The 71865-nt window shown below is 42.4% G+C and overlaps 3 protein-coding genes and 1 long non-coding RNA gene across 6 annotated transcripts; all 4 read left to right on the top strand.

Moving 5' to 3' along the window:
* Positions 1-5224: 5224 nt before the first annotated feature.
* On the top strand, positions 5225-9519 carry LOC106568235 (E3 ubiquitin-protein ligase NEURL3). The gene is made up of 4 exons (XM_014138400.2): positions 5225-5425; positions 7524-8027; positions 8143-8316; positions 8557-9519. The coding sequence occupies exons 1-4, from the start codon at positions 5404-5406 to the stop codon at positions 8706-8708; spliced, it is 852 nt and encodes a 283-aa protein (XP_013993875.1). The 5' UTR covers positions 5225-5403; the 3' UTR covers positions 8709-9519.
* A 7714-nt stretch (positions 9520-17233) lies between these two features.
* Positions 17234-18849, top strand: LOC123726095 (uncharacterized). Its single transcript, XR_006758389.1, has 5 exons — positions 17234-17297; positions 17425-17491; positions 17656-17809; positions 17993-18148; positions 18651-18849. It is a non-coding gene; the product is annotated as an uncharacterized lncRNA (long non-coding RNA).
* A 4746-nt stretch (positions 18850-23595) lies between these two features.
* Positions 23596-35727, top strand: LOC123726171 (rab11 family-interacting protein 1). The gene is made up of 4 exons (XM_045692780.1): positions 23596-24090; positions 33914-34356; positions 34489-35594; positions 35713-35727. The coding sequence occupies exons 1-4, from the start codon at positions 23741-23743 to the stop codon at positions 35725-35727; spliced, it is 1914 nt and encodes a 637-aa protein (XP_045548736.1). The 5' UTR covers positions 23596-23740.
* A 182-nt stretch (positions 35728-35909) lies between these two features.
* LOC106568251 (vicilin-like seed storage protein At2g18540) lies at positions 35910-67879 on the top strand. Of its 3 annotated transcripts, none has more exons than XM_045692404.1 (4): positions 35910-36823; positions 52378-53679; positions 54763-54877; positions 66908-67879. In XM_045692404.1, exons 1-4 carry the CDS (start codon positions 35913-35915, stop codon positions 67103-67105), a joined length of 2526 nt encoding a protein of 841 aa, XP_045548360.1. In that variant the 5' UTR covers positions 35910-35912; the 3' UTR covers positions 67106-67879. The 3 variants fall into 3 exon arrangements, with proteins under 3 accessions (XP_045548360.1, XP_013993896.2, XP_045548361.1); XM_014138421.2 differs by having other exon boundaries at positions 35915-36823; positions 52279-53679; positions 66908-67878; XM_045692405.1 differs by lacking the exon at positions 52378-53679 and having other exon boundaries at positions 35923-36823; positions 66908-67877.
* The last annotated feature ends 3986 nt before the right edge of the window (positions 67880-71865 follow it).

Below are 71865 nucleotides of genomic sequence, written 5' to 3'. Positions count from 1 at the left end.
AAATTTTCACATTATTCATTACAAGATTTAATCAAAGTTTAGTGTTTAGTGAAGGATTTGTCCCAAATCAATGCTTTTAGTTTTTGAAATATTTAGGACTAACTTATTCCTTGCCACCCATTCAGAAAGAACAGCAGCTCTTTGTTAAGTGTTGTTGTCATTTCAGTTGCTGTGGTAGCTGACGTGTATAGTGTTGAGTCATCCGCATACACGGACACACTGGCTTTACTCAAAGCCAGTGGCATGTCGTTAGTAAAGATTGAAAAAAGTAAGGGGCCTAGACAGTTGCCCTGAGGAATTCCTGATTCTACCTGGACTTTGTTGGAGAGGCTTCCATTAAAGAACACCCTCTGTGTTCTGTTAGACAGGAAACTCTTTATCCACAATATAGCAGGGGGTGTAAAGCCATGACACATGTTTTTCCAGCAAAAGACTATGAACTACAATGTCAAAAGCCGTACTGAAGTCTAACAAAACAGCCCCCACAATCTTTTAATCATCAATTTCTCTCAGCTAATCTCTCAGCTAATAATGTAAGTGCTGTGCTTGTTGAATGTCCTTCCCTATAAGCGTGCTGAAAGTTTGTTGTGAATTTGTTTACTGTAAAATAGCATTGTATCTGGTCAAGCACAATTTTTCCAAAAGTTTACTATGGATTGGTAACAGCCAGATTGGTTGGCTATTTGAGCCAGTTAAGGGGGCTTTACTATTCTTAGGTAGGGGAATAACTTTTGCTTCCCTCCAGGCTTGAGGACACACACTTTTTAGTAGGCTTCAATTGAAGATATGGTAAATAGTAGTGGCAATATCATCTGCTATTATCCTCAGTAATTTACCTTCCAAGTTGTCAGACCCCAGTGGCTTGTCATTGATGATAGACAACACATTTTTCACCTCTTCCACACATACTTTACAGAATTCATAATTTGGTCAGATATACTTGGATGTGTAGTGTCTGCATTTGTTGCTGGCATATCATGCCTAAGTATGCTAATCTTGCCAATGAAAAAATCATTAAAGTAGTTGGAATTATCAGCGTGTTTTGTAATGAATGAGCCATCTGATTCAATGAATGATGGAGCTGAGTTTGCCTTTTGCCCAAAATTTCATTTAAAGTTGCTATCATTCTTTATATAATTTATCTTTGTGTCATACTATAGATTCTACTTCTTTTTATTCAGTTTAGTCACATGATTTCTCAATTTGCAGTATGTTTTCCAACCAGTTGTGCAGGCAGACTTATTTATTTCCTTTTGCCTCATCCCTCTCAACCAGCCATTTTTTTATTTCTCATCAATCTAAGGGGATTTAAAAAAAAAAATACAGTCATTTTCTTAATGGGTGCATGCTTATTTGTAACTGGAATAAGCAATTTCATAAATATGTCAAGTGCAGTGTCTGGTTTTTCCTCATTACACATCTGTAATGTGTGTCGTGTGTGGAGGACCAAGACGCAACAGGGAAGTGTATACTCATCTTCTCTTTTTAATATATAAGAAGGAGAAACAAAATAAACACATATACAATTAACAGAAACGACACTAACAGTTCTGTCAGGTGACAAGCACAAAACAGTATACAACTACCCACAATCCACAATACAAACACACCCCTAATTATAGGACCTTCAATCAGAAGCAACGGTAGACAGCTGCCTCCAACTGAAGGCCCCAACACCAATTAACTAAACATAGAAATACAAATGACTAGACAGAACATAGAAATAAACTAACATAGAACAATAACCAAAACCCTGGACTAATAAATCAAATACCCCTCTCTATATGGACACATACACACAACCACATAAAACAAATACCCCTGCCACGTCCTGACCAAACTAAACACTAACAAATAACACCTTTACAGGTCAGAACGTGACAACACCACAGACCAGCACATATTATTTACATAATCAACATAGGAATCACTACAAAACTTATTGTATTACCTCTTATACACTATATTAGGACCAGCCTTTGGAACTTTGGTTTTCCTAGATATGACTACTATATTGTGATCACTACATCCAATGGATTTGGATACTGCTTTAAATCAAATCCCAGCAGCATTAGTAAAGATGTGATCAGTGCATGTTGATGATTTCATTCCTGTGCTGTTTGTAACTACCATGGTAGGTTGACTGATAACCTGAACTAGGTTGCAGGCACTGATTACAGTTTGAAGCTTTTTCTTGAGTGGGCAGCTTAATGAAAGCCAGTCAATATTGAAATCACCCAGATAAATATACCTCTCTGTTGGTATCACATACATTACCAAGCATTTCACACATATTATCCAGATAATGACTGTTAGCACTTGGTGGTCTATAGCAGCTTCCCACAAGAATGGACTTTAGGTGAGGCATATTAATCTGTAGCCGTATTACTTCAACAGTATTTAACAATTTTTACAGGAATGTGGTTCTGAACATAGACAGCAAAGCACTGTTGGCATTTCTGCCTTTTCTGTAGATGTTATAACCATGTATTGCTGCCACTGTATCATCAAAGGTATTATCTAAGTGAGGTTCAGAGATTGTCAGAATGTGAATGTCATCTGTTACTAGCAAGTAATTGATTTCATTAACCTTGTTTCTTAAGCTACATATATTAATGTGGGCCCTTTTTAGGACTTTTCTGGGATGCTTGATTGTTTTCATTGCTTTATTGGGAAGCTTAGCAGAAGTAGACATGCTCATGTTATTTATGTTTGAGCTGATAGTGCAGGGTGAGCTGCACACAGTGGACGTCCTACTAGGGCACACTGCCTCAGTGCTAACCGTATAACTCTCATAGGCACATGATTACTGCATACAATAGCTGTAGGATCAATAGAGGCATTCAGGGCAGTTAGAGGGACATAAATTAAGTTACTTACATTGTGTCTGCCAACACCCCTGGGACAATGTACATTTGCAGCTGGGCTTGGGTCATTGATAAGTCATTGTCTCAATGCAGCCTTGAAATGTGTGGACAGAGTCCAGAAGCCAAGATGATTTGGATGGACTCTGTCATTCCTGTAGAGCATCTTCTGTTTCCAGAAGGTGTCAAGGTTATCTATAAAAGTGATTCCAGCAGAGCTACAGTAATCTTTTAGCTAGGTGTGTAATGCCAGTAACCTGCTGAATCTTTCACACCCGCGGCCGAAAGATGGTACTGGACCTGAAATAATTGGCAGCTTTTGGGAATCTTTCAATGCTAGAATCAGTTCTTTAAAATCAATTTTCAGAAGTTCCCAGCTAGCCCTCCTAATGTTGTTTAACCCCACATGGACTACGACAGCGTCAGTTCCTGGCAGCTGTCGTAGAATGGTCGGAAGCAGCCTTGTAATGTCCTGTACTCGTGCTCTAGAATAGCAAATGTTTTTTTGCACCGGGAACCCTGATGTTTCTTAACATAGAACTACCGATGACGACAGCTGGTGCAATGGCTAATTGGAATTTTTATACAATTCACGATGTGGAAAATTAATGACGGTGTAGAGTATTATAACTCAGGCTAGTGAAACACGTTTCGACAACAACATACTCAGTGGCGAACTGGGCATGGTTAGGGTAGGGAGTGACCATTCGCGCAGACAAGCATACACATGCCAACCCGCCTAGACACATGTCCATGTGGACGCATATCCCAATGCATCCATATGACACTGGAAAAAAATGGCTGGCCTGAGCCATCTGAGTTTCCCAACCCATCCACCCGCCACAAAGATTCTTTGTTTTGTATACAGAGTGACCAGTAGATTGGCCAGACCACTCAGCCAGCCCGAGCAGCCTGCACGTCCCAACCCCCAGCCAGTATAGCCTGTAACTCTCACCCCAACACTGTATTCCTTCCCTCCTCTTGTTTTTGTTTTTTTTCTACCGTTTCTCAAGGGGCCATGCAACAAACCAGTTCCATAGGCTCTGAAATTATTTCTGGGGATAAAATGAGTGTAAGTGTGACAGACTAAATGATGTTAGGCCATGCAGCAAACAGATTTACTTGAACTGAAGTACTTATGCTTTTATATCACTAAAGCCAGCTGATGTTTTATGGATCTATCTATTGGCACTGTTGCTTCCGTTAGACAGTCATGCTGAGTGAATTCGAAACTGAAAGGTTCAATCAACATTGTTTCAAGGTCATTTCAACCTAAAAATATATGTAAGGATTGTTGAATCAATGTGGAAACTGATTGGACTTGCAAAAAGTCATCAATGGTTTTTTTTACCCAACTATTAACCTAATTCCAATGACATGGTGAAACTATAATTTTTTCACTTTGAATTCACGTAAAATGTAAATCAAAACTAGACATTGAAATGACTTCTGTGCCCAGTGGGATGTTTGATTATCATTCATTAATGACTCTGTGTAAGGGTGCGTGCTGGTGGCTGGGAAGTCAGGCGCAGGAGATCAAACTTGGTATAAAATGGAGCAGTTTAATAAGTGCTCAAAAACTCCAAAAACCAAAATATACAAAATAATACAAGTGGGTACAAAACCCGTCGCACACCAGAACATATCTTGCACATAGCTTACAAAACAAAACAATCACCGACAAGGACAATGAGGGGGAACAGAGGGTTAAATATACAACATGTAATTGATGGGATTGGAACCAGGTGTGATACAAGACAAGACAAAACCAAAGGAAAATGAAAAGAGGATCAGCGATGGCTAGAAGGTCGGCGACTTCGACCGCCGAACACCGCCCGAACAAGGAGAGGGACCAACTTCGGCGGAAGTCGTGACACTCTGTAAGTGTTGATGCCATCTACAGTACAATACCTTCACCTGGCTTTGTGTCATGCTCAGTGTGGGAGCAAGCTTGGCTCTTTCATCTGAAGACAGGTACTTATTCTGTTGAAAGGTTGTCTCAGGGTTCAAGATTTGATAGCCACTGAAGGTTGGTCTGGTGTGTTTTAACTTTTCTGTCTGTATTGCTTCTGTCTCCGGTTAGAGAACAGAACACAGTAAACACATCATAATGGCCATTCACAGCTCCATTTACATTCTGTATCGCCCCATTTTATCTGAATAATGTATGCAGTAAGATAAAACTAGTGAATGAAAAAATGATGTCAAGAATTGTAAAAAAATATATACAATTATTGTGATATTCATAAACATCAATCCATGATACAACTCCCCTTCTTTATTGCAATATAATATAAAACAGTAACAGCATACATTTTGCGAAGTCATTTTGCTGAGCGGAGAAGAGTGGGTAGGTGAGGCTGTGTTTTCATACCACTCCCCCAACCTTAAACTGAAGAGGTTGTTCTGTCTCAAAACAAAACTATACACTTGTCACACTAATACAAGCCAACGTCACTGCTGCCCTGCTACTGTATCAGTCCAGTCTGTAGACTCCATAGATAATAAGCACACTTCAAGACAGGCAAACCTGAAGAGAATGGGGAACTGTAAGAGCATTGGTAAGAATACAATATTAATATTATTCACATTCTGATGTATTAAACAACAGATGTGTAGACAGATATAACACATGTACATAATATAATTTAAACATAAGCATTAAGGTGTCTGTAATAGCATATACTTGTCAAAAACGTGTGTAGACATTATTAAATACATTTTTATAGCTTCCCCCCTAATTTTTTACAATGGAGTATTAAATTGCTCGGTGGCTTCAAAAGCCCCCTGTCTGTCATCTAGGGTGCATACACATTATTGGTAAAAACATTGCAAAAATTGCTATTCTAAAATGAAATGGTAATCTATTAATAACAAGCAAGGTTGGGGAGTAACGGATTACATGTAAGGGATTTAAAAAAAACTGTAATCCCTTACCAGCAAAACTATTGTTATCAGATTACAGATACTTTTGAAAAACTAGAGATTACTTCGAGGATTACTTTTAAATTCAGAAAGGATGTTTGCGGGAAAAAAAGCCACTTCTCTGTTTTCTCAATGACATTCAAATCAGCATTGAAAAAAGGCGTTTACAACTGGATTGCGGGAAAAGAGCAGGAATAGGCTTTCGTAGGCTACAGTCCAAGCGGTGTCTTCCAAACGTGCGACTGCTGTCGGCATCCAAAGATTATCCAATTTAAATAAACTCTTGGAGGTAAGGATGACAGCAGTGGTGTAGTCTACGGCGATACGCATATAATTTATTTTTTTATATCTACACAGCGCATTGATGTGAATGACAATGTTGCTCTCTCATTTAGCTATTGCGGTTTACGGATTGTGGTTGTTATGGATGTCTGTTCACAAATCCAAATGTGGATTTGAACCAAATAATGGTTGAATTCAAGAAGTTTAAGCTGCCCATCAGTCATTATTTTTGAAACCAGTGGACAGCCTGTGAAAAATGCGCTCTTGTAACAGCTGCATAGTGCGGATCCAAGGCTATGGAATTAAAGTGGGGGTTTTATTGCTCAATCCAATTCATGCTGATAATTTTATTTTAATCCATAGGACTAATGGACACATGCTCAAACTTGCACACTTTTGATAGACTTAAAAAGAGGCAATCTGTAGTTGCTACATCCATTTGTGGAATTATAAATTATATACATATATATATATATATATATCATTTGATTCTTGAAGAATATAACTTAGAAATGCCTCATGAATTTTAGTTCAACTGTCACACTCCATGAGAACTCCAATGTTTGTAAACATTGTAAATGTAAACAAACACTGTAGAGCCTCATAACATGGTTAAAACAACCATTTTTATGTAATGGATGGTCAGTCCTTGCATCCATAGCTCTGTCTATTAATCTGAGAGTGGTTACATTTCTAACATTTAATTCTCAAACAGCTCTGGTGGACATTCATGCAGTCAAAAAAAAAAAGAAGCTTTTTGTGCATATGGAACATTTCTGCGATCTTTTATTTCAGCTCATGAAACATGAGACCAACACTTTACATTTTGCGTTTATAGTTTTGTTCAGTATATTTAACTTTTTGATGTGTATAGCATTGCTTACTAGGTGTTGTCCTATGATTTCTGTAACTACTCCCTCCCTTCAAATCAGGGTTGATTGGAAAATGCTGTCCAAATGAGGACATCGAATTATCGTATCTTTGTACTCCCTGACTAAGGCCATGCAGCCGAAATGCGTCTGCGTTTGTAATCTTTGTTTCCATTAAACATGCCATACAAATAAAGCCATTTTAATCAACTATGTGAAGAGTGCCTTGGTCCTTAATTTTTTATGACCAATTTACTCCTTTTATCAAATATGTTAATAATTAATATGACATTTGGACTTTAGCAAGAGATAATAAAACTAAAGGATCAGTGAGATCTTTGCTATAAAACCATAAACTCAAGGATATTGTGGCTTAAGTGTAGTCAAGAACATAATATAAATATCAAAGTTCATGAATATTTCTTTATAGCACATGAAACGTGATGAAACCCATACATTTCATCTTCACACTTGTCTTGACTTGTCTGCAAACTGCGAGAATGTTTACACTTATCTTAAAGTTTTCTGAAGGAAAGTAGACTTGCCATTAGACCACCATTAAAAATAATCTTCCTCTCTTTAGAATTTTGCCAAACACATGGGCGTCACTGTCTGGGGCCACTGTCCTTCCATAAAGGGGTATTGGGGACCCAGGTGTGTCTGAGTCTGGGAGGTAGACGTGTGGAGAGGAACAGGGAGACCTTCCAGAATGGCCTGACCTTCAGCAGTCGGCCAGTCAGGGTTCAGGAGAAGATACATCTGCGGGTGGAGCTTTGTGACCAGCACTGGAATGGAGCTTTGCGGCTGGGATTCACCTCCATACCCCCTTCCTCCTGTGGGCCACTCTTCCTCCCTGCCATGGCCATCCCTGACCTCACCACCACCGACCGGTACTGGGCATCCCCCGTGCCCTCCAGCCTCAACATGCCAGGGGCAGAGCTCCGCTTCTGGGTGACCCCTGAAGGGGTGCTGGTGTACGAGGGGCCAAATCGTGTGAGGTACCTGCTCCTGAAGGGGGTGGATGTGAGAAGCCCCCTCTGGGCTATTATAGATGTCTACGGGCAGACCAGAGCTGTGCTCTTATTGGGTGAGGCATTTGGTGAATTTCTTGTTTAATCAAATGTAAAAATCTATTTTGTTCCAGATTATATTAAAATACTCCTTAAATGATCTGTTCTTTATATTATTCTTCTATCCCTCAGGATCAAAAAAAAAAAGATGGAATACGCGGAGGTCCTGCCCTGTCCCCCCTCCTCCCTCTGTATCTTATGAGGACAGCTGCATGTGTGTGAACAAGGGTCATCCCTGTTGCACCTCTCAGGGCAACCACCTCCCCACTGACCCTATCACTACCACACAGATGGACTCCTCTGCAGGTTAGTAACCAACTGCATTACTAAAGTCTATTCATTCAGGCTGGGGAGTGGAAAAGCAATCAAATTGATATGGTTATAATACAGTTTCATTTCAATGTTTAGAATATATGGATTTCTGTTGATCATGTTCTTTTTAAGGTACTGTTGTCTATTTACCATGTAGTTCTCTTTGCAACTTCTGTCTTGGCTTGGCGATCATAATGTTTTTTGTTGTTGCTGTTTATCTATCCTACACTGTAGAGCGGGACTTGGTTGAAGATTGCGCTGTGTGTCTATCCTTGAGAGCTTCTGTGGTCCTATCCTGCGGGCACCGCTGCCTGTGCCATTGCTGCGCAGAGCGCGTCACCGCCGAGTTCGGAATCTGCCCGCTGTGTCGCCTGTCAATCAGATAGCGACAGCTCAGACAGCGAGGACAGGTGGATAGAAAGTTTACTGACAAAAATTGAAAGCACATTTTCTATAACCAGGTGAAATCGCACATCATTAGTTCATTATTATGGATGTAGCCAAATAAATGTCACTAGAAAACACCTTAGACAAATGCAAATGCAGTTACTTTGTTGTTATTCTGGCTGCACTGTTTGACGTGACCGTAAATTAGCCATAGTTGGCTAGCTAGCAAGCAAGGGATAAGAACGTTGCCAGCCAGTATGGCAATAGAACATTTAGAAAGAACGATTGGGTCGCGTCCAAAGATGCTGAACAAAAATACTTAATGACTGGGTCACGTCTCTGGCAACGAACCAATAGAAAGAATGACCTGCCGGCTTGGGTAGCAACCCTAGGTTTGTGTTGGGACTAAATGTTTCGGGGCAATATGTTGTGGAAGGATGAAATAGTATGAATAAATTCATAAAAATAACGTTTTCAATGAAAATATGTAAATCATTTGAATGTTGGTAACCCCTTGTATAAAAGTGATAATACCCTCAAAGCCGGTGTTTGGAGGATATATTGCCACCGTTTGCAGGCCGTTGACTTCTTCTCGGGCCTAACAACACCCATGCCAATATATCCTCCAAACACCAGCTTCGAGGGCACTATAACTTAAATAAAAGGCCCAGGCTATGCTGTGTGAGATGAATAGGCTTTAGCCTACTACTTGATGTACTGTAGGCCTAGACTTTGTCAATGTACAGATGTGTTAATAGTTTCACTATATAAATCCACATGTAAATAAAAGTGCATTTATCCTCAAAGGTACACCGTTCTTTTTATTTGTATTTTTACATTGTAGTTATTTAGCAGTCGCTCTTATCCAAAGCGATTTACATCTTAAGATGGCTAGGTGGGACAACAACATATCACAGTCATAGTAAATACTTGTTTCTTCAATAAAGTAGCTATCAGCAAGGTCACTCTCGATGGGCCTAAGGACATTATATTCATAGCCTACTATAGTCTGGAAAATCAGCAAGTTCATCTTGTCAAAATGTAACAAAGCAACAGTAAACATTTTAATTTACATTTTATTTCACCTTTATTTAACCAGGTAGGCAAGTTGAGAACAAGTTCTCATTTACAACTGCGACCTGGCCAAGATAAAGCAAAGCAGTTCGACACATACAACACAGAGTTACATGGAGTAAAACAAACATACAGTCAATAATACAGTAGAAAAATAAGTCTATATACAATGTGAGCAAATGAGGTGAGATAAGGGAGGTAAAGGCAAAAAGGCCATGGTGGCAAAGTAAATACAATATAGCAAGTAAAACACTGGAATGGTAGATTTGTAGTGGAAGAAAGTGCAAAGTAGAAATAGAAATAATGGGGTGCAAAGGAGCAAAATAAATAAATATAGTAGGAGAAGAGGTAGTTGTTTGGGCTAAATTATAGATGGGCTATGTACAGGTGCAGTGATCTGTGAGCTGCTCTGACAGCTGGTGCTTAAAGCTAGTGAGGGAGATAAGTGTTTCCAGTTTCAGAAATTTTTGTAGTTCGTTCCAGTTATTGGCAGCGGAGAACTGGAAGGAGAGACGGCCAAAGGAGGAATTGGCTTTGGGGGTGACCAGAGAGATATACCTGCTGGAGCGCGTGCTACAGGTGGGGGCTGCTATGGTGACCAGTGAGCTGAGATAAGGGGGGACTTTACCTAGCAGGGTCTTGTAGATGACCTGGAGCCAGTGGGTTTGGCGATGAGTATGAAGCGAGGGCCAGCCAACGAGAGCGTACAGGTCGCAGTGGGTAGTATATGGGGCTTTGGTGACAAAACGGATGGCACTGGGCTGCATCCAGTTTATTGAGTAGGGTTTTGGAGGCTATTTTCTAAATGACATCGCCGAAGTCGAGGATCGGTAGGATGGTCAGTTTTACGAGGGTATGTTTGGCAGCATGAGTGAAGGATGCTTTGTTGCGAAATAGGAAGCCAATTCTAGATTTAACTTTGGATTGGAGATGTTTGATGTGAGTCTGGAAGGAGAGCTTACAGTCTAACCAGACACCTAGGTATTTGTAGTTGTCCACATATTCTAAGTAAGAACCGTCCAGAGTAGTGATGCTGGACGGGCGGGCAGGTGCGGGCAGCGATCGGTTGAAGAGCATGCATTTAGTTTTACTTGTATTTAAGAGCAGTTGGAGGCCACGGAAGGAGAGTTGTATGGCATTGAAGCTCGTCTGGAGGGTTGTTAAAACAGTGTCCAAAGAAGGGCCAGAAGTATACAGAATGGTGTTGTCTGCGTAGAGGTGGATCAGAGACTCACCCGCAGCAAGAGCGACATCATTGATGTATACAGAGAAAAGAGTTGGCCCAAGAATTGAACCCTGTGGCACCCCCATAGAGACTACCCAGAGGCCTGGACAACAGGCCCTCCGATTTGACACACTGAACTCTATCAGAGTAGTAGTTGGTGAACCAGGCGAGGCAATCATTTGAGAAACCAAGGCTATTGAGTCTGCCGATGAGGATGTGGTGATTGACAGAGTCGAAAGCCTTGGCCAGGTCAATGAATACGGCAGCACAGTATTGTTTCTTATCGATGGCGGTTACGATATCGTTTAGGATCTTGAGCATGGCTGAGGTGCACCCATGACCAGCTCTTAAACCAGATTGCATAGCGGAGAAGGTGCGGTGGGATTCGAAATGGTCGGTAATTTGTTTGTTGACTTGGCTTTCGAAGACCTTAGAAAGGCAGGGTAGGATAGATATAGGTCTGTAGCAGTTTGGGTCAAGAGTGTCCCCTCCTTTGAAGAGGGGGATGACAGGAGCTGCTTTCCAATCTTTTGGAATCTCAGACGACACGAAAGAGAGGTTGAACAGGCTAGTAATAGGGGTTGCAACAATTTCGGCAGATAATTTTAGAAAGAAAGGGTCCAGATTGTCTAGCCTGGCTGATTTGTAGGGGTCCAGATTTTGCAGCTCTTTCAGAACATCAGCTGACTGGATTTTTGAGAAGGAGAAATGGGGAAGGCTTGGGCGAGTAGCTGTGGGGGGTGCAGTGCTGTTGACAGCGGTAGGGGTAGCCAGGTGGAAAGCATGGTCAGCCGTAGAAAAATGCTTATTGAAATTCTCTTATAGTGGCTTTATCAGAGGTGACAGACTTTCCTATCCTCAGTGCAGTGGGCAGCTGGGAGGAGGTGTTCTTATTCTCCATGGACTTTACAGTGTCCCAGAACTTTTTAGTTTGTGTTGCAGGAAGCAAATTTCTCCTTGAAAAAGCTAGCCTTGGCTTTTCTAACTGCCTGTGTATATTGGTTTCTAACTTCCCAGAAAAGTTGCATATCATGGGGGCTGTTAGATGCTAATACAGAACGCCGTAGGATGTTTTTGTGTTGGTTAAGGGCAGTTAGGTCTGGAGAGAACCAAGGGCTATATCTGTTCTTGGTTCTAAATTTCTTGAATGGGGCATACTTATTTAAGATGGTGAGGAAGGCATTTAAAAAAAATAACCAGGCATCCTCTACTGATGGAATGAGGTCAATATCCTTCCAAGATACCCGGGCCAGGTCGATTAGAAAGGCTTGCTCGCTGAAATGTTTCAGGGAGCGTTTGACAGTGATGAGTGGAGGTCGTTTGACCGCTGACCCATTACGGATGCAGGCAATGATCGCTGAGATCTTGGTTGAAAACAGCAGAGGGGTATTTAGAGGGCAAGTTGGTTAGGATGATATCTATGAGGGTGCCCGTGTTTACGGCTTTGGGGTGGTACCTGGTAGGTTCATTGATAATTAGTGTGAGATTGAGGGCATCAAGCTTAGATTGTAGGATGGCTGGGGTGTTAAGCATGTCCCAGTTTAGGTCACCTAGCAGCACGAGCTCTGAAGACAGATGTGGGGCAATCAGTTCACATATGGTGTCCAAAGCACAGCTGGGGGCAGAGGGTGGTCTATAGCAGGCGGCAACGGTGAGAGACTTGTTTTTAGAGAGATGGATTTTTAAAAGTAGAAGTTCAAATTGTTTGGGTACAGACCTGGATAGTAGGACAGAACTCTGCAGGCTAAAACCGCCCCCTTTGGCCGTTCTATCTTGTCTGAAAATGTTGTAGTTAGGGATGAAGATTCCAGAGTTTTTGGTGGACTTCTTCCTAAGCCAGGATTCAGACACGGCTAGGACATCCGGGTTGGCAGAATGTGCTAAAGCAGTGAATAAAACAAACTTAGGGAGAAGGCTTCTAATGTTAACCTGTTAGGGACAGACGTTCCGCTAGCCTCACCAATATCCGATGGTATAGAGTGGCGCAAATTACAAATACCTAAAAAATGCAAAAACTTCAATTTCTCAAACATATGACTATTTTACACCATTTTAAAGACAAGAGTCTCCTTAATCTAACCACACTGTCCGATTTCAAAAAGGCTTTACAACGAAAGCAAAACATTAGATTATGTCAGGAGAGTACCAACCCAGAAATAATCACACAGCCATTTTCAAAGCAAGCATATAATGTCACAAAAACCAAAAAGACAGCTAAATGCAGCACTAACCTTTGATGATCTTCATCAGATGACAACCATAGGACATTATGTTATACAATACATGCATGTTTTGTTCAATCAAGTTCATATTTATATCAAAAACCAGCTTTTTACATTAGCATGTGATGTTCAGAACTAGCATACCCACCGCAGACTTCCGGTGAACTTTTTACAAAATTACTCACGATAAACGTTCACAAAAAAACAAAAATTATTTTAAGAATTATAGATACAGAACTCCTCTATGCAATTCGAGTGTCAGATTTTAAAATAGCTTTTCGGTGAAAGCACATTTTGCAATATTCTAAGTACATAGCCCGGCCATCACGGGCTAGCTAATTTCACACCCACCAAGTTTGGCACTCACCATACTCATATTTACTATAATAAAAATTGGATTACCTTTGCTGTTCTTCGTCAGAATGCACTCCCAGGACTTCTACTTCAACAACAAATGTTGTTTTGGTTCAAAATAATCCATAGTTATATCCAAATAGCTCCGTTTTGTTCGTGCGTTCAAGTCACTATCCGAAGGGTGACGCGCCGGCGCATTTCGTGACAAAAAACTAAAAAATATTCCATTACCGTACTTCGAAGCATGTGAAACGCTGTTTAAAATATATTTTTATGCTATTTTTCTCGTAAAATAGCGATAATATTCCAACCGGGCGACGTTGTGTTCATTCAAACACCGAAAGAAAAAAATTGAGTCGTCTCGTGCACGCGCGCCTAAGTGTCATTGTTCTCAGAAGGATCACTCACAAAAACCCCTGCTGTTTTTCGCCCAGAGACTGGAGAGCTCTCATTCCACTTTCTGGCACCTTCTTAGAGCCAATGGAAGCCTTAGAAAATGTCACGTTACAGCAGAGATGCTGTATTTTTGATAGAGATGCCCTAGAAGGAGAACAAATTGTCACACAGGGCACTTCCTGTATAGAATCTTCTCAGGTTTTGGCCTGCCATATGAGTTCTGTTATACTCACAGACACCATTCAAACAGTTTTATGCATATTCTCGTTTCTGGACAGGAGTAGTAACAGGATTAAATCGGGTACGTTTTTTATCCGGCCGTGAAAATACTGCCCCCTATCCCAAACAGGTTAACAGGCATGAAACCAAGGCTATTACGGTTACAGAAGTCATCAAAAGAGAGCGCCTGGGGAATAGGAGTGGAGCTAGGCACTGCAGGGCCTGGATTCACCTCTACATCACCAGAGGAACAGAGGAGGAGCAGGATAAGGGTACGGCTAAAAGCTATGAGAATTGGTCGTCTATGACGTCCAGAATAGAGAGTAAAAGGAGCAGGTTTCTGGGGGCGATAAAATAGCTTCAAGGTATAATGTACAGACAAAGGTATGGTAGGATGTGAATACAGTGGAGGTAAACCTAGGCATTGAGTGATGATGAGAGAGATATTGTCTCTAGAAACATCATTGAAACCAGAAGATGTCATAGCATGTGTAGGTGGTGGAACTGAAAGGTTGGATAAGGTATAATGAGCAGGGCTAGAGGCTCTACAGTGAAATAAGCCAACAAACACTAACCAGAACAGCAATGGACAAGGGATATTGACATTAAGGAGAGGCATGCTTAGTCGAGTGATCAAAACGGTCCCGTGAGATTCAGACAGCTAGCCGGATCATAGGTAGCAAGCTGGCAGAAGATGGAGGGAGGTCTGTATTTAGCCACCTCGTGCGTTTCTGTCTGTAGATTTGTGGGGTTCCGTGTGGTAGGGGGGACCAGTCCAATTGGCAAAATAATTATAGTGGCCCAAGAAAATAGTCCGATAGACCTAATCAGATAGCAGCCGATAAGACAGCTAACGATTAGCAGGCCGCAGATGGACGTTCAGGTTACGTCGCGATGGAGGGGCTAGTTGGATAACTCCCTCGGGCAAATAACGTCGGTAGTCCAGTCGTGAAGGCCCAATGGGGCTCCGCATCGGCAGTAAAACGGGTCCGGATAGGTGATTGTAGCCCAGGAGTGGCTGATGGAACTCTTCAGCTGGCTATCTCCGGAATAATTGATGTTAGCTCCGGGACCGACGTTAGCCAATAGTCACTCGGGTAGCAGCTAGCTAGCTGCAAGATCTAGGGGTAGATGTCCAGAGCCTGCGGTAGAAATCCGAGGACATGGAGAGAAAATAGGTCTGGTATGCTCTGGTCTGAGTCGCGCTGTACAAAACTGCCGATAGCTTTTCGAGCTAAGGGATAGCTGATGACCGCTAAACGTGGCTAGCTGAACTCCAACGTTAGCCAGTGAACTGGCTAGCTGGCTAGCTTCTGTTGAGGATTTCAGATTTGAGGTAAATAATATATATATATATTTTTTTTAATTGGTGAGGCGGGTTGCAGGAGAGTGTTTTGAGGTTGAGTTTTTAGAAAAAAAAATACATAAAAAGATATGCGAAGAAAAGATGTAAAAAAAATACGAAAAAAAATAAATAATAATATATATATATATATACACACACACACACGGGACACGACGAGACGAAGGACAAAGGCATCTGACTGCTATGCCATCTTGGAACATGTCGTCCACCACGAATGATTCTCCCCTCTCGCGCCAATTAGTGACGACGAAAGTAACTCGCACATTTCAGAACAAATACAAACATTTATGTTAACAGATAGGCCTTTCCCATTACGGTATCTTATTTTCCCCTTTGGATTGTTTTAGCTTCATTCATTTACACATCCCGATGCTTTAGACCTAAACTGGAGACGCACATGGGACGGAGTAGCAGCCTGTCGCGTTCTTGTGCTAGTCGGAACTAGGACACTCGGAAATGTCCGACTTGCTAACTGACTGTAGTTATACTCGTGCCGTGTTTAACGAATCAACAAGTAGGACATTTCCGAATATCCCAATTCCGTCTGGTACATGAATACGGCATAATCACGCTTTGTAAGTGATCCTGCACGTCATCAGTTTCCTAATTGCCTCAGGGCAGTCTCTCAACTAAGGGATTAGACCCGGATACAGGTTGTGGTTCTTTATATTTGTCTTAAACTGTCTGCAAGCTTTTTAGTCTGGGCATGGCACTGCAGGTGAGTTTAATTTTCGGTTGAATTTAAATGCACTATTCATATTAGGCAAATAAATAATTGTTGTCTATTCCTTTGACATATCTCTAATGTTGTTTAGACTACATTAGTTTTGTCCTTTTGAGTATTGTGCTATAAACAATAAGCAAAAGCCTTTGTAAATCATGTGGGAGAGGGCAGCAGTTCAATAATAACAATAGTTTATTAGACAGACATTGGAAAAGTAATATCATAGGTCTACATGATTGTAAAATACTACAGGCATAAGGTTTTAACTCTACAGTATGTTATATATTACTCTAGTGTATACCAGTAAGTCTACTTACTAATGGAGATACAATCTCTTCATGTACTGTCACGGTTGTTCAAAGGATCGGACCAACGCGCAGCATGGTTGTAGTTCCACATATTTATTTATTCCGTGAAACGTTTGAAATACACCAAAATACTTGTAACAACAAACCGTGACGCAGAGGAAATAACACTACTCAAAAATGAACAACCCACAAACACAAATGGAAAAAACCCCTACATAAATATGATCTCCAATTAGAGACAATGAGAACCGGCTGCCTCTAATTGGAGATCATCCCAACAACCCCAACATAGAAATAGAAACCTAGAAAAACAACATAGAAACAGATAACAAGAAAACCACCCCAAAACACCCCTTGTCACGCCCTGACCTACTCTACTATAGAAAATGACATCTTACAAGTGTCAGGACGTGACATGTACAGATGTTCTTGGGTGGAGGCTCCCTATCTCACAAGTGCAAGGGCGCTCAGCTGCCGTACCACCTCTGTTGCTGTATCTGCATTTGTCAGGTCACTGGATTTACTTAGCTTCATCTCTCCAGGTGCCACAGTGACCTCTGACCTATGGCCCTGATGACAGTGGTGACCCTGACTGGCGAGTGGGTGATGTCATAATGGAGAGACCTGCAGGGATACTGCATGTGCAGGCTCAGAACAACATCAAGAGCTCCAGACCACAGGTAAAACTGCTCATACACAGGTAGGTAGGTTGGAGCCTCTCAGGGAAGTAGGCTACCACACTAATAGAGAATAGGTTTATACTCACTTCAAATGACTATTTCAAATTGGGTTCTGTTCAAATGGTTTCTCCCTGTCGTCCATCACAGGCCTAAATCAGTCTTTGGGCTGACCAGAGGTGTAGCTCTTCTTCAGGAGTTAGTCTGTCAAAACCAGGTTAGTTATTTTATTTTCTCTTTACTGTATAGAGAGCTATTGATATATATTTCTGATATTAATTTATATAAATATATGACTATACTCAATACAGATTGAAGCAGCTATAGGAAGTTTAGAAAGCATTCAACAATATGTTTTGAATTATTTAATATTGTCTCTAGATTGTTGTAACGCAAGGTTTAGAAGCCAGTCGAGAGAGTAATGAGAACTACAGCAAACAGCAATGTTCCAGGACAGCGCCTTTACAGAACGTTCTGCCTACCTTGACTTCCATACCTACCATGCCTTCCATGATTCCTGTGGTCAGGTTTTAAGGTCATAGCCAACATATTGTGATAAAAGTAGTTTGCTGCCCCCATGTGGCTACTCTGTATGCTGCCCCATGCAGGGACAGGTGACTCTTCCAATTACAGTTGCATTTTTATTAACTAAAGGGCAAGACATCTGTATGTAGTGTATGACAAATGTAATAATTGCATCATTATTCTCCGCTCTTAGCTATTTGACACAGTTGTGATGTCCCCAAGCAGAGGCATCTTCTTCTGGACTCTGAGGTCTACCAGAGAATCCAGGGCAGGAGAGAAACACCCACAGACCATCGCCAGTCCAACACCTTCCACCTGATACAGGAGGTGCTGGAGGAAGACTGTAGAAGTGAGTATTTCCATGTTACAATTTCTAGAAAACTTATTTGACCCTTTTGGACATACTGAGAGCCAGGTTATCTTTAAGAACAGATATATGGAGGAGCGATGTCAGAGCGGAACAGACTAAGATACAGTAGAATAGTATAGAATACAGTATATACATATGAGATGAGTAAGGCAAGATATGTAAACATTATTAAGTGACTAAGATACCGTAGAAGTATAGAAAACAGTATATACATATGAGATAAGTAATGCCAGATATGTAAACATTATTAAAGTGGCCAGTGATTTCTAGTCTATGCCTACAGGCAGCAGCCTCTAATGTGCTAGTCATGGCTGTTTAACAGTCTGATGGCCTTGAGATAGAAGCTGTTTTTCAGTCTCTCTGTCCCAGCTGTGATGCACCTGTCCTGCCTATGCCTCTGGATGATAGCGGGGTGAACAGGCAGTGACCTATGTGTGTGTGATAGCGTGGTGAACAGGCAGTGGCCTATGTGTGTGTTCAGATGCGCCCCTGCATACCCAAGAAAATCCTTAGGCACGGCCGCCCAGCAACCCCTCCTGTTGAGAGTGCAGATGTCCCGCACATGTCAAAGCTGTGGAACTCTCAATGTGTAATAATATGATTCTGCTATTGGTCTCCAGTAAAATATTTACTTTCTTCTCAGGGTGTGCCATGATATAGTCGGCAATTATTGTGTCACAAGTATTTTTTTTAAACAACTTGTTGAGCTTTTCCAGTGGATGCTTTCACACAGAGTTAATAGTCAGCGTACAAACTGTCCAAAGTCAATGTAACATTGCATACTGTACTGTATCATTCTGAGATCCATGCAGCTGGGTAAATGTTTGATCCTCTGTGCCATTGACTGTGATGGTAATGGAGTTCCTTTCTCTGCAACACTCAAGCCGTCAAGATCAGAGAGGGGCATCACAGGACTGGATAAGCCTTACCAAGACCCAGATCCTTCTCTCAGAGCTACAACACAGCAGCTATGGTTCTAACCTTATGAGAAATCTAACATACTACCACCACCATCTCCCCACAGAATAGACACATTTTACAATGAAAACTCATAGGCTACTTGTTGTCAGACCAAACCCAGGACACATGATGTGCTTTACTTGTGCTTGAGAGGGGACAACCTTGTCAAATGGATTTATTGGTGTATTATATTTGTGTGCAGTAGGGGGCAACCTCTACACATTTGCTGCCTGAGTTAGTTTACTCAGTGTGTATGTAAGATATTATTATGATAAAACTACATTTTTAATTATGTGTAACCATACTATGCATTTATTGTAAATATTGGGCTGTTATATCACATTGTTATGTAAGTGGTGATGAGTTGAAATAGAATGATCTGAGTAGAAATCATGCTGTTATTATGTAAATCAACATTAAAGTGATCACTCCTTTGAATAAGAGGTGAGACATTTGCATGAGAGATATAAGAAAGCCCTGAAGGTATATGTGGAAGATGGACATTCAACATTCAGCAGGGGGCAGAAATCCAGAATGATTATAAACCACCTCTTTCAATACAGAATGCCTCTAGAATCAATCTTAACTGGCAATTGGGTTTCCAGGATAACACTGAGAAGATATTTATTGTACTGTGAGATAGCTTTAGAACTCAAACCATGATTGGAAGTTTAGTTTTTTCCCCAAAGAGGCAATTCAGTCCTCTTCCAACAGTCAAAATTAACCTTCTCTGGTACAGACTTTTAAACTGGTCTAGCAGTGTCTTGACAGACTGAAGGAAAGGGAGAATAAGAAGATAAATGAGAGAGATCATACCTGTTTTCATTTCTGTGATTTGCATATACTAACCCCTATCAGAAACCCAATCTAACTTTTCGGTTTATTTTAATTTTGTTCAGAATCAATTTCTACTAGAAAAATAATTGTTTTGATGTAAATAGAGATGGTTAAGGTACATTGGAGCCACATTATGGTGGCTGTGCAGAGATTAATTTCATCTCCTCAATGCTCCCTAAAAAGAATTAGCCTTGAGTGATTGGATAGATATTGCCTGCAGGCTCATGGTTCACTAAACCTGTCTTGGTGAAGCTGGATTTGACATTACAGCCATGATGAGTTGACTGACATACAGATGCAGTCGGAAGTTTACATACACTTAGGTTGGAGTCATTAAAACTGGTTTTTAACCACTCCACAAATTTGTTGTAAACAAACTATAGTTTTGGTAAGTCGGTTAGGATATCTACTTTGTGCATGACACAAGTAATTCTTCCAACAATTGTTTACAGACAGATTATTTCACTTATAACTCACTCTATCACAATTTCAGTGGGTCAGAAGTTTACATACACTAAATTGACTGTGCCTTTAAACAGCTTGGAAAATTCCAGAAAATGATGTCATTAGCTTCTGGTAGGCTAATGTACATCATTTGAGTCAATGGGAGGTGTACCTGTGGATGTATTTCAAGGCCTACCTTCAAACTCAGTTCCTCTTTGCTTGACATCATGGGAAAATCTAAAGAAATCAGCCAAGACATCACAAAAACAATTGTAGACCTCCACAAGTCTGGTTCATCCTTGGGAGCAATTTACAAATGCCTGAAGGTACCACGTTCATATGTACAAACAATAGTACGCAAGTATGAACACCATGGGACCACGCAGCCATCATACCGCTCAGGAAGGAGACGCGTTCTGTCTCCTAGAGATGAACGTACTTTGGTGCAAAAAGTGTAAATCAATCCCAGAACAACAGCAAAGGACCTTGTGAAGATGCTAGAGGAAACAGGTACAAAAGTATCTATATCCACAGTAAAACGAGTCCTATATCGACATAACCTGAAAGGCCGCTCAGCAAGGAAGAAGCCTCTGCTCCAAAACCGCCATAAAAAAGCCAGACTGCGGTTTGCAACTGCACATGGGGACAAAGATCGTACTTTTTGGAGAAATGTCCTCTGGTCTGATGAAACAAAAATAGAACTGTTTGGCCATAATGACCATCATTATGTTTGGAGGGAAAAGGGGAAGGCTTGCAAGCCGAAGAACACCATACCAACTGTGGAGCACAAGGGTGGCAGCATCATGTTGTGGGGGTGCATTGCTGCAGGAGGGACTGGTGTACTTCACAAAATAGATGGCATCATGGGGTAGGAAAATGATGTGGATATATTGAAGCAACATCTCAAGATACCAGTCAGGAAATTAAAGCTTGGTCGCAAATGCATCTTCCAAATGGACAATGACCCCAAGCATACTTCCAAAGTCGTGGCAAAATGGTTTAAGGACAACAAAGCTAAGGTATTGGAGTGGCCAGCACAAAGCCCTGACCTCAATCCTATAGAAAATGTGTGGGCAGAACTGAAAAAGTGTGTGCGAGCAAGGAGACCTACAAACCTGACTCAGGTACACCAGCTCTGTCAGGAAGAATGGACCAAAATTCACCCAACTTATTGTGGGAAGCTTGTGGAACGCTACCCGAAACGTATGACCCAAGTTAAACAATTTAAAGGCAATGCTACCATATACTAATTGAGTGTATGTAAACTTCTGACCCACTGGGAATGTGATGAAAGAAATAAAAGCTGAAATAAATCACTCTTTACTATTATTCTGACATTTCACATTCTTAAAATAAAGTGGTGATCCTAACTGAACTAAGACAGTGAATTTTTACTAGGATTAAACGTCAGGAATTTTGAAAAACGGAGTTTAAATGTGTTTGGCCAAGGTGTATGTAAACATCAGACTTCACCTGTACGTAGGTTAGCTATCAGGAACAGGTTGATTGTAGCTACAATTTTTTTTCTCCAAAAGTAACAGTCAGTATCTGGTGTGGCCACCAGCTGCATTAAGTACTGCAGTGCATCTCGTCCTCATGGACTGCACCAGATTTGCCAGTTCTTGCTGTGAGATGTTAACCCACTCTTCCACCAAGGCACCTGCAAGTTCCCGGACATTTCTGGGGGGAATGGCCCTCACCCTCCGATCACCCTCCGATCCAACAGGTCCCAGACATGCTCAATGGAATTGAGATCCGGGCTCTCCGATCCAACAGGTCCCAGACATGCTCAATGGAATTGAGATCCGGGCTCTTCGCTGGCCATGGCAGAACACTGACATTCCTGTCTTGCAGGAAATCACGCACAGAACGAGCAGTATGGCTGGTGGCATTGTCATGCTGGAGGGTCATGTCAGGATGAGCCTACAGGAAGGGTACCACATGAGGGAGGAGGATGTCTTCCATGTAACATACAGCGTTGAGATTTCCTGCAATGACAACAAGCTCAGTCCAATGATGCTTTGACACACCGCCCGAGACCATGATGGACCCTCCACCTCCAAAATCGATCCCGCGCCAGAGTACAGGCCTCGGTGTAACGCTCATTCCTTCGACGATAAACGCAAATCCGACCATCCCCCCTGGTGAGACAAAACTCGTCAGTGAAGAGCACTTTTTGCCAGTCCTGTCTGGTCCAGCGACAGTGGGTTTGTGCCCATAGGCGACGTTGTTGCCGGTGATGTCTGGTGAGGACCTGCCTTACAACAGGCCTACAAGCCCTCAGTCTAGCCTCTCTCAGCCTATTGCGGACAGTCTGAGCACTGATGGAGGGATTGTGCATTTCTGGTGTAACTCGGGCAGTTGTTGTTGCCATCCTGTACCTGTCCCGCAGGTGTGATGTTCGGATGTACCAATCCTGTGCAGGTGTTGTTACACGTGGTCTGCCACTGCGAGGACAATCAGCTGTCCGTCCTGTCTCCCTGTAGCGCTGTCTTAGGCGTCTCACAGTACAGACATTGCAATTTATTTCCCGGCCACATCTGCAGTCCTCATGCCTCCGTGCAGCATGCCTAAGGCACGTTCATGCAAATGAGCAGGGACCCTGGACATCTTTCTTTTGGTGTTTTTCAGAGTCTGTAGAAAGGCCTCTTTAGTGTCCTAAGTTTTCATAACTGTGATTTTAATTGCCTACCATCTGTAAGCTGTTTGTGTCTTTACGACCATTCTACAGGTGCATGTTCATGAATTGTTTATGGTTCGTTGACCAAGCATGGGAAACAGTGTTTAAACCCTTTACAATGAAGATCTGTGAAGTTGTTTGGATTTTAACAAATTATCTTTGAAAGACAGGGTCCTGAAAAAGGGACGTTTCTAATATATTTGTCGCGACCACGTTTTTGAATACCACTGTTTTTTTTTTTTACTGTACCATGATTCAACCAATTTCAGTATTCAGCAGGAAATCTAAATTAAAACCAACTTTCTTTAATAGCCTACTACTTTAATATGAAGTTTATACTATATTCTTCTTCTAGTGGATAATGTTTCCTCATAACGTGGGTGGAATATTTCTCAGCTCAGGCATTCGATCCAAAACCGAGCTCCGTTAATCTGTGGGAGTACCTTGGCTCATCAAATGACCTGTCTTGCAAAAATCTGCCTTACATCCTGTACAACATACCACGCCCACTCAGCTGTTTCCGCAACGTTCCATTCGTAAAAATTGTTCCTCTTGCGAGGTACACTAATTGATCTACTTCTATTCAACAAACCGAAACGTTTCTAGACGGTAAAGGTTTTCCTCGGGCTAAACCTCCGTAGGCGTCAGCCATGTCTCTATCAGACCAGAGCCGACAGTGGTATCCGACCAGTGTACAGGTAACTGTGGTTCAGGCAAGAAGCCTGAGGATAAAGGGGAGAAATGGCACCAACGACGCATACGCCATCATGCAAGTGGCCAAGGATAAATTCGCTACATCGGTGGCAGAGAAGAGCGTGGCACCGGTGTGGAAGGAAGAGGCCACGTTCGAGCTGCCGCTTTTCCACAACCGTAACACAGAAAAGTGTACGTTGCACGTCCACGTAATGCACCGGGCTCTCGTGGGACCTGACACGTTGCTCGGCCAAGCAGTCATCAACCTGTTGGAGCTCAGCGAGGTTAAATCCCGTAATAAGACTGAGTGAGTGTTCTCGTCTCTGTCCAGTAATAGTCACAGCCTTACTATTTCTAGATTGCTCCAGAAGGGGCTTTGGAGTAAGTTCCATAATTCCTTTTAAAATGAATCACTGTAGTTGTTGAAATAGCCTAAGGCAATAATGGAGCGCCACAATGTCACCAATATGTCTTCAATAGGGGTTGTAATTATACAAGAACAGGGACTGCACCATATTCCAATTATATAATAATCATCTGTCTCAACATGAAACCAAAATGTTATAATGTAAGTTATAAGAGCAGGCCATAGGCCTAAAAATGTTGTCCCATAGTTTTACTCTGTCAGTTAATTCACCCAGCAGAGATGCAACAACAAGTTGTTAGAGTGGAACAAGCCTATGGAATAACAGTGCTTTCTCCCGTTGCTTTTTACTTCGCTCCTCTTGCCTTCACCTCCCATTGAGTGACACTGTTTGTTTTAGCAGCCTTTGCAGTCTACTGATTTAGCCCGATCATAAGTGGCGCATGTGAGGAGCACAACATCCCATTATGAGCGAAATTCCCAAATATACACTTCGATACAGCTATGACTGGAAGTGACTTTGTCGTAGCAGGTTATGAGAATTAGGTTAAGGAAAATGTTCCTAACCTGCTATGAAAAGTCACTTCTGGTCGTAGATGTATCGAAGTGGCCTGTTTTTAGGGAGTCCCCAAAGGCAATACCTCACTAATTGCCTCTCCTGTGAGTCTTTAGTTCATATCAGTATTCTCTCTCTTTCTGAATATCTGTAAAGGAATTCATTGATTTTATTACAGGCCTCCTCTCCTAACCAATGGGTTTGCATTACTGAAGCATCTGGCTGACCTTCCTCATTAATGCTCCTTGCTCAATGGTAGAATGACTGGGAAGGCTTTGCTGGTACAGTTTATTGCTGACACAGTCTAACTGAAATAATATAATAAATACTGCAAATAGGATAAACAAACAAGTTTCCTGCTGGGTCTTCAGTCAAACTGTTGCTGTTTTCCTTCACACATTAAGTGAAGTCTTTGTTAGAGTTGAGCAGCAGGTGTTTATTAATTAGGCTGCAGGCTTATTTATTTCACAACAACTTCTTGAAATATAATCCGGAACAAATATATATTCAACATGTAAAGTGTTGGCCACATCTTTCATGAGCAGAAATAAAATATCCCAGACATTTTTCATACGCACAAATATATTTCTCAATTTTAAGCTCAAATTTGTTTACATACCTGTTAGTGAGCATTTCTCATTTGCCAAGATAATCAATCCACCTGACAGGTGTGGTGTATCAAGAAGCTGATTATACAGGAGCACCTTGTGCTGTGGACAATAAAAGGCCACTCTAAAAATGTGCAATTTTGTCACACAACACAATACCACAGATGCCTCCAGTTTTGAGGGAGTGTGAAATTGGCATGCTGACTGCAGGAATGTCCAGGAGCTGTTGCCAGATAATTCAATGTTAATTTCTCCACCATTATCCGCCTCCAACGCCATTTTAGAGAATTTGGCAGTATGTCCAATCGGCCTCACAACTGCAAACCACGTCAGCCCAGGACCTCCACATCCGGATTCTTTACCTGCGAGATTGTCTGAGGGGGTGCTGAGGCATATTTCTGTCTGTAATGAAGCCCTTTAGTGAGGAAAAACTTGATCTGTTGGGGGGAGCCAGGCCCTACCAGGCCTACCCATGGCAGCGCCCTTGCCCAGTCATGTGAAATCCATAGATTAAGGCCTAATGAATTTATTTCAATTGACTGATTTCCGTATATGAACTGTAACTCAGTAAAATCATTAATTGTTGCATGTTGCATTTATATTTTTGTTCAGTATACATCCCACTAAGCTGTCTCTACGCCAATAGCTTATTTAGCTGCTATACACAACAGCAGGTGATGTGCAGTGCACACACTGATGTCTGGGAAGGGGGCACTCTTGAAAGTGGATATTGCTGGTGTAACCGATGTGAAATGGCTAGTTAGTTAGCGGTGGTGCGCGCTAATAGCGTTTCAATCGGTGACGTCACCCGCTCTGAGACTTGAAGTAGGGTTGACCCTTGCGTTGCAAGGGCCGTGGCTCTTGTGGCGCGATGGGTAACGATGCTTCGGTGGGTGTCAGTTGTTGATGTGTGCAAGGGTCCCTGGTTCGAGCCCGGGTTGGGGCGAAGAGAGGGACGGAACCTACACTGTTACATTGATGCTGTTGACCCGGATCATTGGTTGCTGCGGAAAAAGAGGAGGTCAAAAGGGGGGTGAGTGTAACCGATGTGAAATGGCTAGTTAGTTAGAAATTGCCAAGAAACTGAAGATCTCGTACAACGCATTGTACTACTCCCTTCACAGAACAGCGCAAACTGGCTCTAACCAGAATAGAAAGAGGAGTGGGAGGCCCCGGTGCACAACTGAGCAAGTGTAACCGATGTGAAATGGCTAGTTAGTTAGCGGTGGTGCACGCTAATAGCGTTTCAATCGGTGACGTCACTCGCTCTGAGACCTGAAGTGGTTGTTCCCTTTGCGTTGCAAGGGCCGTGGCTTTTGTGGCGCGATGGGTAACGATGCTTCGTGGGTGTCAGTTGTTGATGTGTGCAAGGGTCCCTGGTTCGAGCCCAGGTTGGGGCGAAGAGAGGGACGGAACCTATCACTGTTACGCTTCTTGTTTAGACTGTATTAGAGTAAGTCTACTTTGGTTATGGCATCTTGATCTTTCTGATTACCTTTTATGGCTCAATATTTGTGACAGAAACGGACGAATGTAACTAAGGCTGGGAATGACAATACAATCAAACAAGCAAGGGCAAAGATCACAAGTCAGTCATAACGTGGCTAATAGGCTAGCGCATCTATTGATGTAGCAAGCTAAAAACACGGAGCCTAACGTTAGCTAGCTGCTAGGAGGATGTCATGTCATTGGAGGAGTGGGTGAGTGACTGACATTTTCCCCTCATTGTTTTTCGATGGCTATACACAGCTAGAGATGCAGGTGTCATTTGGTTAGCTAGCAAGAACTTGAACAACTGTTATTCAGTTAGCCAGAGTGAATTTGCGAATGCAAGAGATATGCTATCTATCTACTCCGATTTCAGAGCACTCTCATCTGAGTGTGCCAGAGCGCAGAATGATGAATTTACATACGCGCAACATCTGCTGATTATGGCCGGTGTCAATAAACGTAGGCAACGAAAGTAATAGTCACAAAAGCTCTAGATAACATGTAAACATCCTAACCAACTCTGGCAGGGCGAGTAAAATGGTCAGAGTGTGAGGTGTTCTCTCATTTGTGTCTGGAAGTAGCTAGCTAGCCAACTTTAGCCAGTTAGCTTTGGGTGCTTGTTTGAGACAAGCATGCATTGTTGGCAGGCAAGCTGCAGAAGGACAAGTAGGCTACAATTCTCCATTGTTTATCAGTGCAATTTTGAAGGCCAACTAGCTGAAAATGTTTGAAGGTGTATCTAATGTTCCTTCGTTAGATGTTAGCTCACCTTTCTCTGGCTAACATTAGTTGATCTTTTTGTTGTTGATGTGCATAACTAAGGGAGAGAGAGCTTACCTTTTTCATGGTTGTTTGATCAATAGGAATGTAAAGTTCGCAAATGTAAGTGGCATTGACATATTTGCAGAAATCCATTCAGGTGTATTTTTGTGGCTTTTGGCCAATGCGTTTTAATGATCTAATGTCGCGCTGTTGCAACTGCCTGTAAACACACAGTCCAATTCAAAGTGAATGATGGCAGGCCTGTTTGCATAAGGCCTACTGTAGCTCTAATTGGCTATGGTGCACCGGTCTGCATAGACTCCAGTCCTGGATGAGACAGATGTTTTATTTAATTGTCCAAACGCATGGCCACTTTCCCACTCTATTTTGCTATAGAATTTCCACACATTTTTTAGTATATGTAATACCCAAACGTTCTAAGAATTTATGAAAACTTGAAAATGACCATATCTTTTGCTCGATTGTCAGATTTTTAAAAACATTTTGTCATATTCTTCCTGGTGCTAAAATGCTGTCAGTTCCACTTGAGAGTGCATTCTCCATGATGGTAATTGGTTTCATGCAATCTGAGTAGGAGTCAGTCTGGAGACGGGGCTAAGGATCTCCATGGCTGATAGTCCTTTTTGCTGTGTGACAGTGATAGGTTAATCTGACCATTATTGTTATCGTTGCCCTTTAGTTCAAATGCCAAACTTCAGCAGAACATGTTTTCTCAGACCTGAATTCTTCCCAGACCTACTTTCATATGCACTCCTCAAAGCCTCTCAAATGTTTTTCTTTTTCTGGTCAAAGGATATCCATGCCGGTTCATACACCTTAGTATTGTATACAATGGCTATCAACTTTTGCAGCATCCCACAGGATTATCGTTTTGAGTGCTTCATAAAATCTTATATAAAACCAATGTACACACACTTTGAGCCATATTGAGGAAGTTTCCTCATGGTTTGTTCTGCTCTGATTTCTCATTGTTGACTGTGGTGTACCTGATTTCTGCGGGGCCCAAATCCAGAATTGGCTTCACATTCTGGAGTGTTTTTCGGTGAAAAACAAACACATTTTTGTCTCTGTGCTCTCCCTCCCTCTCAGGGGGTAGGGACTTGACTGTCGCTTTACCAGCTCCCACACAGACTGTGTTATGTTTGACTTAAAGCAGATAACTGTTAATGGTAATGTTTAAACAGCCTCACTGCCAATTCTCACTAGCCGCTGGAAATGATTTCTTACTAACTCTGAACTGTGTTTGCAAGCCCTCCCTCGACTATTTTCTAAAGGGGGAACATGGACCATGGAGATGTTGGCCTCTGTGAAGGCCAGCATCCCGGAGTCGCCTCTTCACTGTTGACGTTGAGACTGGTGTTTTGCGGGTACTATTTAATGAAGCTGCCAGTTGAGGACTTGTGAGGCGTCGGTTTCTCAAACTAGACACACTAAGGTACTTGTCCTCTTGTGTAACAGTGTAGGTTCCGTCCCTCTCTTCGCCCCAACCTGGGCTCGAACCAGGGACCCTTGCACACATCAACAACTGACACCCACGAAGCATCGTTACCCATCGCGCCACAAAAGCCACGGCCCTTGCAACGCAAGGGGAACAACCACTTTAGGTCTCAGAGCGAGTGACGTCACCGATTGAAACGCTATTAGCGTGCACCACCGCTAACTAACTAGCCATTTCACATCGGTTACACTTGCTCAGTTGTGCACCGGGGCCTCCCACTCCTCTTTCTATTCTGGTTAGAGCCAGTTTGCGCTGTTCTGTGAAGGGAGTAGTACAATGCGTTGTACGAGATCTTCAGTTTCTTGGCAATTTCTCGCATGGAATAGCCTTTGTTTCCCAGAACAAGAATAGACTGATGAGTTTCATAAGAAAGGTCTTTGTTTCTGGCCATTTTGAGCCTGTAATCGACCCACAAATTCTGATGCTCCAGATACTCAACTAGTCTAAAGAAGGCCAGTTTTATTGCTTCTTTAATCAGAACCACAGTTTTCAGCTGTGCTAACATAATTGCAAAAGGGTTTTCTAATGATCAGTTTAGCCTTAGTAAAATGATTAATTTGGATGGGATAACACGCCTATGTAGCTATTCCATAAGAAATCAGCCTTTTGCAGCTACAATAGTCATTTACAACATTAACAGTGTCTACACTGTATTTCTGATCAAATTTATGTTATTTTAATGGACACAAAAAACGAGGACATTTCTAAGTGACAACTTTTGAACGGAAGTGTATATATTTGCGATTCTTCAAAGTAGCCACCCTTTGCCTTGATGACAGCTTTGCACACTTTATATTCTCTCAACCAGCTTCAACTGGAATGCTTTACCAACAGTCTTGAAGGAGTTCCAAAATATGCTGAGCACTTGTTGGCTGCTTTTCCTTCACTCTGTGGTTTTACTCATCCCAAACCATCTCAATTGGATTGAAGTCGGGTGATTGTGGAGGTCAGGTCTTCTGATGCAGCACTACATCACTCTCCTTCTTGGTGAAATAGCCCTTACACAGCCTGGAGGTGTGTTGGGTCATTGTCCTGTTGAAAACCAAATGATAGTCCCACTAAGCACAAACCAGTTGATGGCATAACGCTGCAGAATGCTGTGGTAGCCATGCTGGTTAAGTGTGCCTTGAATTCTAAATAAATCCCTGACAGTGTCATCAGCAAAGCACCCACACACCATCACACCACCCACCATGAAGCATGGAGGAGGAACCACCCATGCGGAGATCATCCAATCACCTACTCTGCGTCTCACAAAGACACACTGGTCTCAAATTTGAACTCATCAGACCAAAGGACAGATTCCCACCGGTCTCATGTCCATTGCACATGATTCTTGGCCCAAGCAAGTCTCTTCTTATTGGTGTCCTTTAGTAGTTTCTTTGCAGCAATTAAAACCATGAATGCCTGATTTCACGCAGGCTCGTCTGAAAAGTTGATGTTGAGATGTGTCTGTTACTTGAACTTATTTGGGCTGCAATTTCTGTGGCTGGTAACTCTAATGAACTTATCCTCTGCAGCAGAGGTAACTCATGAGAGCCAGTTTCATCATAGCGCTTGTTGGTTTTTGCGACTGCATTTGAAGAAATGTTCAAAGTTCTTTAAATGTTCCTCATTGACTGACCTTCATGTCCTAAAGTAATGATGGACTGTCGTTTCTCTTTGCTTACTTGAGCTGTTCTTGCCTTAATATGGACTTGGTCTTTTACCAAAATAGGGCTATCTTTTATATACCACCCCTACCTTGTCACAACACAACTGATTGGATCAAATTCATTAAAAAGGAAAGAAATTACACAAATGAACTTTTAACAAGGCACACCTGTTAATTGAAATGCATTCCAGGTGACTACCTCATGAAGCTGGTTAAGAGAATGCCAAGAGTGCGATAAGCTGTCATCAAGGCAAAGGGTGGCTACTTTGAAGAATCTCAAACATATAAACAAATACAAATATATTTTAACACTTTTTTTGGTTACTACATGGTTCCATATGTGTTATTTCATAGTTTTTGATATATTCACTGTTATTATACAAAGTAGAAAATGGTAAAAATAAAGAAAATCCCTTGAATGAGTAGGTGAGTCCAAACTTTTGACTGGTACTGTAACTACTCAGCTACTACAATATAACAGTTGTGACTGCCATCCCTTTTGTAAGTGTTCCAAAAACACATCTTTTCATATGATCACATGTGAAGTTAATGTGATACCATGTGACACCATATGACAACATGTAAAGCAACATGTGATATCATGAAAAATTGTGACGTGAAGTGTTCCAAAAACACGTTTTCACATGATTTCTCATGTTAAATTTAATGTGAAGTTGTGATTTTCCACGTGAAATCATGTCGTTTTTCTGTAAGCAATGTGACCCCCCTAAGTAAATTCCAGGAGCAGGCATGTCTTTCCCTGAAGTTCTGGCTCAGTATTCCACACACTAGCAGGGAGGAATAGAAGGACAGGATGAGTATTTTGGGGGGAATTCAGTCACTCAGTAACATGAAAGGAGGGTGTGTGAAGCTGCCTAATATTACATGCTGGATCAGTATTTTTAGACTCAATGGACTCTCTCATAAAGGAGAGGTGTTACATAAACAAATCACCTGTTTACTCATGGACACACCCAAATTAAGTGAGGACTGAGGAGGTGTGTGTGTGTGACATCTTTAACGTTTCTCTCATACAGTCTCCATCGCAGAGATGTAAATGCTCAAAATATTTCTCATAGCACTTACAAAAATGTATATGTGTCGTCAGTTCGCAAGGGATTGTAATGACAGCTAGGACATACAGTAATGTCCATCAATGATGTCATTTCACAGTAATTGACTCAATAGAGGGACAGGTTGAGCAAGCCGACCGCTTTGTTTTGGATTGTTGTGCAATTCCCAAATGTAGTGCCTTGGGTATTCGAGCGCCTTGGGTATTCGAACCAGCAACTTTTTAGTTACTGGCCCAATGCTCTAACCACTAGGCTACCTGCCACCCCAGCTGACACCCCTACTTACCTTGTGCTACCTTTCCACATTCGGTCCTCTAAAAAACACAACTGTAGTGATGGAGTGAGTTGATGCTCTCTCTCACCCCATTCAATGGTTCATCACATTTGTCATTCTGTGAGTAGCCAGTTTCTTTCATTGCCTTTGTTTGGATTCACATTGAGTGCTTCACTCAAGATAAGAAACTGCAGTCACAGCATTGTGTTCATTTTGTTTTTGTAACCTCCAAGAGGGTACTCATTGCCACACACACACACCCTAACCTTGCAGATCTAAAGCCCCTAGCTGTCTCTTCCTGTCCTTTTCATTTCCTTCCAGAATTCAACTGGGTTGTTTTTTCAGGAAAGAGTTTGAGGAACAGACAACCTCAGGCCTTATGGGTTTTGCTTGACAGACTTTTACTGCTGCCTCAGCTCTTAATTGTTCAGTTCCAAACTATAAATTAGTGATTGTTTTGACATATGTACCTTCTAGAATAACATAATAATGACATGTAGAATACAAACAGACAAACTAACCGCTCTTGTTTTGATGTTTTATACAATAGTGATTTATTGAGGGTCATTGAACCAGTCAGCATGAAGAATTCTCTTTGTTGAAGAATTCTAACAATGTGAGTCTCTGTACTTTGACCTTCATATCCTCAAAATGAATCTTCTGTACTAGTGAACCACTAAATGAAACAGACTTTAGGCATAGAGGAATTATAGTTATGGTATTCTGATTTTATATTTTGTGAAATACATTCATAAATAGACAAGTGCCTGGGGATTTCTAAAGTCATTCATTAAATATGAACCTAAATTGATTGGAATTGACTCCCAAAATATTTAGCGTGCATAGCACTTTGCGGTATCAGCTGATGTAAGAAGGGCTATATAAATAAAATTGATTTTGATTTGATAGCCTGTAGCAGGGATGAGGGAGAAAAAAAATCACTCTCAGAACCCTCCAATGTAATTTATCAATTCAATTTTACATTGCAAAATGATTTCACTCCTGGAACCCGGTTCCCCTTTTAGTAGCCTTTTATGGTACATTAGTGTTTTAAGGCATGGTATTCAGTCTTAACAGAGTAGTGACAACAACTTATTAGGACGGCACAGTGACAGAAATAGAATGAAATGCATAATGTTCCTGCCGGTGAACATTTTTAGTATGAATTATTATTGCCCAAACACTGACTCTCCAGAACACTCACCGCATCATCAGTCATTTCCGCTGGTCCCTCCACCCTTGGGCCAATTCAGAGAGAGCTACTGTACTGATCACCGTTTTCTATGGAGGAACTCTAAACAGTAAAAGGAAAAATGACATCAGCCCCTACTTACTGGAATTATTCACTTGGTTATGATAAACCCTTGGAACCCTGCAACAAAAAGGGGAAAAAATAGCATCCTTAAATAAAGCAATGCTAGGGGTGAAAGCGTTTTTTATTTGTGAAAAGCTATCAACATGTAGACAGTCTTTTATAAAGCTGGAGGGGAGGCCCAGAGGCAGGTGAACATACGTTATTGGATCCTCAGCCTTCCTCTGCTTATGCAGACTGGGATTGTTCAGACAGATCAGTCTGAACAGTGTGTGTTATCTGAAAAGAAGTGGTTAATGCCTACATATGTCAAGTTATTTTCAATGGCCATGAACCCCTGGAGGAGACAGCAGGCATCTGAAAAATAGAATATTATGTTGATTCTTTTTTTCACTGCCTCACATTCATTTACACCTTTAGTTCTTGTGACATCTCTTGGAGAAGAACAGCATTTGTTTTATACCAGTTATATTCGGTTGAAGTTTTTTGATAAATAATACAGATTTTCTCTCGACAGATGGCATAAACTGCTGGACAAGGCAGGCAAGCCAGACAAAGACCGGGGAGAGGTGCAGGTGGACATCCAGTTTATGAAGAATAACATGACAGCCAGCATGTTCGACCTCTCTGCTACAGACAAGCCACACTCCCGCCTGGGAAAGTTCAAGGACAAGGTGCGAGGCAAAAAGGAGGGTCTGTCGGACACTGCGTCTGCCGTGGTACCGTCCTTCACCCAGGTTCTGACGGACAGCGAGGGGGAGGGAGAGGGGGTAGGGAAGGGGGGTGCAGACAAAGGAGAGAAAAAGAAGAAAAACAAGCTGAAGTCTCTGTTTTCTCCCAAGTCTAACCTGCAGCGTCACGGACTGTCTCAGTCCATGTCTGTCCTTGGCCCTCTGCCTGAGAAGAACTCCTCACTGAGCGGCAGCCGCTCCACAGGCCTCAATGTGGACTCCTCTGAAGGTGAGGATCATCACAGGCTGTCCATTCAGTTGAAAATATAGCAGCATGATCTATTAGAAAACTCTTATGTTACACAGTATGTGTTTGCAGATCTAACCTTTCCCCGTTTCTTTCTTTCTTTCTCATCCAAAGGAAAAAATAAATTCAAGTTTCTGACCCATAAGCGCACAGGCAGTTCCCTGTCCCTAGGGCGCTCTAAGATTCCTGCCCCGCTTGCAGAGCGGAGTAACCTGTGCATCAACGGCACTCACATGTACACAGAGGAGCCCCAGCCCCGGAGCGCCCGCACTGGCTCCAACTTTAGCCTGGCCAGCTCAGGCCATGGCTCCATGGAAGACCTGCGCAAGGCCCAGGGTCGTAAGAGCTCCGGCACCTCCATGGACTCCTTCAGGGCCCTGAAGCAGCCTTCGACCTGGGCAGAGGAGGAAGAGAGGGTTATGTTGGATGAGGAGAGGAAGAGAAAGGAAGAGCAGGAGAGTAAGAAGTTAGACGAGGAAGAGAGGATAAGGAAGGAGGAACAAGAGAAAAGGAGGATTACGGAGAAGGAGGGGGAAGAAATAAGGCTAGAAGCGGAACAGGAGGAGAGGAGACTGACGGTGGAGGGAGAGGACAGGGTTTGGAAGGAAGACCAGGAAAAGTGGAGGTTAGAGGAGAAAAGGAGAGAAATGGAGGAACAAGAGCGGTGGGAAGAAGAGGAAAGAATTAGGAGAGAAGAACATGAAAGAATGAGGGAGGATATACTGAGAAAGGAGGACGAGAGGAAAATGAGGGAGGTGGAGGAAAGATTGAAGAGGGAGAAAGATGAGAGGATTAAGGAGGAAGAAAGGACTAGGAGAGAACAGGAGGAGGATATGCAAAGAAGAGAGGAAGAGGAGAGGAAGATGAGGGAGGAGGAAGAAAGACTAAGGAGGGAACAGGAGGATATACTGAGAAGAATAAGGGAGGAGGAAGAAGAGGAAAGGAGGGCTGAAGAAAGAATGAAGAGAGAGGCTGAAGAAAGAATGAAGAGAGAGGATGATAGGCTGAGGAAGGAGGAGGAAGAAAAGAGGAGGATTGAGGCTGAAGAAGGAAGAATGAAGAGAGAGGAGGACAGAGTGAAGGAGGAGGAGGAAGAAAGGAGGAGGTTTGCGGAGGAAGAAGGAAGAATGAAGAGAGAGGATGATAGGCTGAGGAAGGAGGAGGAAGAAGAAAAGAGGAGGCTTGAGGCAGAAGAAAGAATGAAGAGAGAGGAGGACCGAGTGAGGAAGGAGGAGGAAGAAGAAAAGAGGAGGGTTGAGGCTGAAGAAGAAAGAATGAAGAGAGAGGAGGACCGAGTGAGGAAGGAGGAGGAAGAAGAAAAGAGGAGGATTGAGGCAGAAGAAGAAAGAATGAAGAGAGAGGCTGAAGAAGAAAGAATGAAGAGAGAGGCTGAAGAAGAAAGAATGAAGAGAGAGGCTGAAGAAGAAAGAATGAAGAGAGAGGCTGAAGAAGAAAGAATGAAGAGAGAGGCAGAAGAAGAAAGAATGAAGAGAGAGGCTGAAGAAGAAAGAATGAAGAGAGAGGCAGAAGAAGAAAGAATGAAGAGAGAGGCTGAAGAAGAAAGAATGAAGAGAGAGGAGGACCGAGTGAGGAAGGAGGAGGAAGAAAAAAAGAGGAGGATTGAGGCAGAAGAAGAAAGAATTAAGAGAGAGGAGGATAGGCTGAGGGAGGAGGAGGAAGAAGAAAGGAGGAGGATTGAGGAGGAAGATCAAATAATTAAGAGAGAGGAGGATAGGCTGAGAAAGGAGGAGAGAAGGATGAGGGAGGAGGAAGAAAGAGTGAGGAAGTCCGCAGAGGAAGATTGGCTGAGCGAGGAAATGGGGATAAAGAGGATGGAGAAGGACAGAAGAATTAAGAGGGAAGAGGAGGATAGGCTGAGAAAGGAGGAAGAGCTGAGGAAGATTAGGGAAAATGAAGAAAGGCTAAGGAGGGAAGAGGAGGATGATATGCAGAGAAAGGAAGAAGAGCAGAGGAAGATGAGGAATGAGGAGGAAAGGATAAGGAGAATAGAGCAGGAGATGTTGAGAAAGGAAGAAGCAGAAAGAACGAGGCTTGAAGAAGAAAGGGAAGTGGAGAGAAGAAGAGATGAGGAGCAGAGAGAACTGATGGAGGCGAAAGAGAGGTTTAGGGTGGATGAAGAAAATATGAAAAAAGAGGAGTTGAGAGGGCAGGAAGAGAAGATGACAGAGAAGGAGAAAAAGAAGAATGCACAGATGGAGGAAAAGCGAAGGCATGAGGAAGTGAGGGTAAAGTTGGACAAAGTTGAACAACAAATGAAGCAGAATAAAGAGGCAGAGGCCATTGTGTGCAATAATCCTTTTGAGGAAGTCTCTCCTACCACTTCATGTGATGACAACTCTTCAAATAACCCGTTTGAGGAGACCCCCACAACCTCTTCTACTGGTCCCATCAGCTGCCGAACAAATAAAGTATCAGCAGTTAAGCCAAGGTCAGTCCCACTCCCAAACCACACACACACACACACACACACACACTCTCCATCACTGTCTCAGTTCCCCAGAATTGTGTTACCCCTTGGGTGTCATAAATTATAGATGCACTATTTATTTAGTCTGCAAAAGCAGCTGGTGGTCTCCAAAAGCAACACTGAAGTTTCTGTTGCTCTGTCTCCTCATCCACACACACCTACTAACGTCCTTGTCTCATATCCTCACTGAACTCTTTCAGACACCCTCTTTCATCTTCTAACAGAACTATGTAAATTATGCTAACATTCTCTTTTCCTGTGCTGTCAGTGCAGGGTGACACAAGTCTGATTAGAGTGGAAAACCTGCCAATTTGTCTGAGAATACTTTTATACAACCAGTTAATCAGGCCAGGCAACAAGCCTGATTTATGGATGTGGGACAGTCAGTATAGCTGCTTGTAGAAACTAAGCTGGATGCAATTGGGAGGATTTTGTTGGATCTGTACAGCTGTGGCACAAAATACAGATTTGAGCAGAAAACCTGTCGCTTTATCAAAGACTTTAGTACAGGAAAGTGTTCTGTCTAATATATTAAGTCAATTGAAACGCTTGGTAAGAGTTAGATCTGTGTGTTGGTGTCGTGGGCATTTGGTGTGAAGGGAGTGTGTAAGCTAGATGTCATGGTATGTTTGTCAGTGTGGCGCGTAACACTACTCCAACATGCACATCTCATTAAAGCACAATCCCCTAAAGCAAATATGGGCAACTTTGATTAGGGTGGGGGCCACAAAAAATCTAAACTCATCATGAGGGGCTGCAGTTGTTTGCGGTTCTGCGTACCCACAAACATACCACACTCATTTTGTCATGGGGCGGAGAGGAAAATAAGCTGTTTTACAGCTAATTTCCTGCAATTCTACACATTTTTCCATAGGGTGGAGAGAAATGTTTTCAATTTTCAAAATGATATCTGAGTGAAAGTGACTAACAAAATCAATGGGGGCCCCCCTGCCAGTAATTCGACCATGATAATTAGATAGCCGGCCGCTAAACTAACTTAGTCAGTCAATTTTTTTTAGATTTCTATCAGTAAAACTGCTGGTGCACAATCAAAGTTCAAAATTGCACCTTATGTAGTCTACTATTCTAACTCGCAACAGTAAGTTGAGACCCCGACTAAGTTCCAAAAAATAAATAATTGGGAAATTGATCCCAGGGTCTTCAAAAGGTGGGCCGCAGGCCACCAGTTGCCCATCCCTGCCCTAAAGTAATCTAATACCTTCATGAAAATTGCAGTGCTGTGTAAAACGTGGATGTGCGTGTGCATCTCTGTGACTGTGTTTACGCAGGCAGCCCAATTCTGATCTTTTTTTCACCAATTGGTCTTTTGACCAATCAGATCAGCTCAGAAAAATATCTGATGTGAAAAGATCTGATGTGATTGTTCAAAAGACAAATTAGTGGAATAAATATCAGAACTAGGCTGCCTGTGTAAACTGAGATTGGCTGCGCTTCCCATGAATCAATCGTACCTTGTTATAAAGATTCTGCAGATGTCATATTAAAGGTGTTACAGAGAGACATAAAGCATTAGGTGATTGCTCAAGTTTTTAACTAGGGCGTTGATGATGAATGACTCATGCGAATCTATCCTGATGAGGCTGGACCAAAGAGACCATCCAATAGGATGACATGACTCAGTATAGTCAAGGCAAGTCTGTTTGGTCATGTGAACAGGGAATGGTTCAGAGGCTATAAGCATTACCTTTTTATATTGATCATTTACTTTCGTTTTATTATTTAATATCTACATGTATAACCTTTCTGTTCCCTAGTGTGCTTGTTACTAACCTAAGCATTATAACTAACCTTCATGTCCCTCATAAAGACCTAATCAAATGAAATCCCACCCTTTCTCCCATTGTCTTGTCTGGTGAATAAGTCCAACCCTAGTAACAACTTTGTTAGGATGTAACACCTCTGTAGTTGTCTACCTCTCTGCTAAATGTGTTTGTGTGTGTGGATTCCAACAAGACTTTCGTTTTTGATAAAAGTAAAAAATATCACATTTAATTCAACATTTGTTTATTTCATGACATTGCATTATTTACTTTTAGAAACAAATTATTTTTTCTTATACAGTACCAGTCAAAGTTTGGACACACCTACTCATTCCAGAGTTTTTCTTTATTTTGACTATTTTCTACATTGTAGAATAATCGTGAAGACATCAAAACTATGAAATAACACAAATGGAATCATGTAGTAATCAAAAAAGTGTTAACCAAATCAAACTATATTTGAGATTCTTCAAAGTAGCCACCCTTGATGACAGCTTTGCACACTCTTGGCATTCTCTCAACGAGCTTCATGAGGAATGCTTTTCCAACAGTCTTGAAGGAGTTCCCACATATGCTAAGCACTTGTTGGCTGCTTTTCCTTCACTCTGCGGTCCAACTCATCCCAAACCATCTCAATTGGGTTGAGGTCGGGTGATTGTGGAGGCCAAGTCATCTGATGCAGCATTCCATCACTCTCCTTGGTCAAATAGCCCATACACAGCCTGGAGGTGTGTTGGTTCATTGCCCTGTTGAAAAACAAATGATAATCCCACTAAGCTCAAACCAAATGGGATGGCGTATCCCTGTGGAGTCTCTTCTTCTTATTGGTGTCCTTTTAGTAGTGTTATTTTTGCAGCAATTCGACGAGGAAGACCTGATTTCACACAATCTCCTCTGAACAGTTGATGTTGATGTGTCTGATACTTGAACTTTGTGAAGCATTTATTTGGGCTGCAATCTGAGGTGCAGTTAACTCTAACTTATCCTCCGCTACAGAGGATAAGTTTACCCAACCGTGGGACAGACTGTTTGTTCCCACATTCGGGACTCTCTATTGGTTACTCAGACTTTTGGCCTCCCATCCTATTCTAACCACCTCTTGCCGGCTTTGTATTCATGTTATCTAATAAAATTGCTGTATAATATGATCTTGTTGCCATCTAATACACATTCAAATGTCATAAATCAACGCTGCAGAGCTCTCCCTGTCCTCTAACGTGCCTTGATTGTATTACTGTTGATGATATCTGGAAATGTGCATGTACACCCTGGCCAATCTAAGGTTGCTAGCGCCAATTCTGACTTGTGCTCTGATATCTGTTTCACTGATTTCTGCTCTCGTAAAAGCCTGGCTTTTCTGCATGTTAACACTAGAAGCTTATTATGAACCAAGTGTGGGTTCATAATTGTGAACCAAGTGTGGGTTCATAATTGTGAACCAAGTGTGGGTTCACAGCTCCAATCCAGGTGTGTTGGTCATTACTGAGACGTGGTTAAGAAGTGTTTCGGCAAGACAGATCTTCCAAAGGTGGGGGAGTGGCAATTTTTTACCAAGGATCACCTTCAGTGCTCGGTTGTCTCCACAAAGTCTGTCCCCAAACAATTTTATTTGCTGGTTTTAAGCATTACACTTTCAAATAGGTCTTCGTTGACTGTTGCTGGGTGTTTATCGTCCTCAATCGGCACTGGACTGTACCCTAAGCTCTCTCCTGGCCCCTTATACTAAGTCTGAATTTGTCCTGCTAGGTGACCTAAACTGGGACATGCTTAAACCACCTGACCAAGTCCTAAAGCAATGGGACTCCCTAAATCTTTCTCAGATTATTACCAATCCCACAAGGTATGACTCCAAACACCCAGAAAAGGCTACTCTCCTCGACGTTATCCTCACAAATAATCCTGATAGGTATCAATCTGGTGTTTTCTGTAATAACCTTAGTGATCACTGTTTTACAGCCTGTGTTCATAATGGCTGCTCAGTGAAATTACCTGTCTTGATTTGTCATAGACACTTGCTAAAAAACATAAATGAGCAAGCCTTCCTTCATGACGGCAGCGTAGCCTAGTGGTTAGAGCGTTGGACTAGTAACCAAAAGGTTGCAAGTTCTAATCCCCGAGCTGACAAGGTACAAATCTGTCGTTCTGCCCCTGAACAAGGCAGTTAACTCACTGTTCCTAGGCTGTCATCGAAAATAAAAATGTGTTCTTAACTGACTTGCCTAGTTAAATAAAGGTCAAATTAAAAAATGACCTGCCCTCTGTAAATTGGTACAGAATGAGCTTGAAGACTTGGACCTTCTTTTTGAATATTTCCAGTGATATTGCTAAAAAACATGCCCCCCATAAAGAAAATGAGAATTAAAAACAGGTTCAGCCCCTGGTTCAAAAGTGATCTTGCAGAGGTACTCCACCTCAAGAATTGCACTCTACAAGCAACACTAGACTCTATTATTATGGTGGGAGATTTTAATACGGTTTTACATGCCTCTATGGACTGTAAAGGAAATCGCACTACAAACTGTCACCCTCAGGCACTTAAGGAAATAATGAATGTCATGAATATATTGGAATTAGTGGAGGTATGGAGGCTTAAATACCCTGACCTAGTGAGATATACATGGCGGAGGCTTAATCAAGCTAGTCATCTTTATTACTTTGTGTCATTCTCTCTGGCACAAAAAGTTAGTGTTGATGACAGGACAGAATGCAGTTGGACCATCACATAATTGGCATATATATTACTCTTACAGAATTTCCACGTGGATGAGGATATTGAAAATGTAATCAAAGTCTACTGGATGGTAACTTGTTTTTAACTAGGACATTTCCAGTTGGTCAGAAGTTTACATACATTAAGTTGACTGTGCCTTTAAACAGCTTGGAAAATTCAAGAAAATGTCATGGCTTTAGAAGCTTCTGATAGGCTAATTTGAGTCAATTGGAGGTGTACCTGTGGATGTATTTCAAGGCCTACCTTCAAACTCAGTGCCTCTTTGCTTGACATCATGGGAAAATCTAAAGAAATCAGCCAAGACCTCCAGAACATTTTTTGTAGACCTCCACATGTCTGGTTCATCCTTGGAAGCAATTTCCAAATGCCTGAAGGTACCACGTTCATCTGTACAAACAATAGTACGCAGGTATAAACACCATGGGACCACCAGCTGTCATACCGCTCAGGGAGAAGACGTGTTCTGTTTTCTAGAGATCAACGTACTTTGGTACAAGAAGTGCAAATGAATCCCAGAACAACAGCAAAGGACCTTGTGAAGATGCTGGAGGAAACCGGTACAAAAGTATCTGTATCCACAGTAAAACGAGTCCTATATCGACATAACCTGAAAGGCCGCTCAGCAAGGAAGAACCACTGCTCCAAAACCACCATAAAAAAGCCAGACTACGGTTTGCAACTGCGCATGGGGACAAAGATCGTACTTTTTTGAGAAATGTCCTCTGGTCTGATGAAACAAAAATAGAACTGTTTGGCCAAAATGACCATTATGTTTGGAGGGAAAAGGGGGAGGCTTGCAAGCCGAAGAACACCATCCCAACGGTGAAGCACGGGGATGGCAGCATCATGTTGTGGGGGTGCTTTGCTGCAGGAGGGACTGGTGCACTTCACAAAATAGATGGCATCATGAGGGGGGGAAATTATGTGGATATATTGAAGCAACATCTCAAGACATCAGTCAGGAAGTTATAGCTTGGTTGCAAATGGGTCTTCCAAATGGACAATGAGCCCAAGCATACTTCCAAAGTTGTGGCAAAATGGTTTAAGGACAACAAAGTCAAGGTATTGGAGTGGCCATAACAAAGCCCTGACCTCAATCCTATAGAAAATGTGTGGGCAGAACTGAAAAAGCATGTGCGAGCAAGGAGGCCTACAAACCTGACTCAGTTACACCCACACTGTCAGCAGGAATGGGCCAAAACATTTGACCCAAGTTAAACAATTTATAGGCAATGCTTCCAAATGCTAATTGAGTGTATGTAAACTTCTGACCCACTGGGAATGTGATGAAAGAAATAAAAGCTGAAATAAATCATTCTCTAATATTATTCTGACATTTCACATTCTTAAAATAAAGTGGTGATCCTGACTGACCTAAGACAGGCATTTTTACTTGGATTAAATGTCAGGAATTTTCAAAAACTGAGTTTAAATGTATTTGGCTAAGGTGTATGTAAGCTTCCGACTTCAACTGTATAAAAATGCCTGGAATCTTCCAAATTTGGAGAATCTCTTATAAAATGGATTAAAGTTTATATATATATATATATATATATATATATATATATATATATATATATATATATATTAGTAACCCTTGGTGTAAAATAATAAATGGCTACATCTCAAAGTTTTAAACTGTCAAGAGTGTTAAAACAAGGTTGTTCACTATCGGCTTATTTATTATCGCCATCGAAATGTTAAAATTAGATCCAACAATTATATTAAAGGATTAGAAATCCAAGGCTTGAAATCAAAAGGTTCCATTGTACGCTGATGATTCCTGTTGTCTTTTAAAACCACAATTAGAATCCCTCCACAGCCTCATAGAGGATCTAGATACTTTTTCTAACCTCTGGATTAAAACCAAATTATGATAAGTAATATTACGTATTGGATCACTAAAAAAAGCAACTTTTACATTACCGTGTAGCTTACCAATAAAATGGTCTGACGGGGATGTGGACATACTCGGTATACATATCCCGAAAGAAAGAAATGATCTGACTCCAATGCATTTTTATAGAAAGTCAGCAAAAATAGATAAGATCTTGCTACTGTACCATGGAAAGGAAAATACCTGTCTATTTGTGGAAAAATCACCCTGATTAGAGTTAATCATATCACAGTTTACCTATTTTCCTGATGGTTTTGCCTACGCCAATTGACATGCTTTTTAAATTATATGAACACAAAATATTACATTTTATTTGGAATGACAAGCCAGACAAAATTAAAGGGACTATTTATATAATGAATATGAATTCGGAGGGCAGAAATTATTAAAGCATTAGACCTCTCACTAAAGGCATCAGTCATACAAAAGTTATGCTTAAATCTGAAAGGGTTCTCTAGTAAATTAGTAAGAATGTCTCATGCCATGTTCAAGAATGTCCTTTTCCCTTTATTTCGTTTTCAAATAACCAAAAGTTAGTTGTAATCTGAATAATCTCCAAAATATCGCTATTTTTTTAAACAAGCCTTAGAAAGTTGGTTGCAGTTTGTTTAATCCACCTGAAAAGACAGAACAAATAATACAACAAATATTGTGGTTAAACTCAAATATATGAATTGATTAAAAAATAAATAATTCGATAACATTTAAAAAATAAAGGTATTATCTTTGTAAATGATATCATACATTTGACTGGTGGAGTTATGTCACACATGCAGCTAACACGGACATATGGAAATGTCTGCTCTACCCAAAATTACAACCAACTAATTGCAGCATTACCACAAAAATGGAAGAGGCAAGTGGAAGGCGGGAAAAGTAAGGAACTTGTCTGTCGGCTTAGTTGGTTGTAATTTTGGGTAGAGCAGACATTTCCATATATATATAATAATATATATATATATATATATATATATATATCAGTTTCATTTAAAGACCAAAAAATTTACAGTTGTGCCATATAAATTGCAAAATAGTTGGGAAGAGATTTTCAATGAACCGATTCCATGGCACATGGTTTATGAATTGACACGCAAAACGACGCCGGATTCAAAACTTTGAATTTTTAAATTTAAATTGTTATACATAATTCTTGCAACCAATAGAATATTATTAATATGGGGGATACAATCTTCCCAGCTCTGCAGATTTTGCAGTGAAGAGGCAGAGTCATTAGATCATTTATTTTGGTACTGTCCATATGTAGCTCGTTTTTGGTCACAGGTCCAGGAATGGCTGAAGAATTGCAACATTTACCTAGAACTAAAGCTGCAGATAGCAATACTGGTGATTTTGATAAGTCATAGTCAATCGATCAATAATATAATTATTTTAGAAAATGTTTTGTAAATTAAAGAATCTGTAGAAGCTATGAGAATAGAAAGGTTCAATACTTTTGTGAAGCATCACAGCACAGTTGAAAGATATATGGCAAATAGAAATCAAAACTGGATGGTGTTAAGAGAGAGATGGGAGGGGTTGAATGGAGCTGAAGGGTGGGACTAATAACAAGATAACAAATGTAAAACATACGGGGTCTGTAAAATGTATATAGGCTCAGAAATGTTGTCAAATAGCCGTTAAAAATAAAACTGGATGGACGTCAGAAATAGAGGAAGACCAGGACTGAATACAAACAAAATATAACTATTGTAAAATAGATTGTGCATGTAAAACGTCTATAGTATGTATAAACTGAAGGTAGAAGCCTAAGTGTTATTGTTTACTCAAATTGGGGGAGGGGTGGTAGGGTTTGCGGGGAATAATAAAGGTATATTCTAAAAAAAAAGTGTATGCATGTAAAAAAAAAAAAGAAACGTCCCTTTTTCAGGACCCTGTCTGTCAAAGAAAATTCGTAAAAATCCAAATAACTTCACAGATCTTCATTGTAAACGGTTTAAACACTGTTTCCCATGCTTGTTCAATGAACCATAAACAATTAATGAACATGCACCTCTGGAACAGTCATTAAGACACTTACAGCTTGCAGACGGTAGGCAATTAAGGTCACAATTATGAAAACTTATGAAGAATTCTGAAAAACACCAAAAGAAAGATGCCCAGGGTCCCTGCTCATCTACGTGAACGTGCCTTAGGCATGCTGCAAGGAGGCATGAGGACTGCAGATGTGGCCAGGGCAATAGATTGCAATGTTTGTACTGTGAGACGCCTAAGACAGTGCTACAGGGAGACAGGACGGACAGCTGATCGTCCTCGCAGTGGCAGACCACGTGAAACAACACCTGCACAGGATCGGTACATCCGAACATCACACCTGCAGGACAGGTACAGGATGGCAACAACAACTGCCCGAGTTACACCAGGAACGCACGATCCCTCCATCAGTGCTCAGACTGTCCACAATAGGCTGAGAGAGGCTGGACTGAGGGCTTGTAGGCCTGTTGTAAGGCAGGTCCTTACCAGACATCACGGGCAACAATGTCGCCTATGGGCACAAACCCACTGTCGCTGGACGAGCAAAAAGTGCTCTTCACTGACGTTGCGGTTTTGTCTCACCAGGGGTGATGGTCGGATTCACTTATCGTTGAAGGAATGAGTGTTACACCGAGGCCTGTTCTCTGGCACGGGATCGATTTGGAGGTGGAGGGTCCATCATGGTCTGGGGCAATGTGTCACAGCATCATCGGACTGAGCTTGTTGTCATTGCAGGCAAACACAATGCTATGCGTTACAGGGAAGACCTCCTCCTCCCTCATGTGGTACCCTTCCTGCAGGCTCATCCTGACATGACCCTCCAGCATGACAATGCCACCAGCCATACTACTTGTTCTGTGTGTGATTTCCTGCAAGACAGGAATGTCAGTATTTTGCCATGGCCAGCGAAGAGCCCATTGAGCACGTCTGGGATCTGTTGGATCAGAGGGTGAGGGCTAGGGCCATTCCCCCCCCCCCCCATAAATGTCCGGGATCTTGCAGGTGCCTTGGTGGAAGTGTGGGGTAACATCTCACAGCAAGAACTGGCAAATCTGGTGTAGTCCATGAGGAGGAGATGCACTGCAGTACTTAATGCAGCTGGTGGCCACACCAGATACTGTTACTTTTGATTTTGATCTCCCCTTTGCTCAGGGACACATTATTCCATTTCTGTTAGTCACATGTCTGTGGAACTTCTTCAGTTTTATGTCTCATTTGTTGAATCTTATGTTCTTACAAATATACTGCTCAAAAAAATAAAGGGAACACTTAAACAACACAATGTAACTCCAAGTCAATCACACTTCTGTGAAATCAAACTGTCCACTTAGGAAGCAACACTGATTGACAATAAATTTCACATGCTGTTGTGCAAATGGAATAGATAACAGGTGGAAATTATAGGCAATTAGCAAGACACCCCCAATAAAGGAGTGGTTCTGCAGGTGGTAACCACAGACCACTTCTCAGTTCCTATGCTTCCAGGCTGATGTTTTGGTCACTTTTGAATACTGGCGGTGCTTTCACTCTAGCGGTAGCATGAGACGGAGTCTACAACCCACACAAGTGGCTCAGGTATTGCAGCTCATCCAGGATGGCACATCAATGCGAGCTGTGGCAAGAAGATTTGCTGTGTCTGTCAGCGTAGTGTCCAGAGCATGGAGGCGCTACCAGGAGACAGGCCAGTACATCAGGAGACGTGGAGGAGTCTGTAGGAGGGCAACAACCCAGCAGCAGGACCGCTACCTCTGCCTTTGTGCAAGGAGGAGCAGGAGGAGCACTGCCAGAGCCCTGCAAAATGACCTCCAGCAGGCCACAAATGTGCATGTGTCTGCTCAAACGGCCAGAAACAGACTCCATGAGGGTGGTATGAGGGCCCGACGTCCACAGGTGGGTTGTGCTTACAGCCCAACACTGTGCAGGACGTTTGGCATTTGCCAGAGAACACCAAGATTGGCAAATTCGCCACTGGCGCCCTGTGCTCTTCACAGATGTGCTCAGTGTGAACCTGCTTTCGTGTGACAGTCTGAAGACGCCGTGGCGAACGTTTTGCTGCCTGCAACATCCTCCAGCATAACCGGTTTGGCGGTGGGTCAGTCATGGTGTGGGGTGGCATTTCTTTGGGGGGCCGCACAGCCCTCCATGTGCTTGCCAGAGGTAGCCTGACTGCCATTAGGTAGCGAGATGAGATCCTCAGACCCCTTGTGAGACCATATGCTGGTGCAGTTTGCCCTGGGTTCCTCCTAATGCAAGACAATGCTAGACCTCATGTGGCTGGAGTGTGTCAGCAGTTCCTGCAAGAGGAAGGCATTGATGCTATGGACTGGCCTGCCCGTTCCCCAGACCTGAATCCAATTGAGCACATCTGGGACATCATGTCTCGCTCCATCCACCAACGCCACGTTGCACCACAGACTGTCCAGGAGTTGGCGGATGCTTTAGTCCAGGTCTGGGAGGAGATCCCTCCAAATCCAGACCTCCATGGGTTGATAAATTGGATTTCCATTGATTATTTTTGTGTGATTTTGTTGTCAGCACATTCAACTATGTAAAGAAAAAAGTATTAATAAGATTATTTCATTCATTCAGATCTAGGATGTGTTATTTTAGTGTTCCCTTTATTTTTTTGAGCAGTGTATTTACACGGTAAGTTTTGCTGAAAATTAACGCAGTTGACAGTGAGAGGACATTTATTTTTATATATATATATATATATACTGCTCAAACAAATAAAGGGAACACTAAAATAACATATCCTAGATCTGAATGAAAGAAGTAATCTTATCAATGTAAATCCAATTTATCAAACCATGGAGGTCTGGTCTAACTTTGATGTAATGTCCTTAAAACAAGTCAAAATGAGGCTCAGTAGTGTGTGTGGCCTCCACGTGCCTGTATGACCTCCCTACAACGCCTGGGCATGCTCCTGATGAGGTGGCGGATGGTCTCCTGAGGGATCTCCTCCCAGACCTGGACTAAAGCATCCGCCAACTCCTGGACAGTCTGTGGTGCAACGTGGCGTTGGTGGATGGAGCGAGACATGATGTCCCAGATGTGCTCAATTGGATTCAGGTCTGGGGAACGGGCGGGCCAGTCCATAGCATCAATGCCTTCCTCTTGCAGGAACTGCTGACACACTCTAGCCACATGAGGTCTAGCATTGTCTTGCATTAGGAGGAACCCAGGGCCAACCGCACCAGCATATGGTCTCACAAGGGGTCTGAGGATCTCATCTCAGTACCTAATGGCAGTCAGGCTACCTCTGGCGAGCACATGGAGGGCTGTGTGGCCCCCCAAAGAAATGCCACCCCACACCATGACTGACCCACCGCCAAACCGGTCATGCTGGAGGATGTTGCAGGCAGCAGAACGTTCTCCACAGTGTCTCCAGACTGTCACGTCTGTCACATGTGCTCAGTGTGAACCTGCTTTCATCTGTGAAGAGCACAGGGCGCCAGTGGCAAATTTGCCAATCTTGGTGTTCTCTGGCAAATGCCAAACGTCCTGCACGGTGTTGGGCTGTAAACACAACCCCCACCTGTGGACGTCGGGCCCTCATACCACCCTCATGGAGTCTGTTTCTGACCGTTTGAGCAGACACATGCACATTTGTGGCCTGCAGGAGGTCATTTTGCAGGGCTCTGGCAGTGCCCCTCCTGCTCCTCCTTGCACAAAGGCGAAGGTAGCGGTCCTGCTCCTGGCTTGTTGCCCTCCTACGGCCTCCTCCACGTCTCCTGATGTACTGGCCTGTCTCCTGGTAGCACCTCCATGCTCTGGACACTACGCTGACAGACACAGCAAACCTTCTTGCCACAGCTCGCATTGATGTGCCATCCTGGATGAGCTGCACTACCTGAGCCACTTGTGTGGGTTGTAGACTCCGTCTCATGCTACCACTAGAGTGAAAGCACCGCCAGCATTCAAAAGTGACCAAAACATCAGCCAGGAAGCATAGGAACTAAGAAGTGGTCTGTTGTTACCACCTGCAGAACCACATCTTTATTGGGGGTGTCTTGCTAATTGCCTATAATTTCCACCTGTTGTCTATTCCATTTGCACAACAGCATGTGAAATTTATTGTCAATAAGTGTTGCTTCCTAAGTGGACAGTTTGATTTCACAGAAGTGTGATTGACTTGGAGTTAAATTGTGTTGTTTAAGTGTTCCTTTTATTTTTTTTTGCAGTATATTTACCCAAAAAATGTATGGGGGATTGGAAATGATGCAGACAATTGCATTGATGGATGCAACAAGCTTTCTGCAATATTAGAGCTGATCCACCCCCTAAAAAGAAAAAAGATTTGCATTTGGCGAAAGGCTCGGCACAAGCATACTCAGGCTGACTAGCTCTTGTTCATGCAAATGAGAAATATGTTTTTTTCAGGCTATCCGGAGGGCCAAATGTAGTTGCTTGAAGGAGCAGTTTTTTCACTGTGGGTCTAACCCAAGAAGTTCGGTGAAAAAAGCGAGCTTCGATGCTCCTCCCTCTTTTTCCTCTGCCCCGGTTCAAAGTTTTTCCCTGCAGGCGGTCACTGAGTCCGAGGTGCTAAAGGAGCTCCTTAAACTTGAGCCCAAAACCATCTGGGTCAGATGGTTTAGACCCTTTCTTCTTTAAGGTTGCTGCCCCTATAATCACCAAGCCTCTCTGACCTTTTTAACCTCTCTCTCCTCTCTGGGGAGGTTCCCATTGCTTGGAATGCAGCCACGGTTCATCCTTTTATTTAAAGGGGAGATCAAGCCGATCCTCACTGTTATAGGCCTATTTCTATTTTGCCCTTTTTATCAAAAGTGTTAGGGGAAAACTTGTCAATCAACTGACTGGCTTTCTTGATGTCTATAGTATTCTCTCTGGTGTGCAATCTGGTTTCCGCTCAGGTAATGGATATGTCACCATTACCCTTGATTCTAAGTAATGTTTTGCTGCTATATTTATTGACTTGGCCAAAGCTTTTGATAGCCGGCCCATTCTTGTGGAGTATTGGGGTCTTTGGCCTGGTTTGCTAACTACCTCTTTCAAAGAGTGCAGTGTATAAAGTCAGAACATCTGCTGTTTCAGCCACTGCCTGTCACTGTGTACCCCAAGGCTCGATCCTAGGCCCCACGCTCTTCTCAATTTACATCAACAACATAGCTCAGGCAGTAGGAAGCTCTCTCATCCATTTATATGCAGATGATAGTCTTATTCTCAGCTAGCCCATCTCCGGATTTTGTGTTAAATGCTCTACAACAAAGCTTTCTTAGTGTCCAACAAGCTTTCTCTGCCCTTAACCTTGTTCTGAACACCTCCAAAACAAAGGTCATGTGGTTTGGTAAGAAGAATGCCCTTCTCCCCACAGGTGTGATTACTACCTCTTTAGGGTTTCGAGCTTGAGGTAGTCACCTCATAAAAGTACTTGGAAGTATGGCTAGACAGTACACTGTCCTTCTCTCAGCACATATAAAAGCTGCACGCTAAAGTTAAATCTAGACTTGGTTTCCTCTATCGTAATCGCTCCTCTTTCCCCCAGCTGCCAAACTAACCCTGATTCAGATGACCATCCTACCCATGATAGATTACGGAGACATAATTTATAGATCGGCATGTAAGGGTGCTCCTGAGCGGCTACATGTTCTTTACCATTCAGCCATCAGATTTGCCACCAATGCTCCTTATAGGACACATCACTGCACTCTATACTCTTCTGTAAATTGGTCATCTCTGTATACCTGTCGCAAGACCCACTGGATGAACCCACTGATTCTTATTTATAAAACCCTCTTAGGCTTCATTTCCCCCTATCTGAGATATCTACTGCAGCCCTCATCCTCCACATACAACTACCATTCTGCCAGTCACATTCTGTTTAAAGATCCCCAAAGTGCATACATCCCTGGGTCGCTCGTATTTTCAGTTCGCTGCAGCTAGTGACTGGAACGAGCTGCAACAAACACTCAAACTGGACAGTTTTATCTCAATCTCTTCATTCAAAGACTCAATCATGGACACTCTCTTACTGACAGTTGTGACTGCTTCGCGTGATGTATTGTTGTCTCTACCTTCTTGCCTTTTTCTGTTGTCTGTGCCCAACAATGTTTGTACCCTGTGCTGCTGCCATGTTGTGTTGCTACCATGCGGTGTTGTCATGTGTTGCTGCCATGCTATGTTGTTATCTTAGGTCTCTCTTTATGTGATGTGTGTTTTTGTCCTATATTTTTATTTAATTTATTTTGTTTTTAATCCCAGCCATGGCCCTGCAGAAGGCCTTTTGGTAGACCATCATTGTAAATAAGAATTTGTTCTTAAATGACTTGCCTAATTAAATAAATAAACAATAAGAGGTAACTCTGCATCTTCCTTCCTGTGGCAGTCCTCATGAGAGCCAGTTTCATCATAGCGCTTGATGGTTTTTGCGACTGCACTTGAAGAAACTTTAAAAGTTCTTGAATTTTCCGTATTGACTGACCATGTCTTAAAGTAAATGGACAGTCATTTCCCTTTGATTATTTGAGCTGTTCTTGCCATAATATGAACTTGGTTTTTTACCAAATAGGGCTATCTTCTGTATACCACCCCTACCTTGTCACAACACAACTGATTGGCTCAAACGCATTAAGAAGGAAAGAAATTCCAACATTTGTATTTTAACAAGACACACCTGTTAATTGAAATGCATTCTAGGTGACTTATTCATGAAGCTGGTTGAGAGAATGCCAAGAGTGTGCAAAGCTGTCATCAAGGTAAAAGGTGGCTACTTTGAAGAATCTCAAATATATGTTTATTTGTTTAACACTTTTTTTTGGTTAATATTTCATCACACTATAATTCTACAATGTACAATGTAAAAATAAAGAAAAACCCTTGAATGAGTAGGTGTCTGAAATTTTGACTGGTAGTGTATATATTGTTTTATGTTTTATGTGTGGTAGTTAGACATTGTCATCAGCAAAGTTCAAATGTGTGAAGGCAACCATCTTATACAGCTGTAAAGTGCAGATTTTTTTCTCTTACTGTATCCTCCCTATCCCTCTTCTTCCAGACCCTCTTCATGGGTGAACCCTTCTCAGCCTAGTATGTCTTCCAACCCCTTCTTATCGTTCTTGTCTCCTGAAATGGAGATTTCTATGGACTCCCCTAGAGTCGATGGGGAAACCAGAGGTGCCCAGGACCCGTCTACTGATCTAATGGAGAAGAAAGACCCTGCCCTTCTGCCCCCCAACAACCAGCGCTGGGCTCGTATGGACAACTGGCCTAGCAAGGGCAACGCTCATTCTGTCACAGTGAACCTCGCCCAAACAAAGCCACCAAAACAGCCACCACCTCCAAGGCATCAATCTTCCACGTCACTGGTGGGATGCGGGGATGACCAGGAGAGTGTTAGTGGTCAGGACCATTCCAGTATCAGGATGGACAAGGGTCCCGCTCCAGACAGACCAAGCCAGGCTCCAAGCCAGACACAGAGGGACCAGAGTATGACTAGAGTGAACCTGGGACATAAGGACATAGGTGCCTCCATGTCCAAGGTCTCTCAACGTGTGGTACAGATGATCACACCACTGAGATTTTCCTCCACTGCTACAACAGAACACACAAGTGGAGGCCAGAGCTCTACCCACCATGGGAACCAACCAGAACAACACATGCCATCTGCCACTGGGGGGTTGAGGGTGGCTAAACACAATAAAGGTCCAGCACCTTCTAGGCCCCAGTACCCTCCAGGGAAGACAATGCCAAAAGTTGATGTATTAGATAAGCAATTGAATGCTGAGGAACATGACTCTTTGGTTGAGTTTGATACAAATAATCCCTTTGCAGAATACTGCAGAATGGAGAAGTCCTCTGGATATGGTGAAGAACAGAGACTAACTGGTGAACATCAGGAGAGCCTAGACTCTCACAATCATCAGACTTGTACCTCCACAGAAGCAAATCCAGGTTCAATGCAGAATAGTGTGGTTGGGGACTCAATGGAGCTTCCAACGCCAGATGTTCTGCTAGCTGAGGATGGCTCCCGTCCCATCAAAAACACATTAGCAAAGCGGGTCTGTGTTCCCTTGCCTCCATTGAAGAAAACATCCACATATAGAGAGGAGGATACTGGTAAACAGAGTTCTGTAAAACTACAAAGCCCAGGGGCTTCCTCTTTGAGTAATCTTTCCTCAAGTATCTCAGAAAAAATGCAGAATCGCGGTGTGGGTGTGGCACTAACTTGTGTTAACATTGCCCAGCCCCCATGTGTACCCTCACCTGCCCCCCCCTTCTTACCCCAACCCAAACCCCTGAAGGGATCAGGGGGCAGGAGTAACTGTCCTCCCCAGACAAGCTCTCTCCCCGGCCAGAGGACCCTGCTTCAGGCTGGAGCTATGTCCTCCGTTGCAGAGCATTGCAGTGGAGAGGAGGCGGGAGGGAGAGGGGACAGGCCTACCTCAAGCACACGCAGGTGAGAGAGAGATTACAGCCTTTTCCTGTAGTGTGTAGCAGCTTTGTGCTCTCCACGAAACCTCTCCTGTACTGTAGTTAGATTCACTAAACCTTTCCAATCGCTTGTAGGATACATTGTTCGAGAACACTTCATGAATGTGACCCTTGTAAAATAATTTGACTCTCTTATAAAATGTTTAATTTCACTTTCCTGAATTGAATCAATGGAACTTCTGACCAAGTTGTTTTTGCAATACTTTCAAAAGTTGTACAGGACATCATAGCTAGTACTACTTTAATAATGATTATATAATTCTGTAGTTATTATTAACATAGTTTAACGTAAAGCAACATGAACATAGCTCCCCAGAGAAATTAGCACTATATTAAGTAATCAAAAGAGCACTTACAAATTACTGCAAATGTAATGTAATTTTGCTCTGCAAGTTATTTAATTGCGATGTCATTCACACAATCCCCTCGGCACAGTATGAATCATGGCTATAGAAATGCCAGTCTTTGCAGCTTTCATTGCTTTTTGTCAAGTTATTCTCCCTGTAGAATCTCAGACAAATCTCAGTGGCGCCTGTAAAATGCCATTGCTCAGAGTGTGTGTACACTGTGGCTCCTGTGCAGTCTAACCTTATCTGAGAGGGAAAGAAGAGATATGCTTGCCACTGTGTCACGTATGATGGGAATCAGTCAAGAGGGAAGAAGAACCCATGCTCGGCTTGCTTGTCATGTCTAACTCTGTCTGTGTTGTCCGTTTTGTTTTACATTGATTTTATTTATTTTTTAATCCCAGCCCCCGTCCTCACAGGAGGCCTTTTGCCGCCTCTTGCCAGGCCATCATTGTAAATAAGAATTAGTTCTTAATTGACTTGACTGGTTAAATACATTTTTGTTAATAAACTGATAAAGTCCACCCGATTGAACAAATCATTTCAAACTGTTGGCAGAAATTACTCGTGCTTTCTAAGAAAATGTCATTACCCGCATATCCCCCATATCCACCTGCTGCATCTCCTCAAATAACACAACACTTCAGGAAAGTTTGAGCCTCTCTCATTCTGTCTCTGTCTCCCTGTCTATCTCTATTCAGGCCCCATCCAGTAAAGCCCTTGAGCTTCCTGGAAAACCAGCCAGCCTCCAACATCCAGGCGGGGCAGACTGGCATATCTACAGGAATCCTCGGTGTCCTTCAAGAGAAGTTAAAGGTACTAATGCAATATATCTCTGCCACGAGGGCAATGGAAACAGCATTGAGTGAACTGATGCACACCAGCAGCAGATGAAAGAGCTACCTACAGGTTCTCTCACCAATCACCTGTCAACATAGATCTGCTTTAGACAGGAGGTATGTGTACTAAATAATCAGACCTCATTGTGTCTACAATCTATTTTGGGAAAGTGTGTGCATGTTAATATGCACACACAGTACATGCTTAGCCTTATGCCCTGTAATATGCACAGCAGGGGCTCTTCTTGATAATATTATCATAATAATGTTATGCAATTAAGGTACCAGGATATCTTTGAAACCATTCCCCCAGGCACCTCATGAAAATGCCCTCTGCTGCTGTTTCAATTTATCCAACCAGTTCCTTGATGCATGCACAGTTGGTTTTATTAAAACCTCAGTGCAATATTCCCATTCTTGCTGCGCGCCCGCCGACACACACACACATGGTGCACACACACACGGTGCACACACACATGGTCTCACCAAATGCTCACTGTAAACAATTCCCACATAAACATTATTTATCTTGACAGTGACTCACCTTAAGCTCACTGTGAATAACACTGGCATTTGCCTATGGTGTTGGGATCTGAGAGATCAGAGCTCTGAATTAGTTCACAAAGCAGTCAGAGCTCACACTTCACAAACTTCTCTCGGAGCCTCTGATTGATGATATGGGCACAATCAATCGAATGTATTTATAAAGCCCTTTTTACATCAGCAGATGTCACAAAGTGAAATACAGAAACCCAGCCTAAAACCCCAAACAGTAAGCAATGCAGATGTAGAAGAATGGTGTCTAGGAAAAACTCCCTAGAAAGGCAGGAACCTAGGAAGAAACCAAGAGACTCACCAGGCTTTGAGGGGTGGCCAGTCCTCTTCTGGCTGTGCCGGATGGCGATGGTACATGGCCATTAAGGCCAGATTGTTCTTCAAGATGTTCAAACGTTCATAGATGACCAGCAGGGTCATTCAGAGGTCGAGACAGCAGGTGCGGTAGAGAGAGTCAAAATCAGCAGGTCCGGGACAAGATGGCACGTCCGGTGAACAGGTCAGAGTTCCATAGCTGCCGGCAGAACAGTTGAAACTGGAGCAGCAGCATGACCGGGTGGACTGGGAACAGCCAGGAGTCATCAGGCCAGGTAGTCCTGAGGCATGGTCCTAGGGCTCAGATCCTCTGGGAGGGGAGGGAGAGAGAATTAGAGGGAGCATACTTAAATTCACACAGGACTCCAGATAAGACAGGAGAATTACACCAGATATAACAGACTGACGCTAGCCTCCCGGCACACAGACTATTGGAGCGTAGATACTGAGACGGGGGGTCGGGGGACACTCTGGCCGCGTCCGACAATGTCCCCGGACAGAGCCAACCAGGCAGGATATAACTCCACCCACTTTGCCAAAGCACAGCCCCCACACCACTAGAGGGATATCAACAGACCACCAATTTACCATCCTGAGACAAGGCCGAGTATAGCCCACGAAGATCTCCTCCACTGCATGAGCCCGGGGGGATGCAAAACCGGACAGGAAGATCAAGCCTGTGACTCAACCTAGTCAAGTGACGCACCCCTCTTAGGGACGGCATGGAAGAGTACTAGTAAGCCAGTGACTCAGCCCCCATAACAGGGTCAGAGGCAGATAATCCCAGTGGAGAGTTTGCCAGGCAGAGACAGCAAGAGCGGTTCGTCGCTCCAGTGCCTTGCCGTTCACCTTTGCACCCCTGGGCCAGACTACACTCAATCGTAGGACCTACTGAAGAGATGGGTCTTCAGTAAAGACTTAAAGGTCGAGACCGAGTCTGCGTCTCTCACATGGATCGGCAGACCATTCCATAAAAATGCAGCTCTATAGGACAAAGCCCTGCCTTCAGCTGTTTGCTTAGAAATTCTAGGGACAATAATGAGGCTTGCGTCTTGTGACCGTAGCGTACATGTAGGTATGTACGGAAGGACCAAATCGGAGAGATAGGTAGGAGCAAGCCCATGTAATGCTTTGTAGGTTAGCAGTAAAACCTTGAAATCAGCCTTGCCTTAACAGGAAGCCAGTGTAGAGAGGCTAGCACTGGAGTAATATGATCAAATATTTGGGTTCTAGTCAGGATTCTAGCAGCTGTGTTTAGTACTAACTGAAGTTTATTTAGTGCTTTATCCAGGTAGCCAGAGAGTAGACCATTGCAGTAGTCTAATCTAGAAGTGACAAAAGCATGGATTAGTTTTTCTGCATAATTTTTTGACAAAAAGTTAAAGATTTTTGCAATGTTACGAAGATGGAGCAAAGCTGTCCTTGAAATATTCTTGATAGGTTTGTCAAAAGAGATCAGGGTCCAGAGTAATGCCTAGGTCCTTCAGTTTTATTTGAGACGCCTGTACAACCATCAAGATTAATTGTCAGATCCATTACCAGATCCCATTGTTTCTTGGGACCTAGAACTAGCATCTCTGTTTTGCCTGAGTTTAAAAGTAGAACATTTGCAGCCATCCACTTCCTTATGTCTGAAACACAGGCTTCCAGGGTATGCAATTTTGGGGCATCACCATGTTTTATCGAAATGTACAGCTGTCGTCCGCATAGCAGTGAAAGTTTACGTTTTGTTTCTGAATGACATCACCAAGAGTTTGAATATATATAGTGAAAACGATAGTGGTCCTGAAACGGAACCTTGAGGAACACAAACTTACAGTTGATTTGTTAGAGGACAAACCACCCACAGAGATGAACTGATATCTTTCCGACAGATACGATCTAAAACAGGCAAGAACTTGTCTGTGTAGACCAATTTGGGTTTCCAATCTCTCCAAAAGAATGTGGTGATCGATGGTGTCAAAAGCAGCACTAAGGTCGAGGAGCACGAGGACAGATGCAGAGCCTTGGTCTGACGCCATTAAAAGGTAATTTACCACCTTCACGAGAGCAGTCTCTGCTATGATGGGGTCTAAAACCAGAATGAAGCGTTTTGTATACATTATTTGTCTTCAGGAAAGCAGTGAGTTGCAACGGCTTTAAGAAAAAAAATGAGAGGAATGGGAGATTCGATATAAAGTACAAGTAAAAGTTTGGACACATCTACTCATTCAAGGGTTATTCTTTGTTTTACTATTTTCTACATTGTAGAATAATAGTAAAGACATCAACACAATGAAATAACACATATGGAATCATGTAGTAACCAAAACAAGTGTTAAACAAATCAAAATATATTTTAGATTGTTCAAAGTAGCCACCCTTTGCCTTGATGACAGCTTTGCACACTCTTGGCATTCTCTCAATCAGCTTCACCTGGAATGCTTTTCCAACAGTCTTGAAGGAGTTTCTACATATTTTGAGAACTTGTTGGCTGCTTTTCCTTAATTCTGTGATCCAACTCATTCCAAACCATCTCAATTGGGTTGGGGAATTGTGGAGGCCAGGTCATCTGATGCAGCACTCCATCACTCTCCTCCTTGTTCAAATTGCCCTTACACAGCCTGGAGGTGTGTTGGGTCATTGTCCTGTTGAAAAAGAAAATGACAGTACCACTAATCGCAGACCAGATTGGATGGTGTATTGCTGCAGAATGCTGTGGTAGCCATGCTTGTTAAGTGTGCCTTGAATTCAAAATAAATCACATAGTGACACCAGCAAAGCACCATCACACCTCCTCCTCCGTGCTTCACAGTGGGAACCACACATACGGAGATCATCCGTTCACCTACTCTGCGTCACACAAAGAAACGGTGGTTGGAACCAAAAACCTCAAATTTGGACTCTTCAGTCTAATGTCCATTGCTCGTGTTTCTTGGCCCAAGCAAGTCTCTTATTGGTGTCCTTTAGTAGTGGTTTCTCTGTAGCAATTCGACCATGAAGGCCTGATTCATGCAGTCTCCTCTGAACAGTTGATATTGAGATGTGTTTTACTTGAACTCTGTGAAGCATTTATTTGGGCTGCAATTTCTGAGTCTGTTAACCTCTATGGGCTAGGTGGGACGCTACTCAACAGCCAGTTGAATCCTGTGGCGCGTTATTAAAATCCTTAGATATGCTATTACTTCAATTTTTCAAAATATGACTATTTTACACCATTTTAAAGATAACTCTTGTTAATCTAACCACACTGTCCGATTTCAAAAAGGCTTTACAACGAAAGCAAAACATTAGATTATGTCAGCAGAGTACTCAGACAGAAATAATCAGACACCCATTTTTCAAGCTAGCATATAATGTCACATAAACCCAAACCACAGCTAAATGTAGCACTAACCTTTGATGATCTTCATCAGATGACAACCCTAGGACATTATGTTATACAATACATGCATGTTTTGTTCAATCAAGTTCATATTTATATCAAAAAACAGCTTTTTACATTAGCATGTGACTAGCATGTGACTAGCATTCCCACCGAACACTGCCGGTGAATTTACTAAATTACTCACGATAAACGTTCACAAAAAGCATAACAATTATTTTAAGAATTATAGATACAGAACTCCTCTATGCACTCGATATGTCCGATTTTAAAATAGCTTTTCGGTGAAAGCACATTTTGCAATATTCTCAGTAGATAGCCCGGCATCACAGGGCTAGCTATTTAGACACCCAGCAGGTTTAGCACTCATCAAAGTCAGATTTACTATAAGAAAAATGTTATTACCTTTGTTGTCTTCATCAGAATGCACTCCCAGGACTTCTACTTCAATAACAAATGTTGGTTTGGTCCAAAATAATCCATCGTTATATCCAAACAGCGGCGTTTTGTTCGTGTGTTCTAGACACTATCCTAAAGGCTAAATAAGGGTGACGAGCATGGCGCAATTTGTGACAAAAGAATTTTAAATATTCCATTACCGTACTTCGAAGCATGTCAACCGCTGTTTAAAATCAATTATGCCATTTTTCTCATAAAAAAGCGATAATATTCCGACTGGAAATCTGCGTTTAGATAAACAGACAAAGGAAAAGAAAGGATTCGGTCGAAGAGGGCACGCGCCTAAGCCCATTGTACTCTGAGTGGCCACTTGCCAAAAGCGATAAAGTGTTTCAGCCAGAGCCTGCCTCGATATCGTTCAACTTTTTCCCGGGCTCTGAGACCCTATGGAAGACGTAGGAAGTGTCACGTTATTGCACAGATCCTGAGTCTTCAATAAAAAGAGCCAAGATGAAACGCTACTTCTCAGACAGGCCACTTCCTGCTTGAAATCTTCTCAGGTTTTGGCCTGCCATAGGAGTTCTGTTATACTCACAGACACCATTCCAACAGTTTTAGAAACTTTAGGGTGTTTTCTATCCAAAGCCAATAATTATATGCATATTCTAGTTACTGGGCAGGAGTAGTAACCAGATTAAATCGGGTACGTTTTTTTATCCAGAAAAACGAGAAAAATGGCATAAAAATGGATTTTAAACAGCGGTTGACATGCTTCGAAGTACGGTAATGGAATATTTAGAAATCTTTTGTCACGAATTGCGCCATGCTCGCGACCCTGATTTACCATTTCGGATAGTGTCTTGGAACGCACGAACAAAACGCCGCAATTTGGATATAACGATGGATTATTTTGGACCAAACCAACATTTGTTATTGAAGTAGCAGTCCTGGGAGTGTATTCTGACGAAGACAACAAAGGTAATGAAACTTTTGTAATAGTAAATCGGAGTTTGATCAGGGCTAAACTTGGTCGGTGTCTAAATGGCTAGCCGTGATGGCTGGGCTATCTACTGAGAATATTGCAAAATGTGCTTTCACCGAAAAGCTATTTTAAAATCGGACATATCGAGTGCATAGAGGAGTTCTGTATCTATAATTCTTAAAATAATTGTTATGTTTTTTGTGAACGTTTATCGTGAGTAACTTAGTAAATTCACCGGATGTTTGCGGGGGGTATGCTAGTTCTGAACGTCACATGCTAATGTAAAAAAGCTGGTTTTTGATATAAATATGAACTTGATTGAACAAAACATGCATGCATTGTATAACATAATGTCCTAGGGTTGTCATCTGATGAAGATCATCAAAGGTTAGTGCTGCATTTAGCTGTGGTTTTGTTTTTTGTGACATTATATGCTAGCTTGAAAAATGGGTGTCTGATTATTTCTGTCTGGGTACTCTGCTGACATGATCTAATGTTTTGCTTTCGTTGTAAAGCCTTTTTGAAATCGGACAGTGTGGTTAGATTAACGAGAGTCTTGTCTTTAAAATGCTGTAAAATAGTCATATGTTTGAAAAATGGAAGTTTTCGGCTTTTAGAGGAATTTGTATTTCGCGCCACGCCCATCATTGGATATTGGAGCAGGTGTTCCGCTAGCGGAACGTCTAGATGTAAGAGGTTAAGATTATGATCAGTGATTAGTTCATTGACTATAACTGCCTTGGAAGTGAGGGATCTAACATTAAGTAGCCCTATTTTGAGATGTGAGATATCACAATCATCTTTCAATAATGACAGGAATGGAGGAAGTCTTTATTCCAGTGAGATTGCTAGCGCATACACCGCCATGTTTAGTTTTACTCAACCTAGATCGAGGCACAGACACGGTCTCAAGGGGATAGCTGAGCTGACTACACTGACTGCTAGTGGCAGACTCCACTAAGCTAGCATGCTGGCTAACAGGGTGCAGGCCAGGCAGCAGGCGATCTCATTGTGGCGCTAGAGGAGTTAGAGCCCTGTCTATGTTGATAGATGAAATGGGAGCACCCCTCCAGCTAGGATGGAGTCCGTCACTCCTCAGCAGGCCAGGCTTGGTCCTGTTTGTGGGTGAGTCCCTGAAAGAGGGGCCAATTATCTACAAATTCTATCTTTTGGGAGGGGTAGAAAACTGTTTTCGACCAGCGATTGAGTTGTGATATTCTGCTGTAGAGCTCATTAATCCCCCTAACTGGGAGGGGGCCCGAGACAATTACTTGATGCCGACACATCTTTCTAGCTAATTTACATGCTGAAGCTATGTTGCGCTTGCTGACCTCTGACTGTTTCATCCTAACATCGTTGGTGCTGACATGGATAGCAATATCCCTATACCAGTGGAGGCAGGTGACTTGAACAATTGAGGAGGATGGGAGACCCACGGTATAGGTGCATAACGCACAGAGATGACAGTGTGTTTAAACAATTGTTAAAGACTAATTATTTTAACCTAAAGCATTTAATAAAGACATTTATAGTACAATATTATGGGAATGAGAGGGCTACTTACACCGTATGGGAAAGGGATCACAGCAGTGATTGAATGAGGGTATGAGGCATGAGTTGAGGTGTTCAGAGGCTTGACCAGTGCAGGACTGGATTTGACTGGGAAGACAAAAAACAATAACACAACACACTACACAGTTAGACAAAAGAGCCAAGAATTAGTTAGTCCAAGCAAGGAGTAAAATCATTGATGTGTAAAAATGTGATTGACTCTACAAACAGGAATGAGAATTTATAGGGGTACTCACAGTGCTTGGAGGGGAAACATTCAATGTTCCAGTGGATGAGCGGGCACATGAGGCATGGCTTCAGTTCATGTCAGGAGAAAGTTGACAAAGGTAGTGGAGTGGAGTAGTCATCACCTCTTAATCAGGGAACAGTAGGGGACTAAGTTGTAAATACAAATAGCAGATTCATTCCATTACAGCTGCGCCATCGTAGGTTTGGACAACAAATTTCTCTATGAACTTAAACTCAGACATCTCAAAATTCATAAAGTCGAACACAGACTGCACATCTCGCCCACTTGACACATCAAAGTAGCCCAAGAAATGTTCCTGAATAAATCCCTGATCATCCACATACCTGACGATAACTGACAACTGCAAGCAGACTGGTGGCACCGTAGGTCCCAGAGCGGTGGGGCAATTTTTACCCCCTGGGGCCTGGAGTTTTTCCTTATGTTAACCTAACTAGGAAAACTCTGGACCCTATAAGGTATGACAGTGATTAATCAGTTGTAAAAAGGTTTTATATGGGCTAATCAGGTCACATGATTTTTAAAAGCTCCTGAAAAAAACTCCTGGCCCTGGGGGGATGAAAACCCTGTCAAGCTACAGCAACCTTATACTTGTTCATATTAATTATATTTAGACTAGATTAAGAAGGTAATTTCCTCTACCCAGACACACAGACAACTGATAGACAATAGAACTCACAGGGCTGAGCTTGCTTTATGCATGTTTGCATCATGCAGGCCTAAGCAACTCTCAGCCTAATAAAACATTAACTCACATCTGTCATCACTATTATGTGGTTTGATTCATTCCAGTTAATCATTATGAATTAAAAACGTATAGGCAGCCTAGCCAGCCCAGTGTTGAATATAAACAACATTTGATCACATTCACATTTTCTCCTGACACACAAATGGACTATAAACACATAACGTTACCAATTAGTTTACCCTGACCAGATGGACAGGGCTCATAGGCTGTAAGCAGCTGCTCTTATTAGTAGCCTACAGTTGATCAGACTGAAAAATAGTCTTGTTTTCATCCCATACAGCATGTCAGATTTCCAATGTTTAGGTGTAGCCTAGGCTGCTGCAACATTTATATCATGAGTTTTTGCTTGTGTCTGTCCCGAGTGATTATGTGCTAAATAAATACTGGAGGAAAGTGGAAAGCCTACTTGAGCGCACGTGAAAAATTGTGCTGCGTCCAACTCTCTCTTTAATCTTTTAACTTTTTAGGGTATAGGGGGCAGTATTTTTGATTTCGGATGAAAAGCGTGCCCAGAGTAAACTGCCTAATACTCGGGCTCAGAGTTAAATATTTGCATATTTATAGTAGATTTGGATAGAAAACACTCTGAAGTTTCTAAAACTGCGTGAGCGTGCCGTTCCTTCTTTTTCTCCTGGAATGAATACGCTATTGTCCGGTTGGAATATTATCGACGTTTTATGTTAAAAAATACCCTAAGGATTGATTGTAAACAACGTTTGACATGTTTCTACGACCGGTAATGGAACATTTTGACTGTTCGTCTCTGGTACTGCGCTCACGCGTTATGCCTTTGGATAGTGATCTGAACGCACAACCAAAACTGAGGTATTTGGACATAAATATGGAGTATTTCGAACAAAACAAACATTTCTTGTAGAAGTAGGAGTCCTCGGCGTGCATTCTGACGAAGATCAGCAAAGGTAAGAGAATATTTATAATACTAATTCAGAGTTTTGTTGATGCCAGAACTTGGCGGGTAGCTGTATAGCTTGCTTCGATGGCTGAGTTATGTACTCAGAATATTGAACAATGTGCTTTCTCCGTAAAGTTATTTTGAAATCTGACAAAGCGGTTGCGTCAAGGAGTAGTGTATCTATAATTCTTTCAATAACTGTTGTACATTTTATCAACCTTTATGATGAGTATTTTTGTAAATTGATGTGCACATTCACCGGAAGTTTTGGTGGGAATACATTTTCTGAACATCACGCGCCAATGTAAAATGCTGTTTTTGGATATAAATATGAACTTTATCAAGCAAAACATACATGTATTGTATAACATGAAGTCCTATGAGTGCCATCTGATGAAGATCATCAAAGGTTAGTGAATATTTTAGCTGTACTTTTGGTTTTTGTGATGCATGTCCTTGCTTGGAAAATGGCTGTGTGGATTTTCTTGTGAAGTTTATGTCCTAACATAATCTAATTTTATGCTTTCGCCATAAAGCCTTTTTGAAATCGGACAATGAGGTTAGATTAATGAGAGTCTTATCTTTAAAATGGTGTAAAATAGTTGATTGTTTGAGAAAATTAAATTGAGATTTTTGCTGTTTTGTATTTCGCGCCATGCTATTTCACTGGCTGTTGAATAGTGTGGGACGGTCACGTCCCACCTAGCCCAGAGAAGTTAATGGATGGGAGCTATCAAATCATTCAGAATTGTTTTCAACATCCCAGAAAAGACAGTCGAAAGTTCGATATGTTCAGCAAGTAAAGCATCGTAACGTGCAATTTCCTCTGCAAGCTGCCCTTGTCGGCGGAAATTTCCATCTTGTCGTGTCCTCTAAAAGCAAATTCATGCAAGGCCAGCGATACAGGCGGCTTGATGAAAGTCTCCCTGTTAACCAGCAATACTTTTGATACCAGGTGGTATTGAACGCCCTCACCTTTTCATCCTTCTTCATGAAACTGATCTCAGGCAGAGGTCGACCCTTGCTTTTAATTTGCACATTTTCTGTGTACCCCAGAGAATGAAAGGGGTTCTTCAACAAAAAGTCCACAACATTTTCGGCAGCGTTGCTCATTCTACCATTCTGATGCAGAAAACTGCACACTGGCACTGGTAGCGAGCTAGCTAGCTACTGAAGTTAGCAAGGCAAATTTAAATAAATTGCACTAACTGGACACACAAATAAAGTTCTAAAACCAAGAAAACAATTGATAATATATACCTCCTCAGTCTCCTGTCATTTTAAAAAACTAAATTGAATTGAATAATATTCCAAGAAATGCTTACCTATCACTTTTCATAATCTCTATCCAACAATGTCACCAAGTTCTCAACACATAGAACCCCCATAATGCTCTGTGGCACAATCCCAATACAACTCAATAGTTCATTCTCTGATCCTAATTCTCTGATTGGATGGATAGCATGTCAGTTCATACTGCAAAAGCTTTGATTGGTTGGAGGACGTCCTCCGGAAGTCGTCATAATTACCATGTCTATGGAAGGGGGTGAGGCCTACGAGCCTCCTAGGTTTTGTATTGAAGTCAATGTAGCCAGAGGAGGATGGATGCTAGCTGTCCTCCGGCTGCACCATGGTGCTACCCCAGACAGTGCTGTTGAAGTTACTGCAGACCTTCATTGCAAAAAAGTGTTATTTAATCAATTATTTGGTGACATATGAATATATTTAATATAGTTTTATTTAAAAATAACTTTATTTTTATGAAATTTCACTGAGGAGGGTGGTCCTCCCCTTCCTCCTCTAAGGAGCCTCCACTGCCCTATACTCTACGGTCTACAGTTTTAGCCTTAGCCAGTACCCTCTTCAGATTAGCCTTTACGTTGGTAGCCCTGCCCCCTGGTAAACAGTGTATGATCGCTGGATGATTCTTTTTAAGTCTAATGTTGGGGGTAATGGAGTCGCTAATGGCTCAGACCCCGTAACAGGTGGAGGAGAGACCTGAGAAAGCTCGGCCTCTGACTCTGACTCGTTGCTTAATGGGGAGAACCAGTTGAACGTTTCTTTCATTTGAATGAGCGACACAGGTTGAGTGTGCCAACAGAATTTCTTTCCAGAAGCCATGAGAAAATTGTCCGGCTGCGGGGACTGTGCAAGGGGATTTATACTACTATCTGTACTTACTGGTGGCGCAGACGCTGTTTCATCCCTTCCTACATTTAAATTGCCCTTGCCTAACGATTGCATCGGAAGTTGGGCTTGTAACACTGCTATCCTCACAATAAGGGGAAAGTTGTCTTGTATATTAAGAGTACAGTGACTGCAATTAGAAGGCATAGTGTTAATGTTACTACTTCGCTTTTTCAGCTGGTGGAGGTCCTGTAGAACCATGTCCAGATAAAGCATCCGGGGTGAAAAAGTTGAATGAAAAAAGGTTGAGTGAGGAAAAAACAGATGTTGGTAAATGCTGATTTTGATTAAACTGTTAATAAAAGTAAAAACAGGTAGCCAAGTAGCAACAAGCAGCACAGCAACACGGAGACAAGTCCAGAAGAAACACAATTCCTCCAATCAGGAGTGAGGTAGAATCATGTGTGGGAAGTCATAGGCTCCAGGACTCCTTAGAAATTAGATCTGGTTGACATTGCACCCAAGCATGCCATCCATTACAAGTGTCTGAAAGCTATAACTTTTTTGTGCATTGAATCCTTTCTGCTTATGTAAAGAAACAAAATACAGTAGCCTTGGTTGGGTGCTTAAAGTTTAGCAATATTTTTGAAGGTGCTCTTTGTAGGGGTTCATGCATAGACTAAACATTGCTTAATAGATAATGCATGGCATATCTTTGGAGAATTGTATGGAAACATATAAATGGCACTGACTCATACCACCTCCATTCCCCTCTTTCCTTCTAGGTCAAAGACACAGGGGTCAAAGGTCAGTACTCCCAGCTGACCCAGGAGGAGCTGATCTCCCTGGTGGTGAAGCAGCAGGACCAGCTCTCCAAGAGGGACAACAAGATCAAGGAGCTGGAGCAGTACATTGACAACCTGCTGGTGCGCATCATTGAGGAGCAACCCAGTATCCTGATGTCCATGAACTCACTCAAATGAGACGTCTAGAAATATATATTTCTACATCCTGTTCCTAATCATTCAGAGCAAGGCTTCCTAGATGTTTATTTCCCTCAATGCCTATGTGTTAGGCTGTTTGAAGAATTCCTGCTTGCCTCCCAAAGAACGTTTCATTCACCTATGTATAACATGCCAAGCACTGGCTTCGTCTATTCCTACTGAACAGATGCACTTTTGATTGTTCATTACATTTTGAATGTTGTCTAAACTCTAAATAATGGTATCTTAACAACTACAACTCTATGGTGTGTGTGTGTATAAGAACATGAACCAAATCCACACAGGCCTGTTAGGTGCTGTACATTTTTGGCAGTTGGTTTGGTTTGTCTTTCTATTAACGTTTTGATGTGATTGTAAGGAGTGTGATATGAAGGTTAAATCCAGAGCAAAACCACTGAAGAAGGAATTGAATAGTAACAAAAAAAAAGAACAAAAAAAAGAAATCTCCAACAGAACAGTGGCACATTGAGTTTGTGTATTTGGTAACACTAGGCAGACAGACCGGTATAATAGGGGTCATACCGGTAACAAGTATTAACATTAATTACAACCACATTATAATGAGCTATACCTGTCGGTAAAGGGTTACTTCGTATTATTGGTTGTCTGTGAACTAACAAAATAATGTGGATATTATTCCCTCTTACTGTATAACTCATGTGTACATATTGAGATGTCCTTTTCTTATATTGTAAACTTTGTTAAAGCACTTTGAAGAATAAATAATTGAAAAAATTATAGTCTAAAGAAACATGGATTAATAATTAAAACAATTTAGACTACCGATAAACTAATTTAGACTACAGACAAACCAAGTTCAAATCAAATTGTATTTGTCACATACACATGGTAAGTAGATGTTAATGCGAGTGTAGCAAAATGCTTGTGCTTCTAGCTCCAACCATGCAGTAATATCTAACAAGTAATCTAACCTAACAATTTCACAACTACCTTATACACACAAGTGTAAAGGAATGAGAATGTACATACAAATATATGAATGAGTGATGGCCGAAAGGCATAGACAAGATGCAGTAGATGGTATAGAGTAGAGTATATACATATGAGATGAGTAATGTAGGGTATGTAAACATTATATAAAGTGGTATTGTTTAAAGTGGCTAGTGATACATTTATTACATGCATTTTACCATTATTAAAGTGTCTAGAGTTGAGTCAGTATGTTGCCAGCAGCCACTCAATGTTAGTGATGGCTGTTTTACAGTCTGATGGCCTTGAGATAGAAGCTGTTTTTCAGTCTCTCGGTCCCCGCTTTGATGCACCTGTACTGACCTCGCCTTCTGGATGATAGCGGGGTGAACAGGCAGTGGCTCGGGTGATTGTTGTCCGTGATGATCTTTTAGCCTTCCTGTGACATCGGGTGGTGTAGGTGTCCTGGAGGGCAGGTAGTTGGCACCCGGTGATGCGTTGTGCAGACCTCACTACCCTCTGGAGAGCCTTACGGTTATTGGCGGAGCAGCTGCCGTACCAGGCGGTGATACAGCTCGACAGGATGCTCTCGATTGTGCATCTGTAAAAGTTTGTGAGTGTTTTTGGTGACAAACCGAATTTCTTCAGCCTCCTGAGGTTGAAGAGGCGCTGCTGCACCTTCTTCACTATGCTGTCTGTGTGGGTGGACCATTTCAGTTTGTCCGTGATATGTACGCCGAGAAACTTAACTTTCCACCCTCTCCACTACTGTCCCGTCAATGTAGATAGGGGGCTGCTCCCTCTGCTGTTTCCTGAAGTCCACGATCATCTCATTTGTTTCGTTGACATTGAGTGTGAGGTTATTTTCCTGACACCACACTCCGAGGCCCTCACCTCCTCCCTGTAGGCCGTCTCGTCGTTGTTGGTAATCAAGCCTACCACTGTAGTGTCATCTGCAAACTTGATGATTGAGTTGGAGGTGTGCATGGCCACGCAGGGAGTACAGGAGAGTGCTGAGAATGCACCCTTGTGGGGACCCAGTGTTGAGGATCAGCGGGATGGAGATGTTGTTACCTACCCTCACCACCTGGGGGCGGCCCGTCAGGAAGTCCAGGACCCAGTTGCACAGGGCGGGGTCGAGACCCAGGATTCGAGCTTAATGACGAGTTTGGAGGGTACTATGATGTTAAATGCTGAGCTGTAATCAATGAACAGCATTCTTACATAGGTATTCCTCTTGTCCAGATGGGTTAGGGCAGTGTGATGGCCTTCCCTACAGCCTTCCCTGTAGCTCAGTTGGTAGAGCATGGTGTTTGCAACGCCAGGGTTGTGGGTTCGATTCCCATGGGGGGCCAGCACAGAAAAAAAAATGTATGAAATTGTATGTAATGTATGCATTCACTACTGTAAGTCGCTCTGGGTAAGAGCGTCTGCTAAATATGTAAATGTAATGGCGATTGCGTCATCAGTGGACCTAGGGGGGCGGTAAGCAAATTGGCGTGGGTCTAGGGTGTCAGGTAGGGTGGAGGTGATATGGTCCTTTACTAGTCTCTCAAAGCACTTCATGATGACGGAAGTGAGTGCTACAGGGCGGTAGTCCTTTAGCTCAGTTACCTTAGCTTTCTTGGGAACAGGAACAATGGTGGCCCTCTTGAAGCATGTGGGAACAGCAGACTGAGATAAGGATTGATTGAATATGTCCGTAAACACACCAGCCAGCTGGTCTGCGCATGCTCTGAGGACACGGCCAGGGGTGCCGTCTGGGCCTGCAGCCCTGCGAGGGTTAACACGTTTAACTGCAGTGAAGGAGAGCCCGCAGGCTGTGTCAGTGGCACTGTATTGTCCTCAAAGCGCGCAAAGAAGTTGTTTAGTCTGTCTGGGAGCAAGACATCGTGGTCCGCGACGAGGCTGTTTTTTCTTTTGTAGTCCGTGATTGACTGTAGACCCTGCCACATACCTCTCGTGTCTGAGCCGTTGAATTGCGACTCCACTTTGTCTCTATACTGACGCTTAGCTTGTTTGATTGCCTTGCGGAGGGAATAGCTACACTGTTTGTATTCGGTCATGCTTCCGGTCACCTTGCCCTGATTAAAAGCAGTGGTTCGTGCTTTCAGTTTTGCGCGAATGCTGCCATCAATCCACGGTTTCTGGTTCGGGAATGTTTTAATAGACGCTGTGGGTACAACATCGCCAATGCACTTGCTAATAAACTCGCTCACCGAATCAGAATATTCATCAATGTTGTTGTTCGACGTTATCCCAGTCCACGTGATTGAAGCAATCTTGAAGCGTGGAATCCGATTGGTCGGACCAGCGTTGAACAGACCTGAGCGCGGGTGCTTCCTGTTTTAGTCTCTGTCTATAGGCTGGGAGCAACAAAATGGAGTTGTGGTGAGCTTTTCCGAAAGGAGGGCGGGGGCGGGCCTTATATGCATTATGGAAGTTAGAATAACAATGATCCAGGGTTTTGCCAGTCCGGGTTGTGCAATCGATATGCTGATAGAATTTAGGGAGCCTTGTTTTCAGATTAGCCTTGTTAAAATCCCCAGCTACAATAAATGCAGCCTCAGGATATGGTTTCCAGTTTACATAGAGTCGAAAGAAGTTCTTTCAGGGCCGTCTGTGTCTGCTTGGGGGGAATATACACGACTGTGATTATGATCGAAGAGAATTCTCTTCGTAGATAATGCGGTCGGCATTTGATTGTGAGGAATTCTACGTCAGGTGATCAAAAGGACTTGAGTTCCTGTATGTTGTTATGATCACACCACGTCTCGTTAATCATAAGGCATACACCCCCACCCTTCTTACCAGAGAGATGCTTGTTTCTGTCGGCGCGATGCGTGAAGAAACCAGGTGGCTGTACCGACACCAATAGCGTGTCTCGAGTGAGCCATGTTTCCGTGAAACAAAGAACGTTACAGTCTCTGATGTCTCTCTGGAAGGCTACCCTTGCTCGGATTTCGTCTACCTTGTTGTCAAGAGACTGGACATTGGCGAGTAGTATGCTTGAGAGCGGTGCGCGATGTGCCCGTCAATGGAGCCTGACCAGAAGACCGTTCCGTCTGCCCCTTCTGCGGTACCGTTGTTTTGGGTCGCCGGCTGGGATCCGATCCATTGTCCTGGGTGGTAGGCCAAACAGAGGATCCTCTTCGGGAAGTTGTATTCCTGGTCGTAATGTTGGTGAGTTGACATTGCTCTTATATCAAATAGTTCCTCCCGACTGTATGTAATAAAACCTAAGATTTCCTATGGTAACATTCTAAGAAATAACACAGAAAAAATGCATAGTTTCCTAGGAACGCGAAGCGAGGCGGCCATCTCTGTCAGCGCCGGAAGTAATCACCAGGAAGTAATCATCAGGTTTAGACTACCACTATGCCTTTAGATGAATGCACTCTCAATTTATTGCATTCTCCCTGACAGGTGCACCTCCAGAAGCAAATTGCATGGGTGTAACATATGGAAATTTTCTAAAGTGGCATTTCCTTGTGAAAAAAGCTATTGGGATTCAGGGACAGTTGTTTTTATAGGTAGATAGCAAGATGTGTCAGAGTGTGTTGGTCTGCCTTTGGTCATAGGAAGGATTACTGTATAGTTGGGTGAAAGTCAGAATGTGTCTTCTGTCAACTTATAGCCTATCATTTTTACAATTATGAAATAAATACTTATTTTCTATCATAACATTTATTTAGCCTCTGGTTGGAGTAGACCCACACCTCTCTCTCTTTGACCATTACTTCATGAAGCACTTGAAATCAAGTTTTCACTGTTCACACTGTGAATATAGCAGCTATGTTATGCTGTTC

Source organism: Salmo salar, chromosome ssa13, assembly GCF_905237065.1.
Source record: "Salmo salar chromosome ssa13, Ssal_v3.1, whole genome shotgun sequence".
In the NCBI taxonomy this organism is placed as follows: domain Eukaryota; kingdom Metazoa; phylum Chordata; class Actinopteri; order Salmoniformes; family Salmonidae; genus Salmo; species Salmo salar.
Note: the sequence above shows the minus strand (reverse complement) of the source record. Positions and strands in the feature narration are given on the sequence as shown.

Excerpts from the sequence above, each read along its gene's own strand:
- LOC106568235 (XM_014138400.2), top strand. The coding sequence starts at position 5,404 with ATGGGGAACTGTAAGAGCATTG. Across the intron at positions 8,028-8,142 it reads CAGAGCTGTGCTCTTATTGG|GATCAAAAAAAAAAAGATGG; the intron begins GTGAGGCATTTG and ends TCTATCCCTCAG. Across the intron at positions 8,317-8,556 it reads ACAGATGGACTCCTCTGCAG|AGCGGGACTTGGTTGAAGAT; the intron begins GTTAGTAACCAA and ends CCTACACTGTAG.
- LOC106568251 (XM_014138421.2), top strand. The coding sequence starts at position 35,940 with ATGAAGAGAGAGGAGGACCGAGTGAGGAAGGAGGAGGAAGAAAAAAAG. Across the intron at positions 53,680-54,762 it reads CCTACCTCAAGCACACGCAG|GCCCCATCCAGTAAAGCCCT; the intron begins GTGAGAGAGAGA and ends ATCTCTATTCAG. Across the intron at positions 54,878-66,907 it reads TCCTTCAAGAGAAGTTAAAG|GTCAAAGACACAGGGGTCAA; the intron begins GTACTAATGCAA and ends CTTTCCTTCTAG.
- LOC123726171 (XM_045692780.1), top strand. The coding sequence starts at position 23,741 with ATGTCTCTATCAGACCAGAGCCGACAGTGGTATCCGACCAGTGTACAG. Across the intron at positions 24,091-33,913 it reads AAATCCCGTAATAAGACTGA|ATGGCATAAACTGCTGGACA; the intron begins GTGAGTGTTCTC and ends TTCTCTCGACAG. Across the intron at positions 34,357-34,488 it reads CAATGTGGACTCCTCTGAAG|GAAAAAATAAATTCAAGTTT; the intron begins GTGAGGATCATC and ends TCTCATCCAAAG.